General features: G+C 32.0%; 2 protein-coding genes across 3 annotated transcripts in view; both read right to left on the bottom strand.

Annotated features, from left to right (window-relative positions):
* The window catches only part of LOC134708557 (uncharacterized), a 5,131-nt gene extending 4,252 nt beyond the window's left edge, over positions 1 to 879 (bottom strand). The window contains exon 1 of one of the 2 annotated variants that reach the window (XM_063569199.1): positions 775 to 879. The gene's annotated coding sequence lies outside the window, so the exon portion shown is untranslated. Of the gene's footprint in view, positions 1 to 638; positions 684 to 774 lie in introns of those variants that run through there. The other variant, XM_063569200.1, reaches the window with a different exon arrangement.
* Positions 880 to 28,840: 27,961 nt separating this feature from the next.
* LOC134708555 (uncharacterized) lies at positions 28,841 to 50,446 on the bottom strand. The gene is made up of 2 exons (XM_063569195.1): positions 49,766 to 50,446; positions 28,841 to 29,240 (listed from the first exon to the last, which is right to left on the bottom strand). The coding sequence occupies exons 1-2, from the start codon at positions 50,122 to 50,124 to the stop codon at positions 29,177 to 29,179; spliced, it is 423 nt and encodes a 140-aa protein (XP_063425265.1). The 5' UTR covers positions 50,125 to 50,446; the 3' UTR covers positions 28,841 to 29,176.
* Between the last annotated feature and the right edge of the window lie 20,652 nt (positions 50,447 to 71,098).

The raw sequence follows: 71,098 nt of genomic DNA, 5'->3' as shown, positions 1-71,098 counted from the left end.
TATTATAAGGGTATTTCTCGTTGTTGAAGTTTGTACAGCTACATTTGTATCTATACTTAAATAAACTTCATTTGTATATCTGTTCAAAAGTTTGACTTTTTCGAATTGCAGTTTCACAATCTCTTCATGCTTTACTATTGCATTTGTCGATTTATTTATAAGAACTGTAAAGAAATGGAAGTAATTGCTCAACTTAACAATGTATATACTATTAAAGGTGTAAGAAATTTAATTTGTTCCATTACGATACGATTACGATATGAAAAGGGACATATAGTTTGGAACAGCACCTCCTAAATATTGGGTTTGGACATCCCCCCTTTTTTAATGGCTTGATCTGCCTCCACACCTCGGATTAACAGAGACCCTACTGCCCAACCTTGTATACTATAAAGCCAGTGACCAAAACAGCAAATCTCTATCAAATAATGATAACAGTTCTGTTAGACAGTTTATGTTATGAAAATATGTTGACTCTGTTACCAATTTCAGTACACATTTGAATGGAACCCTAGTTTCGTCAGATTTAGCAGATAGTTTCTGCATATCATCAAATGAATACCAAATAATTCTTTTAGAGCACGTTAAACTATAACCTTTTTAATACAAAGACAATGGTATTGAAGGGATAAGCTTACCGTGGTCGATCGTGTTATGACTGTGTTTATTGTTGTGGAAAATCACTAAGGAAGCTAGTTACATTTTTGGTTTCACTTTGTTATTTAAAAATCTTATTCACACTATATTTAATGATATATTATAACTGTTATTTACCTGTGAATATAAACTACAACAGCAACAGGAAAACTTACGATACTATTTCTCCCAACTTTCGTTTCTATCGTCAGTCACCCTCATAAATCACATGACCTGTTTGTGTAGACATTAAAAATATGAAAAACGCGGGTAAATTTGAAAATGAAGGGGAAAAAACGTTTGACATATGTATCAGGTCACACAAAAGTTCTTTAACGTAGAGTTCATGAAATTATATCACACATTAAAAGTGACGAAAAATGAAATACAAATCCAAGAATGATCGTATTTGAGGGTGTAGATGGAAAGGGGAAGGGGTTTACAGAATAGAGAATTATGAACCAAAAAATAAAGAATGCTAAAAGAAAAGAGAACAATGAGCAAAAATTATAAAAAATCAAATAATACAGATATGGAGCATCCCCCTATTCAGATCCTCATATGCTGTTTACCATACTGATATGGAGCATCCCCCTATTCAGATCCTCATATGCTGTTTACCATACAGATATGGAGCATCCCCCTATTCAGATCCTCATATGCTGTTTACCATACAGATATGGAGCATCCCCCTATTCAGATCCTCATATGCTGTTTACCATACAGATATGGAGCATCCCCCTATTCAGATCCTCATATGCTGTTTACCATACAGATATGGAGCATCCCCCTATTCAGATCCTCATATGCTGTTTACCATACAGATATGGAGCATCCCCCTATTCAGATCCTCATATGCTGTTTACCATACAGATATGGAGCATCCCCCTATTCAGATCCTCATATGCTGTTTACCATACAGATATGGAGCATCCCCCTATTCAGATCCTCATATGCTGTTTACCATACAGATATGGAGCATCCCCCTATTCAGATCCTCATATGCTGTTTACCATACAGATAAACAATGTTGAAGTTTCGCCGGCTGATTCGGGGGAAAGATCCATTTACACATGATGCTTGTCAACCTTTTTTTCACTGAAAACCACAACCATTTTCTACCATGGATTATGAACAAACACAAAACGAACGCACACTTAAAAAACCAGTTTGGTCAAATATAAAGTATTAATATAAACACAACTTAAAAAATATAAACTAAACAAAATTTTAAAGAAAATGACATTTGATAAAAAAAAATTAAAAAAAACCGAAAAAAAAACCAATGCTTTCAAAAGAAGTTCGTTATACGGGTGCGACTTGATCCGACCAATAAGTCACGTGGAAACGCAGCCAAGTACAATTCATACTAAACAGCAGATTGGTACGCTTCTTCAAACTTGAACAAAATCACTGATGTGTACAACTGTTGTCCTTCCTTTAACTGAGTTATAATATATTAATACAAAACGACTTTAAAAGGATAATTTTATTTGACCTCCAGATATGTCGCGATGATAACGCTCTGAACAAACCAATAAACATTATATGAATGGTTAATGGATAGGGAACTACTTATGCACATCGAACTGGATTGATTACGGAGACGGGATTATGATTGATGATGAGAAAATAAAAGAACTTTTGATTATTAAAATAAAATAAAATCAGAATATAAGATACGATTCTCAATATTTTGCGAACAAATGTTTTCAAAGTACTGCCGGCGTGCCTTGATATGTTCTATATATAGTAAAGAATTCAAAAATGGTCATTTAAAATAAATGCCAAGTATACAATATAATTCTGACCTAATAATGCGAAACAAAAATAGTGTAATCGAACAATCAAAACGGTTCGGGAAAGATTAAAAACAATACAAAACTAAAAAAAAAAAAAAAAAGGGGGGTGTAAGAAAATTAAACGATCATATTTTCTGCCACATAACGGATTCGTGATCATTGGTGCAATGATATGACATTAGCCGGTTAAGTATGTAACCTAGATCGCGTCTTATATATATATAGATAAAGGAAGATGTGGTGTGAATGCCAATGAGACAACTCCATTAAAACAACAATTTAAAAAGTAAACCATTATAGGTCAATGTACGGCCTTCGACGCGGAGCCTTAGTTCACACCGAACAACACGCTATAAAGGGCCCCAAAATTACTAGTGTAAAACCATTCAAACGGGAAAACCTACGGTCTAATCTATATAAAAAAAAAAAGAGAAACGAGAAACACGTATAAATTACATAAACAAACGACAACGACTGTACATCAGATTCCTGACTTAGGACAGGTGCAAACATTTGCAGCGGCATTTAACGTTTTAATGGATCCAAGCCTTCTCCCTTTTTCTGTAACAATAGCATAACATCACAACATAGAATAACACACGATAAAATATCAATTGGCAGACTTAACTCAATCAAAAAAAGTAAATTATTAGACATGTTATGAAATGGTATATTTACCACGCTGAGGTTGACAACTTGCACTTTAAATGTGGGGACTGTGTCAAAACACGAAAGAGATTACCTATGTTTACATTGAATATTATTTAAACAAGAGGCTCTCAAGAGCCTGAATCGCTCACCTGATTTTTTTTTGTTTAATCTCTCATCAATGATTATTTTGGCTTTTCACTTTATTTAAATGTTCTTTGAATCGTCCTATTTTCTTCAAAAGCAAAAAAAAATCATTTTCTCCTATGTTCTATTTTAGCCATAGGAGCTATGTTTCTTGACATACAAGGAAATGAAATATAAAATTTATACTAGATACTCTGAAATTCTAAAACTCATTTAGCCTAAGTTTGGCTGAAATTAATACAGCAGTTTCAAAGGAGAAGATTTTTTAAAGTAAGTCAACATGATGAACAAATTGTGAAAAAAAGTCTTTAAAGGGCAATAACTCCTTAAGGGGTCAATTGACAATTTTGGTCAAATTGACTTATTTGTAGATCTTACTTTGCTTGACATTTTTGCTATAAACAGTTTATCTGTATCTATAATAATATTCAAGATAATGACCAAAAACTGCAACATTTCCTTAAAATTACCAATTAGGTGGCAGCAACCCAACAATGGTTTGTTTGATTCATCTGAAAATTTCAGGGCTGATACATCTTGACCTAATGAGCATTTTTACCTCCTGTCAGATTTGCTCTAAATGCTTTCGTTTTTGAGATATAAGCCAAAAACTGCATTTGACCCCCATGTTCTATTTTAAGTAACGGCGGCTATGTTTTTTGACGGATCAAAAATCGAAGCACACACTTTGTGCAGGATAATCTTAGGAACAATCATGCTAAGTTTCATCCAAATCCATTCAGCAGTTTCAGAGGAGAAGATTTTTTAAAGTTAGCAAATATGATGAACAAATTGTGAAAAATTGTCATTAAAGGAAAATAACCCCTTAAGGGGTCAATTGACAATTTTGGTCATATTAACTTATTTGTAGATCTTACTTTGCTGATCATTTTTGCTGTTTACAGTTTATCTTTATCTATAATAATATTCAAGATAATGACCAAAAACTGCAAAATTTCCTTAAAATTACCAATTAAGTGGCAGCAAACCAACAACAGAATGTCTGATTCATCTGAAAATTTCAGGGCTGATAGATCTTCACCTAATGAACATTTTTACCCCCTGTCAGATTTGCTCTAAATGCTTTCGTTTTTGAGATATAAGCCAAAAACTGCATTTGACCCCTATGTTCTATTTTAAGTAACGGCGGCCATGTTTTTTGACGGATCAAAAATCGAAGCACGCACTTTGTGCAGGATACTCTAAGGAACAATCATGCTAAGTTTCATTTAAATCCATTCAGTAGTTTCAGAGGAGAAGATGTTTGAAAAATTGTTAACGACGACAGACGACGACGACGACGACGACGACGGACGCCAAGTGATGAGAAAAGCTCACATGGCCTTTTAGGCCAGGTGAGCTAAAAATGCATTGATCCTTTTGAAGCAAATCCGTATGGAACGAATATTCAATAACATTTGTACCATAAGAAATATAAGAAATAGATATTAATAAATTCCATAATATTTTTATAAAACTCTAATGCAAACAAATGGAGGGGGACGGTCATGTACAAGCAGTAGATGAGCGGGCAACGGACCGGAGACACGGGGTACATATGTGTGTGAATTCTTCGACGACCCATTCATAGACCTTGCAAATAATCTTAGGTATTCTGTTTTATGTACTTAATCGTGAATATAAATGTAACGGTCATTTTTATATAGTTATGGAAAGAAAACTAAGCCATGTATGTATATTGGTCCAGTTGTATGCCACCTAAATTTTTTTCTAACTGGGTCTGTTTTAAAATACATAAATCACGATTTTTATAGAATTTCAACTTGAAACATGATGCAATTTACTCCCGGTAATATAGCTTCGAAGGCATGTATTTTCTTCCTTTATTTCCTTCCAACTTTGTCTTAACTTAAACAGTTTCTTTATAAGGGGTTTGTGATTGATGGTTGATTAACGTCCAGTGGCAAATATTTCATGTAGGTTCAGAACGATAAGAGGTTTGTGTAAAATATGACTCACTACTGACCGGTTGAACATCCCTGAAGAGTTTCAAAAGCATTGCATAATGACTTTGCATTTACACCTTAACACCACCTTATGCATACATTTTGTGTTTTATTAATAAGTATTCCTTAAAAGATTTTTGTGGAAATAGGATTAAATTTGAAAAAGGCAGGACAGGAGTTTTCAGTCATTGAGGCAGAATGAGAAACTGGGCAAAAAAAAGCAGGGTGACAGCTTATGTAAAAAAAGAAGGATAAATTAATTTAAAAAAAATGGCCTGACAGAATAATGCGATAAGAAATGCAGGTAATATATTTCACACATGTTTAAGCCTGCAGCACTTTAGTTTGTCCTAAGTCAAGGGCCTGTAGTTCAGTGGTTGTGGTTGGCTACTGTCTGTCATATTAGTTCTTCGTAAATGGTTTTATTATAAATTACTTCTCTTTTTCTGGATCTTTTACAGCCGACTACTAGTATACGGTATAGGTTTTTCTCATTGTCAAAGTAAAGACCAGAGTCTCTCCAAGGACTTTCGGCATAGTTTTCTAATAAACTTGTAATACAGCAGTTGATTTTCTCTAGCAAGATCAAGAGTTTTGCGTTTTCCGTGTTTCCTCTTTTTATAAATAAATGTCTTGATTCCAATTCTTTGGGAAATAGATTCCCCCAATATTTCTGACCAAACGTAGAAAATTGTCGCCAACTACACGGTGGGTGGCATACATTACCTACAGCGTTAGCTGCAATCGACGGAACCTCCCAGACTATATACTGAGACTCAAGAACAATTTCATACCGGACACAGACATTGCATTCATTCACAAGTGATTGTCGACAATAAAATCCTATAAGATTTATTCGAAGTAGTTTCCTAGGACATCAAAATGATGTCCATCAGTATTTGGACCAGGTTTGGAGTTAGATGTCCCCCAGAATTTTGTCATCTTAGCAGATACAATTTATCTATGTCGATCGCCCCTTGTTACCCCCTGCAGTCGCCATCATCTATGACTCCACGAACAGAAAGAAGAAAAATAAAAAAAAAAAATATGCGTATTTCAGAGTGTCAGGTAAATGTCGATCACGCTACAAGGCGCCCAAAATCTTTCAGTCATTGGAAGCTTACGGAGACACCCGAGCGAAAAAATGAACCAGACTGTAGAGTTTTGTGTGGTATTAGTGGAGCGACATCTTGAACTTTAGGAACTGTAATACAACAATAAAACTAAAATCTAGCTGGCTAACTATGTAGAATCATATTCAAAACAGTGTGGTCCTGGCCATTGATTGACGACCTAAATTATCCCATTGACTGGGACAGATTAGGTGAACGTTTGTCGGTAACAATCACTGCTCACTATGTACGTGTTAAAGATACTGAATCTGTGGGGTCACCAAAGGTTCTCAACACCTAAATAAAGCAATTCGAAAAACGAATCCGGAATAATACGATGTGTTAATTTATATTAATAATATAAATCAAAACATAAAGATTATTCCTGAATAATTTTTCTAAGTATTTTATTATTAAAGGCGTTAAGAACCTTTGGTGACCCCACAATTTTCTATAATAAGTAAGAAGTGAGCATTGGTCGTTACAGACAAACGCTCACCTAATCTGTCCCAGTCAATGGGATAATTTAGGTCGTCAATCAATGGCCAGGACCACACTGTTTTGAATATGATTCTATATATTATCAATATAAATTTTAGAATCGAATTAACTTGTATATCTCTCAGCCCACCCACTCCTGCACGCGTACATCTTTTATGTCTTATGATAGGCAGCAATGATATTGCAATAGCAATTGTCATATAGGATGTTAAACTGTAAAATGATGATGTTCTAGATGAATTTGATTTGAATTAACCAAGAGCACAGGATTTAAATTTTACCTGTTTAAATCTATAATCAATGTTTTGACACCGTCCCCAATTTTAAAGTGTAATTTGTCAACCTCAGCGTCGAGAATATACCCTTTCGTAACATGTCTGAATTAGGCCGTTTTCCAGAAAATATTGGCTCATCATTTCCTTTGTTAAAAGCTGCATATAATTGTTCTAAAAAGCTAATTGAAACAAACAAAAAACTCTTGGTATGGATCAATTAATATTTTAAGGGAAAAAATGTCAGGTATAGAAAAACATATTCTTGAAAAATATTCAATATTTAAACTACACTGTGATCAGGTAGTTAAGGGATACTATACTACATTGTGGAAAAACAGCTAGATATACATAAAGATGGTAAACTACGAACTTATGTAACATTCAAGTGCAACTTCGGTTTTGAAAATTATTTGTCAATAATTCGACATTTTGAGCAAAGGAAATGTATTACTAGATTAAGAATATCTGCTCACAAATTGCAAATTGAATCTGGTAGATACCAGGGTACTCTTCGACAAAACCGAATTTGTCTCAGGTGCACCTCAGGTGAGGTTGAGGATGAAGTTCATTTTTTATTTAAATGTGACACTCATTTATTAAAAAGAGAGGAATTGATGCAAAATATATTAAAATCATGTCCAAACTTTCAAAATTTAAATATTGATAACAAATTAATTTGGATAATGAATAATGAGGATCCCAATGTACTATTTGCATTTTACATATATATAGAAGATACTAAGAATTAAAGCACAACTTAATCTGCAATAACTAATTCATTATAACTCTTTAATATGAATTTGGATACTCTGTTAAGCCTGCACAGATCATAAGAAGAATTTCAAATTCTTTGGCACCGTCCCTTGATGATCTTTGCTGGCTGGACACAGAATCTATAATCTCAAAAATATGTTTTCAATATATATTTTCAATAATTAAGAAGCTTGACTCATCTGCATTAAGTACAAGTAGGGACTCCTCTTTAAGCACCGACTCTTTGTGCTTTCTGCAGATAAGTCATATTAAATATCCTTTATTAAATATACTTTGTTATTTGCAGTATACCTCATAGTCAAATGTGGGAGTGATTCAGTGCTTAATTGCTTTGTTTTTTATTGGGTTCTTTTTTTTTTTTTTTTTATATTGACATTTCTCCGCACAAACTACTAATGCCTCATGTTTGTCTTTTCAAAGTGAAGATACACTTACCGGGTGCACTTGAGTCAATTTCAACATAGTATTCATTGAATAATAATACATTGCTACTATTTTGTTGAGTGTATTTTCCGTGGTATATTATTTTATTTTATTATTTTTATAACACGTGTTACATATCTTTTATTGTGTGTGTATTGCATATGTTATTGTTTATAATAATATTGTCTGTATCATATGCCCTCCTGGGGCCCTAATTTGGTAATAAAAAATATTCTATTCTATTCTATTCTATTCATGTCTAATATGCTTGATAAAATTTCTTTTTTGTAAGAAACGACAAACCATTTACATGAACGTGTCAATATTTTCGTAACGCAAACAATATTATAATCTGCAAAATATTAAATAAGATAATCGTAATATATTGTAACACTAAGGCCGTGTTCCATTGACATAAATTCGGTGTTGTGTTAGTGTAACTCACACGTAAACTAAACACAATTGCGTTCCCATTGATAAAACTCAATGTTCACATGTAGTTTAAATCATGTTTTAGAATCATATTCAAAACAGTGTGGTCCTGGCCATTGATTGACGACCTAAATTATCCTATTGACTGGGACAGATTAGGTGAACGTTTGTCTGTAACGACCATTGCTCACTTCTTACTTATTATAGAATTTAAACTGTGGGGTCACCGAAGGTTCTTAACGCCTTTAATAATAAAATAATTCGAAAAATTATTCAGGATTAACCTTTATGTTTTGATTTATATTATTAATATAAATCAGGACAACACATCGTATTATTCCGGATTCGTTTTTCGAATTGCTTTATGTAGGTGTTGAGAACCTTTGGTGACCCCACAGATTCAGTGTCTTTAACAAGTACATAGTGAGCAGTGATTGTTACCGACAAACGTTCACCTAATCTGTCACAGTAATGGGATAATTTAGGTCGTCAATCAATGGCCAGGACCACACTGTTTCGAATATGATTACCGTATAGTCATGAGGCTAAACGTCAGGTTCGGGTTAATCTGTTAACGGTATTTCTGTAATTTCATTGGTTATAAATACAGCTTCGCGGATGTTTCCGGAATGATTTTTTGGGAAATGAAGCTAGGTCTGTTTAACGTCTGATTGGCTATCAGTAATGAGTGGAATGCATAAATAGCCATTAGGCCACTTTTTTTTTATTAGTTGGTTTACGGATCCGCCGACCCTGTTTTTCACGATTTTGAAATAAAAATAAAAACGATTTTGAAGATTTTTTTTAATTCCGCCGACCTTTTTCTGTTTGAAGAAGTACAAATAAAAATAAAAACATCATTAAAAAAGATCGATTTTTCTTCTTCCAGTCGGAATACCCTCGGAGTGGATTCGGAAATCCCGTGCGGTTCCCTGTTCAGTCAACGTTTCATGATGATCTAATGTGGTGAAAAGGAACCAGTTGAACGGCGGTTCCCTGTTCAGTCAATGTTTCATCATGTTTAAATGCGGTGAAAAGGAACCAGTTGAAAATGGAGGCAACTTCCAAGCAAGGACCGAAGCTCATAAACTCGGCAATCAATGTTACACGCAGGACTTCGGGAAAGTTCGGAGAGCCGACAATCTTGCTTCAGAAGTTGAAATGGAGGACCAGATACGACAGATACGGTTTTAATATTGTTGTCTTGGAGAATTTCGGTGTAAATCTAACGGTTGAACAAAATAAACATCGCAGTCAGGAATAATAAAAATGAAAATTATTTTTGAGATGGTTTGGGAAGTTTGGTTTAAAAGGTCGAACAACCCCTAACTTGAAACCCTGTTTTAGACAGTCAGTGAGGTTGACGGCGGGTCAACTTTGGTTCAAGTGTTGATCAGAAAGTCTGAAACCCGTCGGAAGGGGTTGTTTTAGTTTCTTGAGGATTGAGCTTCATTTGTCATTACATATATGAGGTATTAGTCCAAATAATTGTGACGTCTGGCAAGGCTTTTTGGCTTCCAAGATTTGTTACAAATAGCCTTGCCAGACGTCACTCAAGGGAAGAATCTTTTAACTTGCTGCCAGGGATGGGTGTCTGATTAATTGGCCTTATTATATAAATACCTAAATACCATCCCACCGTACCCATTAAGATTTAATGGAATAGAGATGGGATATGGTGAACAAGATCCCAACACAAAATCAGAACATGTATTACTGTAATAGAATGCCTGACAATTAAAATCACTTCGACATTTATAAAAAGGGACAATCACAGAACACTTCCAGATACATTATATAAGCTAATACTTTATTAAAAGCAGTGTAAAATAGCATAAAAAGCCTAAGAAGGACATGTTTTCATGTACCACATATGAAGGCATATGACATGCAGAGCGCATATGGTATTTCCTCAATAAGATTGTATTTTGTTATGAGGAATTTTGTCACTCCCTGATCTAAATTTGATAAATAAATACACAGAACAAAGAGAAATGCAATTGGTAAAGACACATCCCTTTCATCAGGGACATGCTTTCATCAATCTACATTGACATTGGACTCCTTGTAACACATTAAATTTAAATTAAAACAGCAAGAATCAATACCAAATTATGAAACGATCTGCATACATGTTTAGTACAAAATGCATAATACTATCATATCTATCTATCTATCTATCTTCCCGTCAAGGAGTGGACTCATTTTTGAGTGTATATACTCCAGCGATTATATTACTATTATATAGAGTAATGTCATTGTTTGTTTCTCTCCATTTTTGGTTAAAAAAACAGTATTCATTCCAATTTTTATTTTTTATTTATTTTTCGACCTCCTACCCTACATTTTTTCATTGTTTTTATTTTTATTTTTTTTTCGACCTCCTTCCCCTCCTTTTTTAAGAAGTAGAAAATCTATCCCGTAAACCAACTAATAAAAAAAAGTGGCCTTATATGTTCAACGCGTCCGTAAGTGGGGTCGGTTTGAAATCATTATACTAGGTTATAGGTACATATTATGGTAAAGTGTTCATTTGCTATAGTGATTAGTTATGATGATAACTCACGACAAACTGTCAATTTCGTGCAGATTATATAATCATGTGACAATGTGAAGATTTAATCTTGAAATTGTGTTGCTATTTTTGCAAGAAACAGTACATTTATGTATTATTGCTATTCTCTAAAAATAGATAATGCGTATAACTTACACTTTACACTGCGTATCTGTATCTGTATCTGTGTAAGGAATTCCCTCCTTCAAAGGAGCACTTCTTTTCAGAATCGTATTAAAACGGTTAAATGATTGAGATACTTTTGTGTTTGATTTCTTCGTTAGCTAAGATTTTAAATTGTAAATACACAAAAAATGCTCAATGTATAAAAATAAAAACCATCTATTTTTCGTTGCTTGGACATATTGTTTAGAAAATATTAAAATCCCGGAATTTAACGAAGATGTATAAAATTATTTCGTTTCCAGCATTCATCGCTTCATTGATTTCTGGTGTAAATAAACAAACTCGACGATACTGAGAAGGATACAAAAAATACAAGGTGAGCAATATGGTTTCTGGTGTGCAAAGAAGCCTACACCAAGCACCACGGTATTGTTATTGGCAAGGGTTTCAGTGCACTATAGGATACTATAGTGTCAGTTGTTGCAAATTATATAATTTAGCTTTTTACCATGTTTACAGCTCTATATTTGACTGACAATGAGTCGTGAATGACCCTCAAGGCAATCATTTATACGATCTTTCAAACCCAAAAAAACTTGTAAGACAGTGAACTCTACAAAGGTTGTTTGCATGTGTGTAACCAATGTAACCATTAGCACTGTGCTTAAACGGCCGTGGGTAACTTAAGTTACCCACAGCCCAATATGGAGACGCCTGGCTTCGGTTAGGAAGTTTGCTCCTATATAATTACAATACCATGAATGCAAAAGAAATGTTCAGTAATTAAAAAGTTACATAAATCTTTTAGGAAAACTCTGCAATGTAAAACGTGGTTTGTTACTACAAAATAAATGATTACAGCACGATTTGCCAAAATACTTATGATGTCCGTAACTTCAAAACAACTTGTCCGTAACTTTTTTCCTTATGCCAATAGGGATGTCCGTAACTTTAGCATGATGTCAGTAACTTTCAAAGATTCTTTATTCGTGGATGTAATTATTTTAAAAAAGAAACAATAAATAACAAAAATACCGAACTCCTAGGAATATTCAAACGGGAAGTCCTTTATGGAATGGCACACTAAAGCCATAAGCTCAATTTAATACACCAAACGTATGGAAAACAACGGTCATATTCCTGCATTGGTACAGGCATAAAAAAGTACAAAAATACTGAGCTCTGAAGAAAATCCAAAAAAGAAAATCCCTTATCAAATGGAAAAAATCCAAAACTCAACCGAATGGACAACAACTGCCATTTTCCTGACTTGGTACAGGCATTTTCTTACGTTAAAAATTGTACGGCAAAATTAATGTATCTTACATTCTACTGGCTTTATAGATTGTTAACTGCTTTTAAGTTTTAGATGATAAATAATGACATGCAGGTTATAAAGCTCACCATTTCCAACTGTAGAAATTACATTAATAGTTAACATATGAAAATCACCTTAGGAGAACAAGTTCGGAGGTCAATCCTTAGCAGAAATACATAGATGAATCAGTCCAAACCTCTAAAGAAGATATGTATGATTTGATACCCGATCTTATTGAATCCTTGAGGTCAATGAAACTTTCAGAAGATTTTAAATCTACCTTTATTGCTATAATAAACTGACACCTGTTCAACAATACAGCCTCCCATCTACTCCTAGATATTGGCATTTTTTTTTCTCACAATCAACAACACATTACACTAGATATAGTGAAGAGACCATAGTTTTTTGGCTAACAAGTCAGAAGTTATTTAAAAGAAAGAATATCATTTTTTTTCCGCGGCTACACAGTCCAAGGACTCATCGGTGAACAATCTATAAAGCTAGAAGAATGTTAGATGAATTTCGCTGTACCGTCAGATCCCGTTTTATCCCGGGAATAATTTTTAAAAATTTGACGGAAAATCCGTGACATTCTGGTTTGCTTTTTTCTCTTGTTTAGTTTGAAGCATATCGTTATTGCATAAATCTATGTAATAATTAAGGGGTTTGATAGTGTTTATTGTTCTTTAAGTGTTGAAATTGTTAATCTTACAATTTAAAAAAAAAGTTACCCACATCCGAAAATAAAGTTACGGACAGTCTGGTTATTTTTTACTTATAAGTTACGGACATCTTATGCATTTCTTAAAAGATGGCCTTGCGCTAAAGTGAAGTCAAAATTAACAAATTTGTAGTGATGGTAAGTGATTTCTTTATTCAAAAATCCTATCAATATTTACATAGATCATGAAAAATGTTGCAAAAAGTAGATTTCGTTTCAATTATCATCTCAATGAGTTTATAGTCCGCCATCTTGGGCTGTGGGTAACTTAAGCACAGTGATTAGGGAGCTACCATTTGATTTTTATGGGGGGGGGGGCTAGGAAGAAAAATTTTGTCCTGCATTTTTTTTTTAGCTGAAATCTCTGTCCTGCCTTTTTATTTTTCACTCTGTTCGGTCCTGCCTTTTTTTTTTTTAGTTTATCCTGACTTTTTTTTACCTAAATTGTCGTCCTGACTATTTTTTTTTGCAAGTGTTTCATCCTGCCTTTTTTTTAACTCCAAACTCCTGTCCTGCCTATTTTTTTCAAATTTCATCCTAGCCCCCCCATAAAAATCCAATGGTAGCTCCCTTAGGTGCAGGAAAGTTACCAATAGACTGGGAATATTGTGAATGATTTATAATACATGTAGTTTGTATGAGTGTAACCAATGTAACCATTACATGTATGTCAATGGGGGTTACAAAACAAGATACCTATATTCAGGTGCACATTTTGTGCCTTATATGATCAGCTGTGAGTCATTATAAAAAAGAAGATGTGGTTATATAATGATTGCCAATGAGACAACTGTCTACAAGAGATCAAAATGACACAGACATGAATAACTATAGGTCAAAGATGATCAATATAAAAGGCCCTGATATGAAATGTAAAACAATTCAAACCAGAAAACCAACGGCCTTATTTATAAATGAAATAAAATGAACGAAAAACAAATATAACATATAAACAAAAGACAACCACTGAATTATAGGCTCCTGACTTAGGACAGACACATACATAAATAATGTGGCGGGGTAAAACATGTTATTGGGATTCTGATCCTCCCCTAACCTTGGACAGTGGTACATGTATAACAGTATAAGTTACAACATGAGAACGAACTATAAAAATTAGTCAAAAAAGTCCCAACTCATCAGATTGCCCAGTGATATATCAAAAGCACTGAAAACTTCATTTGATATGTCGGATTTCCATCTCCTTTCAATTTATTCACATCATCAGGTCTTACACTTAGTATATTTTTTCTTGATGAACATTACTATTTGCCATAATTTGGTTTATTATGTATGGAATCACTGAAGCATGACTGGAGAAGTCGCCCCCTCCCCCCTCATTGTTCCAGCTGGCTTGAGAATCTGTACTTTCTTAAACCATTAATGTCATACAGCAATTAAATGTACTTTTCCATTGTGGCATCATATGTTTTTTATTAAAACTTCAAAATTTTACTTGGAATATTTGTGATGTACATGTACAGTTTGTAATGGTGGACATATACATATTGTAGCAATAAGGGGTATTTATAGCAAAATGATTGATAATATTAAATCAACTCAATGGATAGAAGCTTAAACATACTGTTAACTTGTTAAGTCATTTTTCTTTCACACAGCATCTGCATAGAGTGATCAGATATAAATCAGGAGATCAATCACTGGTTTTAGAAGTCAAGAATTTTTATATTTTTACTTATTTGGGTAGATACATGTAGCACAACATTTATCTTGTCATAATACCTGTACCCTCAGTGTTCTTCATGAAAACTATCACACTGATTTTAAATCATTATAGGACAGCACAGTGTATAAGCAAACATTTCAGGAGGCAAAGAGTCTTTTATAGGCTGACTGCAATAGTCTGTATATTATCTGAAAAAGCTTAGTTCTTGTCAACTTTTTTTTATTATTTCAAACATTTTAATAGATGTCTCCCAAATTTGGTGTATTTCTATTTGCTTTTTCAAAGTCATTTTCATTTATTTTTCAACCTGGCCCAGAAATATGTGGTTACCTTTAATATAGCTGATTTAAAGAAAGGCGTCCTGGGTCTAACAAAGGCTATATGTATTGTCAATGCAAACATTTTACCTGTTCAACACCAAATGCTGTCAAGTTTGGGGCCTCTGGCCATGGCTCTTTTTTCATAATTTATCTTACATGTAAATGTACATCTCCTTTGAATTTGTTTGCTTATTTGTTCTATGGTCTATCTATGCATATCTATCTATATACCCCAAACACAGGCACTTGTCTCAGAAAAAAAATTCCTATATACCTTATTATACCTTATTATACAGTGTTATAATAAGGTATTAAGGAATATTTTTTTCTGAGACAAGTGCCTGTGACCCCAAAAGCATTTTCATGGTCCTACAAAAATGTTTAAAATGTATACATTTTACTTTTTCTAGCTTCTCTCATGTAATAGCTGAACCTTTTTGGTCACTATTTATGTGTTGCGTTTAAATAAGAATTGTAACACTTTATAGTGACTGAACAGGTAAAACAAATACTTCTCAAGAAACAGAAAAAAAGAAGACTACTTGGAGCAGCACCAGACTACATGTATGTATGAATAGAAACTCAGATGGGAATAGCATGGAGGATATTAGATGTCCTTGTGAATAAGCAAGGAAAGCTTTTAATAATAGTATAAAAAAGAAGAAGTGCCTATTTTTTTAATTTACTAGATTTTTCATTCATTATCTGTGCAAATTACAACATAATTTGTATTAAATTTGATTGATAATCTAACTTTACTCAACCTTTCAGTGGTGGATCCAGAAATTTCATAATCGAAACCCACTGACTGCCTAAAAAGGGGCCAACTCTAGTCATGCATGCTTCAGTGATTCCCTATAAAAACAACAAAACTTTTCCTACAAAAGTGTTGCCCAGGCCCCAGAAAAACCCTCTAACTCAAACTCTGACTTTAATTTAATATGACAAGTGTTATACCAAAATACTGGTGCGTTTCTGTGACAAATATCATGCACAATTTTATAAATGAGAGGGGAAAGGAGATCCACATGTGGTATATCTGCACATGACAACTGCCCAATTTTTTTTATCACAACTAATCATGCTGATACTGACATTACCAGAGATTACCGGTACACATCAAATGAAAAATCACAAACAACTGATTCATATTATCAGATATTACAGAATTAATATGTTTTAAATTTATTACAAAAAAATGTGTTCTCAATCTTGTAGATAGGTATTATTGGATCTCATATACATGTAAGTACCAAAGACAACTGTATATCATGTCTATCCAAGTCACAATTTATAAAAGTAAACTATTAAAGGTTGTAGTTTGGTCTTCAACGCAAAGCTTGGTTCACACCAAACAGCAATTTTATATAGTCCATATCAATCATGACAATGGCGTTTGGGGTTAAACATGTTTTCGTAGGTAAATAATATTGCCATGGAACTTTTTTCATGAGAGTGTTATAGTCTATAGAGTATTACTTCCTGTTTGGTGGAATAGTGAAATAGAAGTCAATATGTTCTTGCTCAAACCTATGTCGCTTTGAATGTGTCATGATTGTCATCCTCAGCATAAGCAATGTGTTACTGTAATTTGAATTTCAAAATGACTGAGCGACATTTTTCGAAAGCACTGGTCAACTCCACCATAGCGAATCACAAGACTTTGACAATCAGTAAATTATGGCAAAAAATATCTTCTTAAGTAAAGAATTGTCGCAAAAAAATTAAATAATAAAGTACACAGGAAATGGTGAAGTTAACATAGTCTAGTATGATTAATCATTTTTTTTTTTAAATAAGCAAAAAGGGGGGGGGGGATAGGGCGTTGTTTACATTATATGCTATTTTTATCAAGTTGATTATACACACAGAATACATTTTATTATAATATCATTCCCCATTTCCATTCTCAATTTTATTAAGTCTCCTTCCATTATAACAAGGGTCCACCAATAATACAACAAAAACGACATATTGGTAGAAAAAAGTGTTATGTTTTCATATTGCTTGAAGTGCAATATTCCAATAAAAATAAACTACTCACAAACCACTGATCTCAATATAATCAGCTAAAATACGGCAAGCTTTTTAGAAAAGCTATTACTTGTTCTATCTATACACATTCGATAGTCACTGTGTAAGCGATAAATTTGTCCTTGTAAAATATGTCCGGGCGGACCCAAATTCCGAGTATAAAATGTCCATGGTTACAAATTTTACTAGTAAATATAGTCTGATGTTAGTAAATTTTGTCCCCAGAATAATTTTCCTAAGAATTTAAGTCCATGTCATTAATAATCCTAGGTAAAAATGTCCATGTCCTTTTTTTTAAAATCTAGGAAATCATGTCCATGTTCTTATTATTCCTAGGTAGAAACGTCCATGTTTGTTATTTTTAAGTGTTGTTTTGATATTGTTAAAGAGTTATGTATTTAGATTTGAAATAAAATAATTCCTAAGACTAATTTTCCTAGGAAATTTGGTCCACTTTCTTTATGTTAATTGGAAATTATTATCAAAACTTTCAATTCTTAACTAAGATGGGGTTGTTTATTCAATAGTTTTCATCATAAAATTGTTTCTAGTAGAGATTTTTGTTTTTAAGATAACCAAATGAATGTTTAAATCACCAGTCATGATTTACTGTTTATGTTAATCTATTGCATTGTATTTATCCATTTATCCGGTAAAAAGTGTTCATTTTCTTTTGCTTCCAGAATGTAATTTGCTAACAGACATTTTTTCTAGGTAAACAAGTCCATGATCGTAATTTTATTAGAAAAACATGTATTAGGACAAATTTTCCTAGGAAAATAAATGCCAGACTTATTTTACTAGCTATGGACTTATTTTCCTAGGAGAATTCGTCCTAGGACTTATTTTCCTAGTAAAATTATGGCCATGGACTTGATTACCTAGGGAAAAATGTCCGGCGGACAAAATTTACTGTTACAAATGTAGGCCTTGTGTAGGTTAAGTGTACACAAAACTAGGCATTTAGGACATTAATTTTACCGTGTATATATTTAAGGAGATAACTATTTTTTGAATAAAATTGATATATTATTAGTATAGTTCTTTACAGAAATTGTTGTCTAAATTTTACAGGTTTTTTTTTTGTTAAAAAAATTTAACGTACTTTATTAACCCCTGATCAAGACTCAAAGCAGCATCATTGCCGAACCCATAATGCAACAACCAATTGAGTTTCGGGAGAGGGTGCTTTTATAGTTGAGTATAAAACATAAAGGCAGGGAGTGGGGGTGGTGGGCTATGGATTTAAATTGTTTTGAAAAAAAAAATGTTTCCAGTTTTTGGCCCTGATTTTTTTTTCACCCTCATGCAGCTGCCATTATATATAATGCTAAAATTGATTTCGACTTCTCACCAAAATTTGTCCTGAAAAAAATCTATAGCCCACGCCCCCCCTTTCCCAACAAAATGAAATAAATAGTTGCTGCCTAATTCATTGAAAAGGTCTTCCCGAATCGGCTTGACGTACACAGAAATATTCGCCACTGGTCTTTACTCAAACAACTATTCACGAATAAATGCATGACTAAAAAGATATGTTTGTCTAGTATCTCGGATCCGTTAAATAACACTTGAAATGAAATAAAAAAAAACTTTAAAAGAGGGACGAAAGATACCACAGGAACAGTCAACCCCATAAATCTAAAACAAACTGACAACGCCATGGCTAAAATGAATAAAGACAAACAGAAAAACAATAGTACACATGACACAACATAGAAAAATAAAGAATAAACAACACGAATCCCACCAAAAACTAGGGGTGATCTCAGGTGCTCCGGAAGAGTAAGCAGATCCTGCTCCACAAGCGGCACCCGTCGTGTTGCTTATGTGTTACAAATCCGGTAAATAGTCTAATTCGGTAGGTCAAATTCATGAAAGCGAAGGGGATTGTAGTTACGACGTAAGGAACATATCCGATATCATTTGTGAAACGGTTATTCCATAACGGTCAACCAACTCGTGATGGCGTCCGTAAAATTTACGATGGGATGATTTCAACTCCACCATTTGGAACTCTTGGTTTAATAGCTTCCGTGTGAGCAGTAACCCTCTATCAAGAAAATCATGATAGGAAATGCAGGCACGGGAATATCGTATCAATTGGGAGATATATACCCCGTATGCAGGTGCTGCTGGAATGTTGCTACTTTGAAATGGAAAGTTCACAAGTGGAAAGCTGAAATCATCTCTTTAGTCGTAAAGTTTTGTCTTCAACCGACCCTCATTGTCAATTTCTAGATGTAAGTCAAGATATGAAGCCGACTTAACTGTATCTGTAGTATCCTGTATCTCCAATTCGATGGGATAGATGCGTTCCACATAGTCACCAAATTTTGAATTTTTTAGTGAAAGAACGTCATCTATATAGCGGAAAGTAGAGTTAAAGGATATAGCTAACTTCTTATCTTTCTTCCTAACCTATTCCTTTACCAAATACTCCTTGGAAAAGAAATACCATTTGAAACAAACAGAAAAAATATAAATGTAGTGATCCCTAATATCTCAATCCTTTTTTTCTGCTGTAAGCACGCTGCTGCAGCGAACGTTTTCTAATGCGTAATCGAGACATCTCAAGTATATTCAAACTACTGCAAATTATAAAAATGGCTTTCATAAAGTAGCAACCACTTAACTTAAAAAAGGGGGAGGGTTATTTTTATTTATATCTGAGTCTGGGTTTTTTTCGCGCGTACGTTTTTATTCATTTTTTTTCGATGCTGGTGATCAAATACATTTTTTTCAATATTTAACACTATAATGTATGGGGAAGCTCTTGATTCAGAATATTTTTTATCATCTGTATGACCATTTTTTTTTTTATCAAATTGGGGATCGGAATATTTCCATTCCCTGCCCCACCCCCCTTTTGAAGTCAAATGGTTATTTCCTTACCGCTAGAAAAATTGTCCAAAAAATTTGAATTCAGTTCTACGTAATGAACATTTAAATGACATATAGTTTACAAGTGGGAACAAATCTTATGTACAGGTAGCTAAACAAGGTGTATAGATGTGAACAAATGTAATGTAAAACCAGTGTACACTTCACTAAACTAATTGTAAACATGTTTACTCTACACGGCGTTTGGTGTGAACACGGCCATAGTTTACAAGTGTGAACAAATGTTATGTACAGGTAATTAAACAAGGTGTATAGATGTGAACAAATTTAATGTGAAACTAGTGTCCATTACATTAAACTAATTGTAAACATGTTTACTGTACACGGCGTTTGGTGTGAACACGGCCTAAACATGCAGAAGGAAAATACAGTTACAATCGGTAATCTGACAACTATATGTGTTTGATTGTAAACTGATATACCGATGGTCTCTGGTTACTATACTTGAATTTGGAAACATCTCTCACAGCTGTATTCGGTTTTTTTTATCAGCAGTAAGTTTTGCTAAACAAAAAAGTCTTTCCTCCTTAGAGGTTGCTATTTGAGTCTTTTTGGTGTTCATTTCAACTATCAGATACCGTACATTTCGGAGATAACTGTATTGTATTTTAAGCTTGGCCTTCGTAAAACGTAGATTTTACTGTCGCAAATTGAGTTTACCTAGCGACGCGGAGCGGAGATAGGTAATCGGATATTTGCGACAGTAAAATCAAGTTTTACGAAGGCCAAGCTTAAAATACAATACAGTTATCTCTATTCTAATGCCACATATTAAAATAAATGTCATTTAATAATATTTTGGTAAATAATGCCATAAATGAAATGTCCGCAAAACTGTTGCATCGTCTTCAGCATCTAAACAATGTGACGTCATATGTATACTCTGGATGTCAAAAATGAATACTAAACGTATTTTTACTTTTGTACGCTTCAGAATGGTTTAAATAAGGACAACAAAAAAGGTTTTGAGGCTTAAAATATGACTATCTTGGTTGTTTTTTTTGAGAAATAACATACCCAAAAAATGAAATTCAAAATGGTGGCTTTCTTAGTTACGGACTGGTAGAACGTGGAATATAACCCCTCAAAATATTTGTCAACGTCCAATAAAAAGTATCACTACAAAATGATTGCATTAGAATTGTACATACCATACGGTATTGGCATCATTGTCATGTAGAAGAGTTACTTTCAGCTTTCTCCATTCTTTTTTATCATTAACCCTTATTATTTTTGTTAAGTGTTGTTATTTTATCTACATAGACTGCAAATATGGTATGATAATGCACATGCGCCTGGTAGATCGTTTGAAATACCAGGGATCAATTCAAAGAAAATCATTAAATCAGATAACAACAACACAGAAAATTGTATAAAAATGTGGAGTTGAATCGAATGGACTGAAGTGGACATGTGTTCGTTAGTCTGAATGGCGAAAAATATACCTAAAGATATAGCAATAAAAGGAACGATGCAAAATCGATAAAGGGAGGCGACAAAAAAGAGTCGCTCTATTTGACACAACAAGTGAGAAAGAAAGAACCTACGATTTCCATGTGAGGAAAATGGAGCACATTTCAATTGATTAAAATACGGAAAATTCTTATTTTTTTATAGTTATAAAGAGAATAATGTTTGAAGAGAATGGACAAAAATAAAGAGGGGACTATGAAGGGGAAATAACTATGTAGGAAAAAAGAACAGGCTAATGCTGCTACGTGGTAAAACTCGCACCCGCAAAGAGGAAAGTTATTAATATAAGTTGCAATTACTCGTTTCCCAATCCACTACAAATAAATATGTTTAAACTAACTATGTCGGATTTAACATATTTTGTAATATTGCTATTCTTGTTTTATTTGAGAGGAATAAAATGGATACAATAATGTAATATAATATTTATTAGAGATTTTATACATAATCTGTGTATAATACTGAAAATAGGATTGAATATCCAAATAATCCTTCTTTGCATGCAACATTTACAGATTTATATTAACGCTTTATTTTTAAATAAGAAAAACAATAATATTGTGACACAATGTAATAGTATATACTTAATCTCTTATCAAAAAGGACAATTCACGAAACTTTCGAATAATCCTTTTTACAATATTGTACACCAGAACGAAGAAAATAGTTAAAAAGAATATTGTTGTTTACAAAAATCGGAGAGTTTCTAACATCCAAAATGCTTTATAGCGAATTCGTCGTCATTCATACGATTGGTGATGGTTATATAAAAATTTGCATAACGTCCATGCAGTGACAAATATTTCATGCGAATTCAGGAGGAGTAAATTGAAATTTAATATACTAGATGGTTTACGAATATCTTATTCGTTTCAAATAACTATAGCTGCCCTTTTTGCGATTTAAGTAAACTCTCAACTTAAAACTTGATACAGTTTCTCTATACTGAACAACAGTAATCCGCAAAAGTAATCCAAATGTGGAAGAATATACGCATTGTAAAATAGAATTTTAATCATCAGAGAATTCTAAATTGTCTTCTCTGAGCGGCCGGACCACACAAATACAGAACTTGACTCGCACCTTTCGAAAAAAGAAATACTAAAACTAGCACCGTTTTCTCTTTCAGAGTCTTCTCTCGCTGCTGGCTCACACTCCCCTCTTTCCCTCTCTCCCTCACTGTATTCTCACACGTTTCACTCTCCTATGTCTCTGCCCCTCTCACCGTTTGCCTCTCTCACCGGTTACTACTTTCAACGGTTGCTACTCTCTGTCAGTCTCACCCGTCTGCCTCTCACTCTCATGCGTCTCTCTTTTTACACTAGCGAATGAAAGAGAGAGAGAGAGAGGTTGAAAAAAAAGGAAGAGAGAGTGAGAAAAAGAATCGTGAGGGAAAAAGAAAGAAAGAGAAGGAAACAGAACAAGAGATAGAAAGAATGAGCATTTTACATTTCTTCTAGGGCTACTTCAACCCCAAACAAAATTCACTGTTTTCATATTTTTACAGTAAACCAACGTTTGAACCTCAAAAATATCGTACAGACAATCTCTATCCAAGTCATTATTTCAAAGTGCACCATTGCTATAGGCCAAAGTACGGCCTTTAACACGGTGCCTTGTCTCACACCGAACATCAAGATTAAAAGGACACAAAAATAACTAGTGTAAAACAATTCAAACAGGAAAACCAACAGCCTACGGTCAATTGAACCACACCGACAAACGACAACCACAGGAGACCTAGTTGATATACATGTCCAGGTACGGGATTTTCTCGCGGCTTTGAAGACCCGTTGGTGGCCTTCGACTGTGTTGTGCTCTTTGGTCGGGTTGTTGTATTTCATGACACATTCCCCGTTTCCATGACACTTTCCTCAGTTCCTGCACCCTTGATTGTTGTCATCAAGTAGGATAATTATGGTTTTGAATGCGATGAAGTTGAATTACAATCAGTTTTTTTTTTGTCACAGGCAATTCAGAAATTTAAGTTATGAAATGGTTATTAACTTTGTACTATATTTGGTCTTTTAACCTTTTTTGAATGTCACTAGTAAGACTTTTGTAGACGAAACATGCGTCTGGTGTACACAATGAGAAGTGAATTTGAGCTATTTTGATAACCTTTTCAAGATTTACAAAGAATCATAATAGATCATTTCAAGTTTGTAAATGAAACGAAAAGCAATTACGCCTTTGGCAATATAATCATTTTAGGACACTGTTTTTAATCTTAATTTATATTATTTTTAGTTGAAAATGTCCTACACTTTTATACTGATACTACGTCATTGAGTTTGATGAGTATGAACACGGTAGTGATAAGAAATTCAAAACAACAATAACTGTTTACTTAACCTTTAGAAAATATTACGCATGTTTTCTTACACATTTCGTCAAAATTTAACCGAATCACCGCGTACTTGTAGTTATTTTTGGTAACACGCCACTCTATGGCTGCGATTTTGTTTCGTGTAAAGAAAAAATTGCGTAAAAAATACAATATCAGTTCTAAACATTTATAGTTCTCCTCTCTTCTATAATTATCATGTTACAAATTGACAGCATAATTTGAAGATCATGTCCAATTGAAAGATAATTGCATCTTTTGTTTATGTAAATCAGAAATAAAAGTTTTCCTTCTGCAATTGTATAATGAAAATGGTTCTGGTGATCAATGTATTGATTTTTAGAAATAGATTTGAAATTTCTAAATTTGACAGATTTATCGGCGAAAATTAAAATGACTGATATTTATTATAATACTTTTTACGTGTTGGTATGTTGTAAAAGCGAAGATGCTGATCCTAACCTATGCTTGAGGGCAATATATAGGACGTTTCTAAAATTGAACAAATTCAGAATCACAATCATATCGTATGAAAATAATGATAAAATGAATAAAAGAATGAAAGATACACTTGACTAAAAAGTCTATGATAAATTCTAAAAACTGTTACATTTTCAGATATTAAACACGCGGTTTGGGGTTTAATCATTGTTGAAGACGGTGCAGTAACCTATAGTAGTTAATTTCTCTGTCATTTCTGGTCACTTGTGATGAGTTTTCGCATTAGCTATCGTATCACATCTTTTATACAACATTATAATTGCTATCTTATTAAGGTTGTATACTACTCCTTTTATCGTTGATTGCCTTCTAACTGTTATATATCATTTGGGAAGTGTTTACAATACGACTCATTTAATTCATTTTGTGGAAATTGTGTGGTTGCCCCATTGGCATCCTTTGAGGTGAGATTGACAAACCCAAACCAACATGAGAAAATCACATGAACGTCAAAATAATCCGATTGGATACATAATTATTATGTTGAGCAGACATTGATAACTCTTCAATTACACTTAAATTCATCTCGAAGGTTTTGAGAGGTTGGTGTGGCTCAGTCTTTGATGTTCTATGAAATATCTTTCAATTGTTGTTTGTCGTTTTATTCTTTTTTTTTTGTAATAGTGTTGTCTGTTTTTACTGGACTTGTATGTTTTCTAGTGACCTCTTGATATCTCCTAAATTAATTGATTGATTGTTTGTGTTTTAACGCTAATTTTTTGTGCCATTTTTTTAGCTATTTCGTGACGGCCAGTCTTTAATGGTGGAGGAAACCGGATTGACCGGAGTAAACCACCAACCTTCGATAGGAAAATTGACAATCCTAATCTTCTCCTTGTTTTGCGCCATGTGGCAATATAGTGTTAGGACAATGTACTAGAATAATGTGTCCGGATGGAACGAAATATCAAGATGGATGCTATCTGTAAACTTGAGAGTCCACCTTAACGTATTCATGAAGCTATTTCTTATTTATCCATAAGACTACAAATGTATGCGTGATTGTTATACAAGTGAAAAAAAAAAAAAATGTTAAAGAAAACCGAAACGGTAAACAAATGCCACAATGGCTATTATTTATATAACACAATAAGCAAACTTGACATACACAATACAGATCATGAAAACTGAAACGACCTGTGTTTTTTCAAAAAAAGGGGGGACATAATTATGTTTTACTGTATTTACTTTTAACAATTAAACACAATAAAAATAAGTAGGAAAACATTATTTCTGTTATTTGATGTGTTTTCGTTTGTTTATATGAACAAGAGTATAACCTTCTATTCAGTTGTTGTCGTTGGTTCTGACGTACATCGTCTCCTTATTTTTATAAACAATGTTAGTATAAACACGATAGGGTGACACGAAATGTACCAAATATTTTAGGTGATATTTTGAGTTCAGGTTCCACGAATTAGTCTCCTATTCCTGCTCGACTAGTGGCTATGCATTTTGTAGAATAAACTGAAATTAAAAACATTTTTTCAGTGTTTAACTTGCATGTATGCGCAGAAGAAAATTGGTAAGGGTGCGACTCAAAATTTTACAGATTCGAGTTGTCTTCCTTTCATCAGCATACAATGCACCCATTAACTTATTAGTTTTTACGTTTGTTACATAATGACATCGTGTCTTAATTCATGTCTCGTTTCTTAATTTATAATACTAAGAATACAATTAATGGTCTAAGTGTTTACATTTGACAGCCAGGAAGTTCAGATAAATAGGAAAATACTCATCTATCGAGGTATACAATTAATGTTATTAGAATTTTTTCTGAAAAGGGTTGATTAAATTAAAATTCATCTGACAAGTATTGGTATACATTGTATTGGTAACTATGTAACAATGGTATATAAAAAAGAAGATGTGGTATGATTGCCAATGAGACAACTTTCCACAAAAGACCAAAATGGCACCGACATTAACAACTATAGGTCACTGTACGGCCTTCATCAATGAGCAAAGCCCATACCGCATAGTAAGCTATAAAAGGCCCCGATAAGACAATGTAAAACAGTTCAGAGGAGAAAACTAACGGCCTTTTTTAAGTAAAAAAATGAACGAACAACAAACATGTAACACATAAACAAACGACAACCACTGAATAACAGGCTCCTGAATTGGGACAGGCACATACATAAATAATGTGGCGGGGTTTAACATGTAAGCGGGATCCCAACCCTACCCCTTACCTGGGACAGTGGTATAACAGTACAACATAAGAACGAACTATAACAATCAGTTGAAAAAGGCTTAACTCATCAGATGAACAAAAATACAAGTGGACGTGGCCGGGTACTTATACATCCCGACACAAAAAGACACAAAGTGAACAGACCTGCGAGTACTCGCAGTTATCTGACAGCTAGTTCAACGCCACTAACAACTAATACACAAAATCATGCATATAAGTCTAATGATACAAATGTTCTGGATAATATGAGGAATGCACCGATAAATAATTGATATAAATGAATATTGACTTCTTGATGATTTTTAATATCGTTGGAACGCTTCTCTTTTTTGCAATACTTTGATAATCACCTTGGGTTCACATTCTAACAATAAGTGTTACGGGTTTCCAAACCTGATACAATTCATTTGCTATTGCTGGTGGACGTTTCGTCCCCGAGGGTATCACCAGCTCAGTAGTCAACACTTCGGTGTTGACATGCATATCAATAATGTGGTCATTTTTATAAATTTTTGACAAACTTAGGATTTTCTTATCCCAGGCATAGATTAACTTAGCCGTATTTGGCACAACTTTTTAGAATTTTGGATCCTCAATGCTCTTCAACTTTGTACTTGTTTGGGTTTATAAATATTTTTGATTTGAGCGTCACTGATGAGTCTTATGTAGACGAAAGGCGCGTCTGGCGTACTAAATTATAATCCTTGTACCTTTGATAACTATTATTACATATTTAGCAGCTGATAAATATCCATGCACCAAATTCGAAAAAAAATCGTATATCGAAGAGGACCTGATTGCACTATCACCTGGCTATAGCTATAAAAAGATGAACTGAAATCATGAGTCCGCAAAACTCACACATAAAAGTTTTGAACATTATTGAAATATACAAGAAAACAACTACAGTTTCCCTTAAGGTCTCAAAATTATGATAAATATCATCTAAGAGAGCCCAGTTAGTGTCATAATTATAAGATGTAAAACTGACCATTCCAGAAAACTTACTCTTAAACATGAAATTATTGTATGTAATACTCTTCCTTTTTAAGCTAGCATGTGGCTGTCATCTGACTTTTGCATTTGATTGTTTATTTCTTATTTTTTACAAACTGTTTTCTATAAACCACCAATTTTAGTTTTATAACTTGTTAATCTGTAATGGTAGCAATATCACAAGTCCACTTACAACTGTGCATTTTTGTTTAATGTGGTTTTTTTTTGTTTTTTTGTTTTGTCTTTTTTTTCTCTTGTGTATTGCTCTCCAGCTATCTGTAGCCTGTACTGGTAATACATTTCAAATTATTGCTGCTTCGTTCAGACAATGATTATTCATAGCAATATTTCTTATTTCTCAGGGAATATATTTTTTTAAATGGAAGAACATTCAAAAATTCTATAAACAGTTTGATGACTAGCTCTTAACGATAAAACTGTGAGTCACGAACGTGCTGTTCCCACGTTTTTTCATGGTGTTTTAAAACACTCAGAAATATACATTTCTCGCGTTTTTCACAATAACTTGAGATTTTTTTTTTATCATAAATGTTATAAGCAAATTGTTACTTTTTTCCCCCGGGTATCGCGCACAATAGTGTTTTGGCAATGGTTTGTATTTAAATGAGCAGAGCACTATCAATAAAACAAATTTTAATGTCAAATAAATTAAATATTGAACAAAATATGGAAGTTATTATCAATTTTATACAGACAAGAGAAATAACGATACAATAATTTACCACAAATAGTTACTTTTTAAGAACTATATTGGAACATTTGTAACGAATTCATAGCCCTTTTGAAGTAAAGAATCGTTATGTTGTAATTTTGCTAAAATAAGAAAAATTGATGAAATATGCCTTTGTGAGATAAATTCGCAAGAGGTATAGCCTCGTCACTTCCGTTTTGACTTCGATCAATGTTTTTGAAATAAGCTTCATTTCAATTTTAATTCAAAATACATTCTAAAACTGTATATAACAAAGGAAAATGTTTACAAAATACATTGTTTTTTATGTGTAGTAATGGTCTATCTTGTTTCTGAGTTTGAACAAACAAATTATCAATGCCTAATGACAGGGAAAATATAACAAAATTCCTGCTTGTGATGAAAACCGGTAAAATATCACAACCAGTTTACTTCCGCTCACTCTAATTACATCTTCGATAGTCTTGCTAAATGTTCAAATCATTTTGTAAAAAATTATACGCCAAGTTAAAGCAGATATGATTTACACCAATGGTTCTCCAACAAAACATCACAACGTTCGGTTAAGATTCTCCGATTGGATTGTCGCCTTGGTAACCAAAGAAAGCCTCATGTGGGTCTTCTTGTCTGCAAAAGAAAGATAGAAACAAAATTTAGTATACATTAGTCTTAAACTGCAGCGTTAATATAAATATAATACATGCCAAGAAATCCTAGCTAAAAATTCCGGTGGACCTTTTAAGGCACCCATTAGTAGAAACAGATTTAATTTCATTCAACAAATTAATTTATGACCTTCATGTACGTGTCGCTAAGAACACAGCCACATACCAAATGGTCAATATTAATCATCCATGTAATTTGCTCTATGGGATATTTGCAGAATTTCAACGGAGGCAATTTCTTGGCATGGTATATACATACGATTACCGTCAGTCGTAATCATCCCAATAAAATTAATAAAGGGTCCCTTAATGGCGTTTCAATCCACTGCTATGGACAAAACTACTAGTCAGCTGAATAAAAGAAAATTATTTCGTCGATTATTCCTTTTGTGTTAGTTTCAATATTAAAAAAATCAAATCTCTGTCTTATACCCAATTCATTTTGTTCAACATAAAAATGAAGATGTGGTATGATTGCCAATGAGACAACTATCCACAAAAGACCAAAATAACACAAACATTAACAACTATAGGTTATCGTACGGCCTTCAACAATGCGCAAAGCCCATACCGCATAGTCAGCTATAAAAGGCCCCAATAACAATGTAAAACAATTCAATGTTCTGTGCATTTTTTCAACCTTATTATTATCACTTCGGGATTCTTTTTTTTTTTTTGTATTGGGAACTGACAGGGATATTTATTTAATAACGTCTATACTTAAATATGTACATATCAAATATATTATAACTATCTAAGTTTTCCTGTTTACTTAAGTGGACTATTATCCTTGTGTATTGCCTATCAAAAAAGTAACAATAAGCATTGCTAACCAATAAAATCAGGAGATGGGCAACAAATGGGCGATTTAATATTTTTTCCATCATAAGCATCATGTTCAGGCCCAAATATTACATTCAAGCTCACAAGTAAAATCTGTGGGAGCGATTGGTTCAAAACCCTGACAGTTTGTTGCTAATAACAAATAATTAAGAACTTTCATGTATAACATTTAGTTTGTTCTGACTTTTTAACATACAAACTTGCAATTGTATGTAAGATTACATTTGTAGACAAAATCAGTTAAGTGTCATGAAAACCGAGTATTTCATGCTTGATATTTTTTTGATAGAACTCATTTAGACGAATGATTAATGATACACTATCTTAAACCAGTACAACTAATGTCACAATTTTCTTTCATCTTTTATCGAAAGTACTTTATGAAACACACGTTACGAACATATTTCATTTATTGGGAGGAAATCTTCAATAATTAGATAATTAAATAATATCGAAAACTACTATACATCAGTGTGTTTTATCGCTCGATCTGTTTAAAAACTCGCCGGGGAAATTAAAACAAATAGAAATGTACACAATTGTCATTATGTGTGATAATATTGGTACTCATCTCAACAATGCTATATCAACTCAAATTAATTCATTATTTAATTAGTTTGTAATTTGATACAGTATCAAGCACTATTGAGACAAAAATACAAAACAAGATGAATAAAAAGGTGTTTTATTACTTTATATGATAACCTCAGCCTTATTTATATTTCAAATCCAGTTTTATTACATAATGAATTAATTATCTGTAAGATAGAAGGCTGAACAGATGTCTTTTCTAAATCCGGAACTGGTTGACAAAAATAAAATCTACATTGAATTCAAATAATCACCGTTGCAGTCCTCGTGTACGATAAGAAATTAGTATTATGATTATATTAAGACTCTAATAATAAAAACATGTGAAGCAAATCCTTGAAAAACAATCCTTCAATTGGAGTGCTTGATCCCGAACGGTTGTAAAGCCAAAAACATATTTTTCAAGTTTATAAAAACAACATTTTCGTATCATATGAGATAAAATTGTCCAAAAAAAAGTTACAAAAAGAGGGACGAAAGACACCAAAGGGACAGTCAAACTCGTAAATCTAAAACAAACTGACAACGCCATGGCTAAAAATGAAAAAGACAAACAGAAAAACAATAGTACACATGACACAACATAGAAAACTAAAGAATAAACAACACGAACCCCACCAAAAACTAGGGGTGATCTCAGGTGCTCCGGAAGGGTAAGCAGATCCTGCTCCACATGCGGCACCCGTCGTGTTGCTTATGTGATTACAAATCCGGTAAAAAGTCTAATTCGGTAGGTCAAATTCATGAAAGGGAAGGGGATTGTAGTTACGACGTAAGGAACATATCCGATATCATTTGTGAAACGGTTATTCCATAACGGTCAACCAACTCGTGATGGCGTCCGTAAAATTTACGAAGGGATGATTTCAACTTCACCATTTGGAACTCTTGGTTTAATAGCTTCCTTGTGAGCAGTAAACCTCTATCAAGAAAATCATGATAGGAAATGCAAGCACGGGAATATCGTATCAATTGGGAGATATATACCCCGTATGCAGGTGCTGCTGGAATGTTGCTACTTAGAAATGGAAAGTTCACAATTGGAAAGCTGAAATCATCTCTTTTGTCGTAAAGTTTTGTCTTCAACCGACCCTCATTGTCAATTTCTAGATGTAAGTCAAGATATGAACATAAAATAGCAAGTTCGTTTTAGCCAAATTTAATTGTCTTGTTATCTCACTGAAGATTATGAACTAAGTGCAATCCTGTACGTATACAAACATGTACAAGGAACAACCGAAGACTATCAGCAAAACGTTGAATAAATTTACCAAATAATATTCTGATTTTTTGACGTACAGCTTGTACATGCATAAGTTTATACTCTTAAAAACGTCCTGGAATAAACAGAAAATCTTCAAATTTATTGATGCTACTAGTTAGAACGTGACAAGACCTTCACTGTATAGATAACCAATCTAATTATTGTCTCAGATGTTTGTAAGAGAATATATCATAGTTTATGCCCAGTCGATATCCTACTCATTAGAGAGATCTGTATATACTTTTCCCATATACACACAATCATAGTATCTACCTTCTTCGGTATCTTAATGTAAAACATCGTTTGAAATGTATAGAGAAAGTGTGAAGTTGCACGACTCCTGCATTTACAATTGAATAAATTAAAATCAAATCTAAATGCTTTAATTTTTAATTCTTATTAAATTCCGATAGAGGTTCATATTTATTCTTAGTCTTGTGGTTTCAAAAGCTTGGCAATAAGGCGCATTACATTTGCGTGCTTTGTGTGTATTGTTTTTATTCGTATTAATTGCGCGTAATTTGTTATTTACAATAATTGTATGTTATATATATATTTATATTTTCGATTTAGCTGCTAAATAAGACAGTGTTAACGTTCAAAGCATTTATCATTTTTTTTTCTAAATGTATCAGATCAGCATAGCACATGGTAAAATTTTCGTACTCCCTTGATAAACATTTGTAACATAATTTTCTATATTTATCCGTAACAGTTGCTCCGTTTTAGAAAATATTAAGGTAAGGTTGACTTCGGGTTGATTTCTACAACAAAGAAGGTAAGATTCCAACTTCATCAGGCAAAGTCTCGGGTTGATTTTAACGACAACGACAAGAACAGAAGACAAACAGAAGCAAAATGCGCCTTACTTGGAGAAATTTAGATAATAAAATTGAGAATAGAAATGGGGAATGTGTCAAAGAGACAACAACCTGACCAGATGAAAAAACAACAGCAGAAGGTCATCAACATGTCTTCAATGTAGCATGAAATTCCCGCACCCGGAGGCGTCCTTCAGCTGGCCCCTAAACAATATATACTAGTTATATAGTTAAAAAAAACTATTTAACAATTCCCCCTTTAAACAATGGCATTTTATACAAAAGAATAATTATCAGAAGTGTAAAAACTGGTGTAAAAGAAGAACGATTGAATATAAAACAGCCAGCTTAATGTATTGAAAACATTAGGACCCTCACCAAATTAAAATCGTGACATCAATTTGAAATTAACATGATGGAATTTGTACCTGACAAATCAAAACATGGAAATTAGTTATTTTCTAGAAATTATCGTATAATATTATTGATGTTGTTACTGATTCAATAATGTTGCGGTTTAACTTATAATTCTGTAATCAAATGATTACAATAATAACTATATGGTAACTACATAACGATGAAGTGTGTAGAAGTGGGTGAAAATGGAATGGTTGGTTGTAAGCCTTTCTGGTGCCAGGTAAAATACAGCCGATTTGAAGCAATATAGAAATGGTACGAGATCCTCATAAAGTTGTAATTTTATATGTAACATATTATTCGTTTAGTTATAAGAATAGAAATGTTATGCATACAATGTGTATCAATATTAAGTTCATGGGCAAATGAAAAAACCCCAACAAATATGTACTTTAATATACTGGGTAGCCGATGAAGAATAACAGTTGTACATTTTGGACTATTTTTAGTAATTATGTAATTACTTAAGACACAGTTATTGATACATGTATGTTTTTGTGGATACAGCTATTAAACAATGAAAATTACACTTTAAAAATTTAAGGAGAACTCAAAGCCAAATATTTGAAAGTCAACGATGTATTCGAAAAGAAACATGTGACTGAAAGTGATCTTAGATGAAATTATAGCCCAAATAGATATAGGAAGATGTGGTGTGAGTACCAATGAGACAACTTTCCATCCAAATAACACTTTAAAAAAGTAAACCATTATAGGTCAATGCACGGCCTTCAACACCCTTGATGTACATAATCTATTATGTGATTGAATTCCTATATTGATAGTTTAGATCCCCTGCTCAACATATAAAATTAAGTAGGTTTATGAAACAGTTCTAGAAATAATATATATATATAATAGTAATGTCGATCGAAAGTGTTATCAGATTAAAAAGAGCTTTATACCTACGAGGAATGATAAACGCTTATAGACTGTAAATTCAATATACACAATTTTTTATACAACATGTAATATTCAATAGCAATTATGGTGATTCAAACAATTAATACAGGGGAAATAATGATATAATTTAGGGCCTTTACACCATGTCTTGTCTAGGTCTTTCCTTATTAATTTTTGGTGATATTGGTCTTTCTTATATCATATTTTTTTGTATAGTGAATCGGAATAGACGATAATAGTTAATATTATTCAAACTTGAAGCGTTTAAAAATACAAATAGAAAATTATGAAAATAATAAAACACTTTACAGACAATCCCATGTTTTATAACAGGAGTCCAAGTCTATTCAAGATTAAAAAAAATCTAATGTTTTATTATTCATCCCTGTTGTAATAAAACGAATATAACATTGACCAGTACACGAATAAATTTGCATTTTTATCCTTTCGTCATTGTTCACACTTTAATACACTTTTATGATTGCAATACATGTCTATGATTGTATTTGAATCCATGTGATCAAGACAATTGCAAATGGTGTAGTGGTTAGTGCATCGGACTACTAACACAAAGGTTCCTGGTTCGATTCCCGTTTGGGATGAAAATTTCAGGAACTCAATTTTCGGCTCTCCCTTGACACCATTTGCGAGTATGGTCTTGAGGAAACGATGATAGTCCGTCGGACGGGGACGATAAATGGCTGGCCCGTGTTACGAGAGAGCCACATCTCTTGCACATTAAAGACACCCTTGTAGATTTCGAAAAAGAGTAGGCTAATGCCGCTACAAGGCAGCACTCGCACCCGCAAAGTGGAAAGGGATTAATATAAGTTAAAGAACTTGTTTCCCAATCCACTATAAATAAATATGTATAAACTAATTGCAATTGACTAGCAGCCTAGCGTAAACCTCACTATTTTAAAGGACTTCTAACGACACATCAAACGAAAGAATAACAATTGTCATCATATTCCTAACTTGGTACAGACTATTACTTTGTAGAAAATTATGGATAGAACCTCGTTTATATCGCTAGCTTAACCTCTCACTTGTATGACAGTCGCATCCAATTCCATTATTTCGACAACGATGTTTTAACCAAATAAACAGACGCAAATATAAAAAAATGTCAAAAATAGGGGTACAGAAACAACACTGTGTAATAATCTCAATCACCATAAATACAAACAAACATGTAACAAAGAAGCACATAAAATGGATATAGACATATATATTTTGTTTTGTTCACGGACTGGTTCCCAAATATTATCTGTTATCTCCAAGAGACATAAATTTGGAATTCAATGTAATCAACATTGAGGTCAAAAAGTGATTTTTACTAACAATTCAATCATCTAATAAAACATTAATCTTCTGTACAAATTTTTTTCAGTAGTATTCTAATATCAAGGAACGTATAGAAATTGGAGAGAAAAAAAACCAATTTGATACTTAAAATCTTATGCAACTCAACACACTGGTTTAAATAACATCACTGAATCATATATTTTCATAATCGGTCATAAAATATCATTCTCAAAATATGAACTATAAAATGACAAAAATGTACACATCCAGCATTATTATGACGAACTGACGAAATATTTGATAAAACAAAGTAACTAAAAGATACCAATTGAAAACAAAACCACTGTAATGCAAAAAGTATAGTTAATAATATGTTAAAAAACACAACTTGCCAACCACTAAAAACAACAATTCGAAAGAAAAGTAATAAGGGATCACCACGAATTCCATAGAACAATTCGATGTGAACTCAGGTGCTCGGAAGGAGTTAGCAGTTTCCTCAGTTTTAGTTTTTAACCAGATTTTTATTTTTTTTTTCTTAATCGGTTTATGAATTTCAAACAGCGGTAAACTGCTGTTGTCTTTATTTGTTCCAATAGTGACATCCGTTGTGTTACTTGTCAAACAACCGTGGTTGACCAACAGAAATCATTTTGATGAACAATGAAAAATTATTTGAACCAACACTCTGATATTAAAATTATTAAATCACGTTGATTTTTTTTCACGCAGCACAGCATACGTCATTGTATAAAATGACGTTGTAATTACAAAGATTCACACTGATAAGAAACGCTTCAAGATAAATAAATAATTCAAGTTTTTCCGGAAGTATAAATAGCCAAAATGGCTGCGGTTACAACACTTTAAACAAGTCGGCAAGGTATATTCATTACCCTTAATTAATTATAATTTACCTTCACGCGATGTTTGCTATTTTCAATGAAATCATTAAAGGAGTTATTGTGATTTTTATTATGCTGTGAACATATTTGAAAGGTTCAAGCAGTTGTCTATCTACGTGCTGCACGCAAATACCACAGTGCAATGTTTTCGTTAAACACGATTTTTTTGATTTTTTTAATCTGGATAAGAATTGTTATCCTGCCGTAAGGTCGCGGGGGCTGAAACAAATTACTTTACGGTGAAAATGTCATTAAAACGAAACAATTATTTGGTTTTGTTCCGAACAATCAAAGATTTCGTTCTATTAAAAATATTAATTGACACCGAACAGAAATGTAACTTTAAAGCAGCTTAAGTTGTAAAAAAAATATAAAGGAAAATATAAAAAAAATTAACATAAATACTCAGATGCGCCAAACATATTTGTTAGATAGTGGTTTTTTTTTCAACAGAGAGAGGTGATAAGCATAGCACTTATCATTTAGGCTTTCCTTATCGATGTTGTGAATCTTAAATTAAAGAGAATTGTTTTTAAAACTTTAACTTTTAAAATAATTTCACTAAAAAACAGTTGATACAGCCTTGTTTTTATAGAAAAGGAAAAACTCAAAACAAATAAATGTATAACAATTGGATTTCCTTACAATATAAAAAAGAAGATGTGGTATAATTGCCAATGAGACAACTATCCACTAACGACAAAAATGACACAAACATTAACAATTATAGGTCACCGTACGGCCTTCAACAATGAGCAAAGCCTTTCATAATGTTAGTACTTAAACACAAACTAAATATCTGTGCGATAGAGAGGTGTGAAAAACTTGCATGGATACAAAGATTGTTATCACTTCGTACCCAATCAGTTATTATAGAGGGAGATACCCCAGGATATGTACCCGTGAAATTTCATATGCCCAATGTTCTAGTTTTGAGCCATTCAAGGTTTTATTATCGATAAATGTTACACCAGATGGCTTACATTTCTTTATACGACTTTTGCTAGATGGTACAATTGAACGTTTGATTATTAAATCTAATAATCTAATAATGGTTGAAAAACCTATAAAAACAATCAAGAAACAATAGTTACCATTGAAAACATTAGCAAATTCGTCTTTCAAGTGAAAGGTTTCGCGCTATAATAAACTGGTTCAATCCACCATTTTCTACATTTGAGAATGCCTTACAAAGTCAGTAGTATGACAGTTGTTGTTCATTCGATTAATGTGTTTTAATTTTAGATTTTTCCATTTGATTATGAACTATCCTCGGACTTCAGTGTTTTTGTTATTTTACTTTTTCATCTAGACAGGTGCTATGTCTATTTAAAAACATACTTGCACACAACTTCCAGAAACATGGTCATACCCCTAACAAATAAATGACGTAAAATTCTTTGGGGTTACATTAAATTTTGATGTAAAATGGCAGCGCCACATTAACAAAATATTTAATAAAGCAAATAGATCATTTTGTTTACTACGCAAGAACTTTAAAAGTTCCAGCCAAGTCAAGGTACAGGCACGTCTATTTTTTCTAAGTTTATCGCTAGAGTATGTTTGTTAATTTAGGGACCATGAACCTTACAGGGTACCAAAAGGGCTGTAACTAACAAACAAAGAAACAAAACCAGTGTAAGTGACATTGTTTTAGTGAAGAGACCTAGCAGTTAGATGAACAGAAGCACATCATATCATGTTCGGCAAAATTTCGTAACAGCTATACCAAAAACGAACAGATTGGTTTTACTAATCAGACAGTCACGAAATATGTATTCGCTATCTTTCCAAGTCAACATTGCAGAATGCAAATATGTCAGCAATCATTCTATCCATGAAGGTTAAAAACCTGGAACTGTCTAGATGGTACCACTGAACAATAGTATGATTGAGTTATCAGGTCATTCTAAGCAGTTGTTAACACTTAAATCTACATTCATTCACTGTAATGATGTGTAATATGCAGAAAAAAGTAGCATACACTTCAACGAATTGAAGGCGGTCACTTCATAGTGAAAGTAGAATCATAAAAGTAGAAGAAGCAATACATGTCCCAAATAAACATATACAAGTCATAGAGAGTCCATGTCAAGCACCGATAAATTATAATATGTGCTTAATCGAAGAAAACTTAGAGGTAAAGAAGAAGAATAGCAGATTTCAGTCTTTGAACAAATCGGGAATCCTTTAAGTTATCGATTTGTCAATTTGATGATTATAACAAAATCGTTTCATTTTAATCACCTTTGATATCAAAACTGGACCACTGATTTCATCCTTAAAACTCAAGAAAAAAAACGTTTTTATGTTTGTACAACTCGGCAAAGCAAACATCTATATCGTCAATGTTTGACGTACATTCGTAAAATACTATACTGGAATATGCCAAACCTAGATTATCAATCAAAATACTATCTTTTCTAGTACTTTTTTTGAAGTAAAGTTTTCAATGATCACATTTCAAAAAACGATTAAATAAACCGCCACGTACTTTACATTCTAATCAGAATGTACTGTGTCTCTGTTGTAACATATTTTTCATTTAAAGTTATAAATTATAGTTTATTACTACAACTATATATAAAAAAAACCTGAAGCACTAATTGATATTATGTGAAGGGAGTTTTAACTAGCTATAAATGCAGTTGTTTTTTCATCTGTTCCGTTGGTTGTTATAGTCTTACGCATGATTTCTGCATGTTTATGGATCTCCGCCTTTAAATATATTGACGACCGCTAGTGTTGTAAATACTGAAAAAGTTTACAAGAGACATTCCTCTTGAAAGACTAAGTGTTTCCAAACTTATCAATGGTGTTTGAACACTCGAACTTATGCATGCTTAATCCAACAATTGTGGTGGCTACTGTTATTTGTCATATATAAACAAAAACAATATCATAGGTTTGTATGAGTCGATACCATTGTTCGTGGACGGTTAGTGATCGATGATATCATCAGCATAGCAGGTTTTGCTTCGGTATTAACATGATAGGATTATACAATTCGCTTAAAGAATTAGAGTAATATCTTTAAATAACCAGTTTGTTTCACATACATTATCTGTATGACGTATTCTGTTCTTAACCCATATATGTAAAATACAGGGGTTTATGTATTAGGATATATTCGATAAAAAGTGCCTAGATGATTAATCATAAAAAATAATTTGAGATTATTGCAGTCTTTAAATGTCTCGTTAACGTTGAAATCGTACTGAATAAATATATGCTGCATTTGCAATAAAGAGAAAGAGACTCCATATCGAAGTCTACTATACTGTCATTGTGTGGAGGTGGTACAATGTATGTTCTTTAAAATCTATTGTCATAAAAGACGCTCATTTGAAGAGGTCCTTTGTTGTTTATATATAATGTTTAATGTTAAAGTATTGTTCTTATATTTTTGAATAGCTATATAGATATTTATATATATACAACCCTCAAATAAACTAAAACACATTACAATAAGAATCGCAATCGGCGTTACGTTGTCTTCTATTTAACCCATTTCTGTAATATGGTTGAGATTAAATAAACTAGTTGTCTGAAGATGCGTTGTCTATTACATGTACTAATAAATCGTTAATTTCTGGTTTTGTGTTATCAGTAACCTGAATATATTTAACAGTTATAAAATGTAAATTGTTCTATGATTTCTGAACAATATTCTAAAAAATAAAAATTCTTAAAACGTTACTCAAAACATCGTAAAAAATGAGTAAGATCTAATTTGTTTTATAAACAATATACAGCTTTTGGAACAAAATTTAAAAAAAAAAAAAAAAAAATATTTTTATTTTTATATATTATCAAAAAATTAACAAATGTCGCAAAATTGAAAACAGACTATATTGATCGTAGTTATTTGTTTATACGTATTATTGTTATTTTCAAACTTCTGCATGTATTTTATATATGTTGCATTCCACGGAACCTACGTTAACAACAATTGTTTTTCATGTAATATGATAGTATTTTTAATTTTCACCTAAACGCCTTATCAAATCTATTTTTGTGCAATTTTAATAGTTATTTCAAATAAATTTTACTACAAATCAATAGAATTTTGATTCGCAACTATCTGAGAAAGCTAAATATAAAGCTCATGTGAACGAATAATCTTAAAACTACAAAAAAATGAAACCTATAGGAAAATACAATTATTTACATTGAATTAATATCACCTAATTGTTAATTTATCACCTATTTAAAGCCATATTGTACGGTATCTTCAATAAACACATGTAACATCATGACATTGGTAAGGTTTTCTAGAAGTAATTACATTGGGATTAAGTAAGGTACCATATCCTTTCTCTGTGAAAGGCGAAAACACATCGTAATACGGATTAATGGTGCAGTTCTTAATGTTTTATATCACGCTGAGGATTTAACATTAAATAAAAGCATGGCAAAGGTTATGCAAACATTGACATTCATTATATTTACTCCTACCTAGATTTTGAACTTTTGACGTACCGAAACAGTTTAATATATTAAATAATTAATAAAAAATTGGACAAAAGTAAATTTAAACAAATAAGAAGTTCTAAAAATGACAAATTCGAAGGTTGGACTTCAACTATCAGATACCTAACAAAGCGATATGTCTCACTTCTGCTAATATTAGAAGATGTTTACATCAACATTGTTTCTATGTATTATGATAAATATTGCAACTCCTTATATTCGAAAATGTATAATAATTGACAATTTGAAATATATATAGCAAATTTAAAAAACAAAACATACAAAAGTAAAATGTAATCAACACTTTAAAGATTGGATGTGTCCGATAACAACATAATCATGCGTGTTTTAGTTCATTCATTAGATATCATCTTCGCTAGCTAAGGGTTACGAGAACGGGAGTGGCTAGCGAAGATGAATAGATATAGACATTCACGTGTATTAAGTACATATTTTTTATAACGCTCCACTGGCGCCCAAATTGAGATTAGTTACTAAATATTCGAATATGCGTTCACTTTTAAATAATGCATCGAATTTTTAAACTGGAATACCTTCAGTTTTCTCACTTATTTGTTTTAAGGTTTACAAAACAACCCCTATCTTAAGTACTGATTAAATATTCATCCAATCTTAAATAACCAAACTATCCCATATTGCATATCTTTACTAAAGTGATATCAACATCTAAATATTGATACAATGTAATACTCTTGCGAAATGCAAGGGTAAAGTGAATTATTGCAAATACAAAAATATTTCCCTCACGGTTTTTATAATTAGGGAAGTAGACAGTTATACCAGTTGACATCTAACTTTTTGATCAAGTCAATATATTTTGTCTCATGTGTCATCAGTCGACAAATACTCTATGCTAATTTTAAAGATGTCTATATTTCACAGTTCTAGTGAATGCCTTGTTATCGCATAAGGTACAGATGGTAAAAAAAGTCTGTAAATAAACTCATCATAGATACCAGGACTATTTTTAGTCTTTACGCCAGACGACGTGCGTTTTGTCTACAACAGACTCATCAGTGACGCTCGAATCCCAAAAAGTTACATTCTGACTGATTTTGAATATAAAACAGGAGATGTGGTATGATTGTGAATGGAACAACTATTCACAAAAGTTAAAATAAGCAACCATAACAGTGACAAAACACAAACCGTGAAGTCGACTCTAGACAGAACCGACATGAAACATTTGAAACAATTCAACGGAGAAACTAACAGCCTAATAACCCAAAGCAACCTACTAAATCTAGATATATCAAACACGAAATATTTTCATTTTGTGGCCGGTAAGCCGCAAGCCTTTAGAAAATCTAATTTTATTTTTTTAATTGCAAACAGATTACCAACAATATATTGGAAATTATTAGTGTTCGTGTCTAGTGTCCAAAGCTTGACATTCAGTGGAAGTCTATATCTCGGGAGCCATCACCAAAAATTAAATGCCGATTTAAATTTTAATAGAAATATGAATATTATTAAAATTTTAGACTTCATATGATACCATACTTACGATTTTTTTTTTATCGAAATAGTATATATTGCAGTAATGTTTGTCAAGGGCAATTTATAATGTATGTTAAATAAAATTGAGAATGGAAATGGGGAATGTGTCAAAGAGACAATAACCCGACCAAGTAAAAAACAACAGCAGAAGGTCACCATTAGGTCTTCAGTGTAGCGAGAAATTCCCGCACCCGGAGGCGTCCTTCAGCTGGCCCCTAACAAATATATACAAGTTCAGTGATAATGAACGCCATACTAATTTCCAAATTGTACACAAGAAACTAAAATTAAAATAATACAAGACTAAAAAAGCTCCTGACATGGGACAGGCGCAAAAATGAGGCGGGGTTAAACATGTTTGTGAGATCTCAACCCTCCCCCTATACCTCTAACCAATGTAGAAAAATAAACGCAAAACAATACGCACATTAAAATTCTGAAAGCATTGTCTCTGTGTATTTAAAAGCATTACATTTCAAGATTATTATTTTTTTATCCTAAACATTTACTAAATATTCTCTACTACACTTTCAGTATTCAATTGTCTAAAAACGGGTGTACCTCAAATCGATATTGTATACTTCTTTATAAAAACAACATGCCAATCCCAATACAAGAAAAAAAGATAAAAATAAAAGATAAAGCTTCTAACTATAGTTGCCATAAAAATGATAACATCGTGCATTTTCGCATCATAAAACTTTTCCCAAACCATTGCCGAGAGTACAAGAACAATGTAATGTTTTATATCTACAAATGTTGCAACAGGGACCTTGATAGTTGCAGATGAGTAGCTCTAGTCAGCGTCCACATTTTAATTAAATGGAATCTACAGCAATCAGGAATTCACTATCTTTAAACAAGCTGCAACACACAAGGTTGCACCATAGAATCAACAATAGATCACGATATAACACAGATAAACAATAACCCAATCTTCGATTGTAATATAATAAAACGTCCTTTGTGGCTGGATTAATAAAATAAAGAAGAAGAGATCCTAGTGATAACACTGGTGTGAAAGTTATCAGTTGAAATGAAAAACAGTTGATGACCTTTTATTGCTATATAGGAATAAATTGGGTTTAGACAAGACAACTTTGAGAAAACAAACAACTACGTTGGGGCACCTATTAAATCTGCAGCTCTATGAATTCGTATTTACCTTAGTAAATCCATATAAAAAAGAAGATGTGGTATGATTGCCAATGAGACAACTATCCACAAAATACCAAAATGACACACACATTTCCTATCATGATTTTCTTGATAGAGGGTTACTGCTCACAAGGAAGCTATTAAACCAAGAGTTCCAAATGGTGAAGTTGAAATCATCCCTTCGTAAATTTTACGGACGCCATCACGAGTTGGTTGACCGTTATGGAATAACCGTTTCACAAATGATATCGGATATGTTCCTTACGTCGTAACTACAATCCCCTTCCCTTTCATGAATTTGATCTACCGAATTAGACTATTTACCGGATTTGTAATCACATAAGCAACACGACGGGTGCCGCATGTGGAGCAGGATCTGCTTACCCTTCCGGAGCACCTGAGATCACCCCTAGTTTTTGGTGGGGTTCGTGTTGTTTATTCTTTAGTTTTCTATGTTGTGTCATGTGTACTATTGTTTTTCTGTTTGTCTTTTTAATTTTTAGCCATGGCGTTGTCAGTTTGTTTTAGATTTACGAGTTTGACTGTCCCTTTGGTATCTTTCGTCCCTCTTTTTTTAACAACTATAGGTCACCGTACGGCCTTCAACAATGAGCAAAGTCCATACCGCATAGTCAGCTATAAAAGACCCCGATAAGACAATGTAAAACAATTCAAAAGAGAAAATTAAGTATATCACAATTACCTATATACAGAAAAAAAAACATTTTCCTTTCGGTTTGTACTTGTAAAAGATTTACATAATGAATTATTGGTATAAACATTTTGGTTTTCCCTCGGATTTAGTTTGTAACTCAGATTTTTTTTCTCTCAGACGATTTAATTACTTTTGAATACTACTGTTGACTTTTTTGGTAATGTTATACAATATGTATTAGGGGTCCGAAGTACCTTCCATTTACGCATAATTCGATTTATAAGAAAACACCTGTTATTAATAAGAAGACGTACTCTGGATTTATGAATAACATTAATCTAGTGAGTAGATTTATAACATGAGGGACTTCAAAGAATTGAAAAGATAAGCAGTTAAAGTTCCACTTGTGACGAAGGCATACATTTTACTATTACTAGATACTCAGTATAGCCATGATGAAAGCATAAGGATGTATTATGCATTTTCTTATCCACGTGATTGATCTCAAATGGGGAAAAAAATGAAATTTAGTTTCCACTCAAAGTGTAACCATACACTACATGACGATGACTGTGGTATCAATAAGAATTAATTGGTATGTCCGACGTATGATGTTATTCCAGTTGAGTGTAACTTATGATACACATTAGTCGTGCAGCCACATAACTGTTTAATTACTTTATTCGGCATTGAATCAATTTATCTTCCTGCATTACATGTATCAATTTTACTTTTTTACTCCTTAATTCTGTGATGTAACTTCTGTTTTGAAGTCTACATGAACTAACTTTTGAGGTGAACATGTAAATAATGTAGACGGAAATTTATTACATAACAGATACCATGAAAATGAACAGCAAATAGTTATCAAACTGATTGAAATTCAGATGATGTGCCTATGCTTTGCTTACAATAATCTTCCAACGTTCTATTTTCTGTTTTATTTACTGCTGGTGATCCTCCGGTTGTGTTTTGATAATACTCACCTCTTATAAAATTAACGGTACCAATTTTCTTGCACCAGATGCGCATTTCGACAATACATGTCTCTTCAGTGATGCTTGTGGCCAAAATATTTGAAATCCAAAGCTTATAAATGAGATGAAGAGCTATAATCCAAAAGGTCCAAAAAGTATAGCAAAATGCATGGAAGGAATCAGAGCTTTGCATGAGGGAGATACATTACTTAATTCAAAATTGGAGGCGAACATTTTGATAGTAACCAAAAACAGTAGTAGGTAGAAGTGTTTTCAGATCCTATTAAATTTAGTTTACACATATGAACTGTATTTTAATTGAAGTTCACATATTTTGGTCTGATAATATATTAAAATCATTTCAGAGAGAGGCTAATTTTACATATTTCTTTATTTATATTTATACTAGTAAGTAAATCAGGTTTAACTGAAACTTTTTTTTGATCAGACAATCTCTTTAAAGATTAAGATATGTTCAGTCTTTCGGACAATTTGCTTATGAACTTTGTCGAATTTAGTTTGTGTGTAGCTCATTCGCTTGCAGTCAACTTAGATCTGTTCAGTGGTTATTTACTTTAACATTACATAATTGACTGCAGGCGAACTATGTTGAATTAACAATGAACAAAATAGGATTTTTTAAAACAAAGACAGACACAAACTGTTTACGTATAGTCACAACAAGACTCGTATTGTTATATCGACTTACGTGACATTAAATTGCATACGCGTGTATAGATATTTGGGAACGGAAATGACATCACCAAAATACCATTAAGAGTGGGTTTAATTTGATAAATGGATTGTGAGGTGGTGACTTATCTTGTAAATAATTCAGCTAACTGTAACCGCTTTTACTTGAGATATATAGGAATTTTAATTGCATACCTATGCACGTGTAACTTTAAAGTTAAACAAGCTCATGGTCTCATATTATTATTAAGATCTCTTTTAAATGATGGTGTCATGAGTTAAATATTTATCTAACGGAAAAAAACTTAACATAAATCTTATACACCAATGACGGTTTCTTATTTGAAACAAAGTGTGTCTGATTAGGGGCAAACAGTCATCTGGACTACTAAGGTGGATACGACAGAAGTCGTTCGGAGTTTATTGAAACTACAAGACCAATCCTGATCAATAGAACTATCAGGGCAAGGCCAAAGCTGAGCAATGGAATTAACTTAGAGAAAGTGCACAAAGTAAAAAAAGGGTTGAAATGTGTATGATTTAACGTTATCTTTTCAGTAATACATGCACATGAAATACATGAATCATACGTGCATATGGATGTTACTGGGCCTAATCCATATCAATCAAAGTACATGAATGAAAACTATCAAAAATAAATTAAAGATATCAAATTGTAATTTTGATTTAGTTACTTTTTGGGAATGCTCAACAAATTACCTATGTTTCTAATTCAAACAGATAATTTAAAAAAAAAATTACTTTCCATTGAAAATTTCTTTCTGGAATTAATATGAGCATTATTAAAATAAAACCGTATTAGAATATACTTCATGTGATTTTGGCTCTAGGAGAATGGAAAAGAATACTAGAAATCACATAACTAGGGCGTATACTTTATAGGGGATTTATATTCTTGTATCTGGCTTATTACTTCTAATGTTCATCTAAATAAAACTTACTTTCAATTAGAAATAAGATAAGCAATGTAAAACAATGTTTTTCTTAATTGTTTTTGATGCATCTAGTATTTCGTTTCATTTTAGTAATCGATTGTTTTTCCAGGTAAAAACGAATTAGACGATGAAGAACGTGCGGATCTGCCTTTATTGAAGTTTTCATTTATTTTAATACAATACTTAATTTCTTCAAATATGAAATAATTCGTGACGATATTTGTAATATATGCTACCTATTTGATATTTATTGAATGTTTTGTTGTAATGTTTTAATAAAGAATATTAAGTAACCTTGAGATCGTTATCAAGGAATACTCCCATGCAATTATATGAGGACCTGAATGGGCTGAAGTTCTCCATTTTCTTTGCAATTTGATTCTATTCCTTGAAAAACAAATACGCCCTATCTTCTCTAGCTTATATCAAATCAACCTATAGGGTTACATCCGTACTTTTTAGACATTTTTCATTGTATTGATATATATGAAGGGTAGAACAGCAGTTGTTGGGTCAGTGAATATCTTAAAATATATATGAAATAAAATATCAATTAAGGTACTTATCATATTAGTTGAATGTGCTTGTTTGTTGATATATTCTTCCTACATATCAGGGACTTTCTATTCTAATATATAAAGTCCCTGTACATAATGCAAAGAGATACTTTAAGTTATCTGGGAAATAAGTAAATATATTACAACAAAGAACATGTAGTTTCAAGTAATGCACACCATACAACAGTTTAGATTACCCTTTGTTTTTATAGTTATCACAATAGTTTTAAGAGTCACAAAATCTAGCATGTACAATATTGTTAAAATAAACACGAAAACCGTCTATTCTTGTAATCATTAAACGAATATTTAGGTTTCTAGGTTGAACGCTTGTGTTTGGATTAAAATCCTACTCGTATGCCTAGATGAATAATGTAAAATTACATAGAATTGTTTAACCACTGTCTTTAAAACTGATAAAGACATGTTTAATTTGTTTAATTTGTTTTAATTATACACGCGACCATGGGGAAAAACATAAAGTGTTTCGAATGAACTCAATACTGGTACGTTGACTTAAATGAAACTCATTGAAATGTACGTAACTATGTTCTGCTGAAAATAAGAAAATCTGCAGTAGGTTTAAAATTGAGTACGTCAGAAGCGTGTTACGTCTGGATTGATTGGAATCAAACAAGTTTACAAGGCCTTATAAATTACGACAGTAAAGACTATTCAGAGCCAAACAATGATAAAACATAGATGTGACAAATGTAAATAAACAGATAAACTGACAGTTACTGTAATTGCAAATAATCTGCGAGATTTCAACTGCGTTCTCTATTTTTTTGGTAAAATGAATATCAGAAAACTTTACAATTAAAATCAGGTTCCACTTAATTAAGACTGTTTTTAATAGATATTTGGGATTTCCTTATTACTTTTAACTTTTTATATTACACTTTTTATATGATTGTAATGATATCATTCCTATTCAAAGATATTGAATCAATTTATTATCTGCTAATGGAGGTTTAGTAGATTATACTCTTACGAAAAATAGAGAATTAATTACCATGGAATTTCTATTATAGAACAAGGATTATTTTGCAGTTGGTTATATATATTTACACATAGGAAATAGATAAGAAATTTATTCAATTCTAAACAGGTTTTGTTATATATCTACATTGAACATGTAATTAAATCAGTATTAGAAATTTCCTTTAGAGGTAACACGTTATTTGACCTTGTAAAAACGACGATACGGTGAACATTCAAGGGGGACTTTTGAAGTGCCTGTTAAAACAGTTGATAAAAGGTGTATTAAAGTCTTTATCACAATATAAACATTGTTAATCATATGTGTGTATTCGTAAAATAAAAACTAAGGTAAAGGACACCTTTCTGAAAATCTGTAATTACTATTCAAAGTCACGGGTTTATTTTCAATCGCAAATTTTTGAAAAAAATGTATATTTATTCACATATAGTCTGAGAATCATAACTAATTTTTTTCGTTCACATTATTGTAAATAATATTAATAGCATTCCGACTCTTTTGCCAACTTATTCTTTTTCCTTTTGAAATGATTTGAACTTAAAGATAGGTATGGACTCACTATTTTATCAACTGCACGGCTCCCTTATCTTTTTCGGTTCACTTACAAAAATGGAGAAGGGTAATATTTTAGTTCGTTTAAAAGTCATCAATGTTGTGTGTTTGGTTGTATAAATGGGTATATTACATGACTTGTCTCAACTTTCTTATTTTCGGTCTATTTAGAGATCACACAACCGGTGTGCGTTCTTTTCCACTCTTTCCCTTTTGAGAATGGTTTTAAAAACTTGAGTAATTTAATCAATAAAAATATTGAAGTTATAAATCTATTTTTTGTTTAAATCTTTTTTATGGGTTTCAAATAAGCACTTGAGTATAAGCGTTTAATTTACAACCAATAAGGTGAAGGTTTTGAAACGATTTTATTAATATTCGGTGTGTGAATAGTGAATATGAGCAGTTATATATGTTCTTTGGCAATTTTGAAATTTTGAATGTTCTTTGTATGTATATATTAATTCAAATAAAAACACTGATTTATTGGAAAATTTAGATGCATATACAAATAAACGTTACATTTTATTGGAAATTGTTGCATCAAGGTTAATCACTCCAAGTTTATAAACTTAAATTAAGCACGACATCAAATATTTAGTGTTTTGTTAGAATCGAGCTAAATGTCCTTTAATAAGCTAAAGTTCAGAGAAAAGTAACATGATATGTTTCAAGTTTGAAATGAGATATTACAAATAAGAGTGGAATGTCAGAATACAAGAGAAAACCGAATGCATTGTATATGTCTACTTATTTTTCCTTATAAGCATAATACCATATTAAATTTAACTGAAAGCAGATACAAGTTGATTTAAAATTTTCTTTCACTAATAATAATCTAAAACTAATTTATCATTTATATATAAATATAATTTGGTATTGAGACTTACCTTCTTTCGCCTGATGTCATTAGCCATCGTAAAAAGGTCTGTGCTAACTTCATTTCTCTTAATCTGTTTACTGAATGATCTTTATTATTTTGGTAATATGGGACATCTATCTCTGCAGGAGCAGTGTTCCTATCCATTGTATAAGGTTTATATGAATCTGGATTGTTTTCTATATATTTGTCAGTTATCGTCCGTTTCCCGGCAAAATGAAATCCATTACATCTACATAGATTTCCGCCGAGACCCAAGTTGCATTTTTGTGCACAAAAGTTTTCCAGAAATCCAGCATGAACGAAACTTGATATCACTAAAACTAAACAAACTGTTTTCATAACTGTTGAAATAATATTTGTCATCATTACTAAAAGTCCACACGCTAAATAAGTAAAACTTCCCTACTGATATTTGTATAAAGTTATTTATTTATGTCCTAAAGTTTTAACTCGGATTTTATATCAGTCACCCCGATTGAACTGCTAATACCCAAGAACTGATAAGTTTCAACAATAAATCTTTCTTTTATCACGACAACTGAGATATGAAGTCTTTCTTTTTTATCACCTATCTTTTACCTAAGCTTCTGCTTTTTATTGGATAAATTTATCGATACACACCTTTCCGACGTCAGGGTCTTACTCAAATGTCATTTCATAAATGAATTCTACGGATTAAATACTATACAGAGAATCTCCTCATGGATTTGACTGGTTGGAGGTTTTAAATCAGTGAATATTGAAAATCCGTCCCACGTTCTGTTCAATCGGATATGATATATTTTTCCAAATATGGCTTGCTATAAGGAAAAGATTGCATCTTAATTAGACACACAATTAATTAATTTCAATATTACTCTCTGCTCTTGCATGCGTCAGTGGTTTATTCACTTGTTCAATAGACGGCGTCGTATTTGTTAATATTTTGGCAGTTAATACAACTGATGAACCAGAGAGAGCTTAGTTAGTAGTATCTAACTCTTTTAACCAGTAATTTCCGGGATTCAGTCAAACAAATTAATTTAATTTGGCTTTAGGGATGTGTCGATGTAGCCGTAACGAATCTATGTGGATTACACTTGGAGTCTGACGAAACTGTTTTGCTATGTTATGATATAAATCTAATAAATAAAAAGTGTTTAGAGGTTAGCTACAAACCACTAAGGTGGAGAATACAGATTAAGTTTAAACGTAATCACAACCTATTTCGCAATGAAATTACCATTGCAGGACATATTAAATTATTTTTTTTAAGATTAAATCATGAAAGATCGCATGCTGACGTATTCTCAATTTGGAAAGTATTTGATTAAAACGGTATAAGACACCTATCCTTCAAATTATTGTATTATTCGCTCAATTCAGCACTTCAACCTTAAAACTTTAAAATCATTGGACGGCTTTTTGATACCAAAACGTCCCTGATTAGTCTTCACAAATGATATTTTGAGTTCAACGTGCTGATCAAACTACCGTGATCAAATGCAATTCCGTAAAAACCGGTCTTAAATATGCATGTTATATTTGCCACTGGACATTAAGCTGCTATCCGTCCATCTATTTATATTTCGCTCAAAAACATCATGTATGTGTTTATTTTCATATATATTTGGTTGAGGATTGGAACCTTGAACTGAAAGCAATTTAATTAACGCTGATCATTTTTCTCCCTTTTCTTCTAAATATTGACGTAACTGTATCAAAATTTTACCTGTTCAGCGAAATTAGCAGCGGAAATCTTACAAGTATTCTTTGGGAATAACCAACTTGTAATTGTATGATGTTACAAATACATGTATACACGACTTTCGACATAGGTAAATATATTCAAAATATACAAAACGTTCACTGTATATATCAACAGATGAAGTATTCACTATAAAAAGCACACTCTACGGAAGCGTCAGCATGCGACGTCCACAAAAAGTCATCTTTATAAATGATCAAATACAATATGTTACAAGCATCAATATCCTTAACAAACATGAATACGAAGCATGCAGTTAAAAGAAATAAAAAAAATCTGTAACTCGATTTTTAAGAGTGTGAATGTAAGCATGGATGCAACTTGAGTGCTCTTCATTACCGAATCATTGAACGTTTGGAGGTTAGTTCAATATAAAAAAGAAGATGTGGTATGATTGCCAATGAGACAACTCTCAACAAGAGACCAAATGGCACAGAAAGTAACAACTACAGGTCACCGTACGGTCTTCAACAATGAGCAAAACCCATATCGTATATTCAGCTAAAAAGGGACATGAAATGATAATGCAAAACAATTCAAACGAAAAAACTTACGGCCTAAACTATCATGTACAGACAATGAACGAAAAAACAATAATGTAGCACATTAACAAACCAAACCCACTGCAAAGCAGGCTCCAGACTTGGGACAGGCACACACATACATAATGTGGCGGGGTTAGTCATGTAAGCGGGCCCCCCTAACCTGGGACAGTGGTATAACAGTAAACAGTTTGAAAAGGCTAAACCCATGAGATGGACAAAAATACGAATACTGCAAATATAAGTGGACGTGGGTGGCCGGGTCCTTGTACATCCCAACAACAAAAAGACACTAAAAGTACTTGCAGTTACTGACAGCTAGTTCAAAGCCACTGACAACTAATAAAGAAAATCATCTAAGACTAATCAAACACATTTTTCTATATTTCAATATACTAGGTTCAAAGTCAAATTGGTGTTACTTTACAGAACAAAAATAATAAAAGAATGGAAAGTTTTGTCTGGATCATTAAAAGACGTACTACTAGATGAAAAAAAACCCTGCCAAAACAGGTGAATTATTTGTACCGTGACGGTTGAATATGATGCATATCTTATATTCAATTGAATTTGAAAGTGTATCAAAGATCAATCTCAAGTAGGAGTATCATTACGGTTACAAATTAACATTCAATTTTATCCTTTAAGTTTTTCTCAGCTATTTGCTTTAAAATTCAGTTTTCGACAGGTCACGTGTCATTTTGTCATGATGATAATTTGACTCTGGGTCAGTCTTTTTTTAGTAACTATACATTTTCTTATATCTATCAATATCTTTTTAAAAAAAAACGTTGTTTAAATAATGAATAAACTTTAAGACTGATGATACATTTGTTCCAATCAAAATATTCTTCTTATATTAGTATGACTAATACTGTTATGTTGCTGCTGGAACATTACTCTTATTTGATGTCACGTGTCCATGTTTGGTGCTTAAATAAAACATAATTTAGGCAATTTTAGTTATTATAATGTTTAATAAAAAAAAGAAGTTATTTTTGTTCTTTTTATGCTTTTTGTCACGGGCACATGTGATGATGTTTTTTTCCAGAAACACGTGTTTCGAGTAATAGCTGAACTAGTGCTATTTGTGTGTTACATGAACTGAGTCACGTTAATATAATTGAATACATTACGGGTTATAATATTTCATGCTTGGGAGCTCTAGAGTAGTACAATTAGCACTTTCTCAAAATACAATTTACGCATGCGAACCTCTGCCGGTGTTACGAAAGCACAGATGGATAAAAGCATCGAAGCCAAAGTTTACACGTAATATTTGCAGTTGCATTAGATTGCTTACTCTTTCGTTTTTACTACAGCAAAATGCATTGAGTGTGTAGGCAAATATCTTTGACTTTCTTGCTTGCTAGCTGAACCGTGAAGTCATTATTAGGTAAGGTATACTTCCCTCCTTTCGAAGAAGTCTAGTCCTACAGACAGATAGATCGGTTTTCCTTCGGACTTGTCTACTCTTAATGCCCGCGTCACACTGTCCCGATTTTTACGCCGATGGCAACACGATTATAGAAATTTTCAAAATCGGAACTGATCGTATCCAGATCGGGCTATTCGTAGTGCCCTCTTTAACCATCGTAGAACTATCGGCCACTTTTTCTAGCCTTCGGGGAGAACTTCGGGAAGGGTTCTAAATTTTTTAACATGTTAAAAAATCCCCGAAGGTGCGTCCGATGTTGAGGGTTCGTATTGAGTACATATCACCATCCTCACCATCGTAATGTCACCGGGAATGCATCTTTGAACATCGTATTGCATTCGTGTTTCCATCGTTTCCATCGGGCAGTTTTGACATAACGATGTCCACACGAATGAATCACGAAGCTACCCGAAGGTCTTACGATGGCAACACGACGTCGTGAAGACCTCGTAATCCCGTCGTGTTGCCATCGAATAAAAGTACGAAAGCGACAAGATGGAACTACGACGCCAATTAAACCAGCTACATGTAAGTTAAAATACATTTAAAGTGCCATGCGCGATATGCACTGGTCAGTATAATACGAAAGTTAAGGAAGACGTTCACAAAACATGGAGCTCATATCATATGATTCTATGAGAACAAGAACGGCCACAGCGTTGTTTCTATTTATTCAAATTGAACAAGAAGAGCCGTTATTACAGGCTCAGGATTTACTTTTATAAGTACAATATTATTTTTTTGTCAATTTTTCATATCAAGTAACATAATGAAAATCATAAACGCGTCTCGTGCACCAACACTTCAGGTACACGTATATAGGGAAACCAACTTTTTCTTCATTATTCTGATTTTTTATGTATCGTCTGAGTTGTTGTCACACGAATGTTTACTCCATAACCATTTTGTTTTCTATATTTCATATTTTGCCGCATTTATTGCTTTCCCCACATCCTTCCTTTTGTTTATGTTATTATGATATTCTCCTGGAAAGAGCTCTTTTTGAATAAAAAGGGATCAACGAACCCATTAACTTACCCGTTTAAGATAGATCAGTAAACATGGGCATAATTATGGTTGATTATTCAGACTAGTGCACACATTTTACAGTTCAATCAAAGCAATGCCGAGCGTGGCATCCCCTCGTATGTAACATATAGGGAACAAAGATTGACACTATATTTGTATATGACACATGCAGAAAATGGTAAATTGAATATGCATATTTGATACATAAACTATTTATTTAGAAATCAACCAACACATTCAGTAACTGGAAATACCTTTAATATTGTCTTTAAAACGCGTGATGCCTTCGACATATAATTTAAATGCATCGTAAGCTTACACAACGTCTTTAAGACATCGTATGGCCATCGCGCCATCATCGTGATCCATCGTGTAGCCTTCGTGATCCATCGTGTAGGCTTTGGCTGGTAATGAAGCTTAAATACCCGTCTTCGGTTAACCTTCGTATGTCCATCTTTTGCTATCGTATATAATTTCGGCAGCATCATATAGACTTCGTTATTCATCGTACTTGCTTCGGTCACATTTTGGTATTTTAACGAGATCGGGACCAACTTCGTACGAACTTACAATTTTCGCATTAGGCTGTTCATCGTATATAAAAATCGGGACAGTGTGACGCGGGCATAAAGGAGTGTAGTATACCTAACTTAATAATGACTTTACAGTTCAAATGTCAAGCAAGCTAGCCAAAAAAGCTGACATACTCAATGCATGTAATATCTGGGCATGTATATTCTAAGTTTTTAAAAAACAAAATAAAATTTTAAGACCGTTGTAAGGTTTAAAAGATAGTTGGAGGATATTGCGTAAACAAAGCAACATATATATACATTGTATAATATTACCAGAAAACATTTCAATACCAAATAACCCAGTCTCTATAATTCTTGCCCGTTTTATACTTTCACGAACCGTGAACGGTTTATTTTTTTATATGAAAGTAATCGGGGGTCAAAATTAAATTACGATGTTATATCAAGAAACTAAGATTTCAACTCCCTCAGACAAAGTTGGCTTTAAATGAGTTTGGTTATTTATTTTAGATAATTTTGACATATAGCTCTTCAACGGTTTCGGTACTTAAACATCTTCGGATTTCAAATATTTGGCTTTGCGCGTTACTGATGAAGGTAAATCTAGAATAGCGCTTCGGACGCAAGAACACGTTATTAAACGTGTGTTTTTCAAAAAAAAAAATTATAATATTTCTTGCTTTCCTCTCAATTTTATGTGGATCCTCGTCCGTTGCTTCTGAGATAACCCTGGTTTTTTTTGTGGGGTTCAGGTTGCTTAGTTTTCCTTAAGAATTTTTTGCCTGTTAATCTTATTCTGTTTTATTTTGCAATGACTTTGTAATTTTATGTTCGTCTTATGAGTTTGAATGTCCATTTGCTATCTTCCGCTTTTCTTTTTCCTATTGTGACGTAATTTTAAAAAGGACAATCAGAGGAATAACTGAAAAAAATACAATTTGTGTTTCTATATATTTTATCATTGAAGGTTTAGATTTCTTCAAATGAACAGGTGCAATATGATAAAAGTCGACTCTTGACAATTAAATTTCGAATATCGCGTTAATACGAAAATCTTATTGTCTCTTGTATAGCAAAACATAAAAATATTAAAAAAAATGATTATAACAATTTTAAGAATGTCTGTGCTAATATCGGACTATTGGAAATGTCCTTAAATGCCTTATATTATGGGCATTCTTACATTTTGACGAAAGATACGAACAAAACATAAAATGAGCATTCATTAAATTCCCATGATAACAGACATAAATTATGTTTAATCCGGTAAAACGGAATTGGCTGTGTTCGGCTTTGGTCGGTTTGACGAGTGTTGTATGAACCTGCGTGACCTCAAAATGTGTTTTGCAGTCGCATTCCAATGACGTATTGTTTGACCTTATGAACTAACGATTACTTTTATACGTTCTGTTTGTTTTCAAACACTTCTTTAGAGCGTTAAGAATTAAACCAATTTTCGGATATTAGACAAACATGAACAGCATTTTTTTCTACAACGACAATCATCGATTTTAAAACTTGAATGTCTACATGTCAAATTCTACCATGTCAATTTAGGCATGCATGTTAGTGAATATCAAGTTCAGTTAAAATTCTGAAGCGTATTACAACTCGTACACTTCTGTTTCAAATTTGACAATGTTTTGTTATTTGTTTTACTATTGTAATGTGAAAATAGATAATTTTTCCCTTGAGCGATGTATTATATTGTTGACCATTCGAGATTCTTTTTTTTGGCGAACCCGTCTTCAGCTGAATGTGTTATTTTATTATTACTACGCGGGCCTCAAGGGATTTTAAATTAAAAAAAATCCAAAATATGTGATTGTTTGTGTCTTTCAAAGCACAAACAATATACAGAATTAAATGCAGGATAAAGACACTAAACAGTTATTGACAATATATATGTGATTCCTTTTCTATATCTATCAATTCGGATCATTTTTATTTCAACACATACACTAGGTTTACCTTTAAACTATAATAATATTACTTTATAGTTAACGTTTTTGCTCTAATATTAAAAAAAAAAGATGTGGTACGATTGCCAATGAGACAACTCTCCACAAGAAACCAAGATGACACAGAAATTAACAGCTAAGAATATTAGAACCAAGCCAAAAACATATTGTAAGATAAGAAGGATGAAAGATACCAGATGGACAAATGTTACCCTAAATGTCCGAACAGAGATTGGTTTTTGTCACATATGCATGGTATGCATACATGCAAACACGTACATTCATTCCAAATGTATTTTGACAAAGTCTCCTGTTAAAAAAATTTAAATAACTGCTGTAACTTTTTGGGTTTTCTTTCTTAGTTAGATATCACCGAGACAAGTTTCTGTGTGTGAGACATATGAATGGTTTGCACGAAAACATAATTGTCAAAAAATGTAAGATTTTAGTATTCGATCGTACATGAAAGTACACAAAGGGTTAGTGTTTAGTAATTTTATTTTCTTTAATTAAGAATAATTGTTCACCGACAAGAATTTGTATGAATACGAAAATATTCTTCATGATTTGTTTGTTTTAAATCATATGAAATTGGAGATTACAAATTAATGAGTGTAAACATGTCATTTCTTGCATTTTTTTCCTTGTCTTATTTCAACAAAGTTGCATACAGATAAAAACCATAAATTGAATTTATTAATGTAGGAGAGTTTGCGTCAAATATACAAGTTTAACCCACCAATTTACGTTCAAGTTTCTATAACTAGACATGACAAGGATATTCGATATTTATTTGTTCTATCTTACGAATACAATAAATTAGATTGGCTTTTGTTTTAATATATCTGAAATTGATATTTCCTATAATTGATATGTGCACGATATTGTTTGGCATATTCAACCGAATTTATTGTATGGCTGATACATAAATTAAAAAAATACGTGGTCGAAACCATATGCTTAATTGGTATTTTTAACAAGACACCAAATATGTTTATTGAATCCGCAATAAGTATACTTTTGAATAACTGCAAGTTTATACAAATACTGTTTGCTTTATATTTAGTCTCAGATGCATGCTTTTTGTACACTTGTTATTGGATTTGATTTAGCTGTCAGTAACATCGAGTACTTTCAGATATGTACTTGTTGTCTTTTTGTTGTTGGATTGTACAAGTACTCGACCACTTCCACTCTGTGTGTTTGTTATATGTATAATTTTTTTGTAGCCGTCTGATGAGGTCAGCCATCTTCAACTGACTTTTATAGTTCAATATAATGCGTATTGTAACATTATTCCAGGTAAGGGTGAGGTTTTGGATCCAGCTTACATGTTTAAACCCGCCACATTCTGTGCTTGTCCCAAATCAGAAGCCAGTAATTCAGTAGTTGTTGATTGTTGCTGTGTTGCATGTTTGTTTTTGCTCATTGACGAAGGCCGTACGGTGGCTTATAAATAGTTGTTAATTTCTGTGCCATTTTGACTCTTGTAGAGAGTTGTCTCATTGGAAATCATACTTCCTCTTCTTTGTTTATATACACTCTGCAAAAATAACGCATTAGGGTTTAGTGCGTTTTGTAAAATTATTTTGAATCCATATATTTTAGTTACACTTATTGATATTGATTTAAATATGTTTTCTATTAAAAAATTAACAGTCATAGTCCCCTTGTCAGATATAAGTAATTAAAGTACGTTTAAAACAGCTAAGCAGATTGCGGTCGATATAAAGTAAGTTCAGTGTATGACCACCATGCGCAATCAAAATGGCTTTGCAAATTAAAAGAATCAACAAACTTTATTTTTTCATGGTATTGTTCATCATCAAAATTATAATTTCACATCGGCAATAGTGGTATACCGGGTAGAAAAATCAAAAGTTTTGTTAGAACTAATTTCAGGATAACAAACGAGATTTAAAATTATCCAGAAGATTTTTTAAGAATCCACATATAGTTATTTCCACTATGCGAGTAAAATAATTTTGTCGTTCAAAGTATTCTTAAAATTAAATTAGAACAATAACATTATGGCATCATATTAGAGACAACATAATAGCGGGATCTATAAAAGTATTGAGCCACGTCATATGTACCAAAGAAACACAAAAAGTCACAGGTACAAAACACACCAGCAAAAAAGAAAGATAATACAAACAACACGTTGACGGGATTTAAAAGTACCGAGCTACGTCAAACGGATATCACTAAAACTGACCAAATAGTAACAGTTATATTAATAATAGAACAAAGACAAATAATTTCATTACATGTATGTTTCATTGTAATATGTTATTCTGATTGATTAACTGCACATCACGTGTTATTCCTTAAACAGTTGCATTACACAATAAAACACGAGGTCCCATGATAAAGTGCACAGGTAAATTAAATAAAAACTTGATATAAATCGCGTTTTCATAATCCTAGCTTAAACATGTAATAATAAGTATTGACTGCTTCTTTTTGTAACTTCATATGGGTGTAAAAGCGTTGACCGTGCGCACATTTTTATAATGAAGCGCGGAAAATGTACTTCGGTTAACGCTTTTACACCCCAATAAAGTTACAAAAAGAAGCATTCAATTCTTAAATAAAAGAACAGTATAACACTTTATCTAGATGATTAACAACGTCAGTACGCAGAATCTATAAATCAAGACCAACCTGTATTATTTGTGAAGATGATACGGAATATTTATCAACAAGGTTTTGGTACCTTCCAATGATTTTTTTTAGAAAAATTACGAGATGTTCTTTGACATACCCTTGGTTTATCAACTTTCTGCTCAGACACATATGACGTTTAACAAAGTCTGAGTAGGAGCTGCAAGCTCTTGAATATAGAATAAATTAGGTCATTTGTATCCCTTATGCAATGAAATATCTGTTTTGTTCTGTTGTGATTTTGTCGCTCTCTCTCTCTTTTTATGACAATTTCAATAATAATGTTTTTTTAATGTGATTTAGTTTTGATCTTTCGCATTTAAGCTGATTACCGTAATTGGATTCACGGTCATCCCAAGATGGTGGACGCAGAATGAGGTTAGAATTTATACTATCTGTTAAAGTGTTTATTTAATATATTCTATATATTTTCATATATCAGTATGGTATCAATGTATGAAAGCTTCACACGGAAATCACAAATTGCTACAGAAAAATGACTTTTACATAAAAGTAAAATGTATGAAAAACTTACTTTGAAATCAAGAGGCCAAATAAGTACTTATTGATCAAATTGTCAAAAAGTCAAATTTGTCTTACAAAATCAATTAATGGTCAACTCAGCAAAAAATCGAGGGGTACAATTTGTAAAAGTACATTGAAATAAATTTATAAAAGCAATCAGTCAAGCCTAACAACGTTTCAAACACTCACATCAAATGACGCAAAGAAGTTAAGCACCCATTTCCCTATGTAGCCATCAACAAGACATCACTTAAACCATGACATACTTCTATATACATTCCAGCACCCAACACTCTATTAAAACTTTCGGTATCTACGTGTTGACAAAATGACGACAAGTAAACGTTCTAAAAGTATCCAAATATAAATAAACTTAGCTTTTATACGCGTCATAAAATAAACGAAACTTTATGTATGACGTAGTAAAATTCAATATACATTTATTTTAACACTATACAAATAAGTAATGGTATTTCCATTCACAAATATCCTCTATTCTTTATCACAATCAGGTAGTAACGGTTATAGACCTAGGAACATGTTATCATGCACCCGCTGTGTAAATTTCCGCTATTGACAGTTTAGTCAATTAAACGTAGATTTCCTATGAACACCGGAATTATTGTGGGTCTTGTAAGGATATATGTTTATCTTCGTTTTATCGTCGATATCAACCATGTACAATGCTTGACCTTAAAAATTTCAAATATAAATAAATAAACTCATCATAGATACCAGGATTAAATTTTGTATATACGCCAGACGCGCGTTACGTCTTCAAAAGACTCACCAGTGACGCTCGAATCCATTAAAAGTTAAATAGACCAAATAAAGTACGCAGATGAAGAGAATTGAGGACCAAAATTCCTAAAAATTTTGCCAAATACAGCTACGGTAATCTATTCCTGAGGTAAAATTAAGTTTAAGTTTGAAAATACACTACAAACTTCTCAGAGTCTGAATTGACCAGTTTTTGTGCTCGACCAGTAAAATCGAGTACACATTTTACTCGACTAGTCTCGACATTGTCTCAACTGGACTTATCTGTACTTAAGTGTACTCGACTAGGTCTCGACTTTACTTAATTAGTCTGAAATGGTCTTGACCAAGGCTCGACCTGTCTCGACCTGTCTTGACTAGTCTCGACTCAGTCTGAACCAGTCTCGACCTGTCTCGACTAGTCTCGACTCAGTCTAAACCAGTCTCGACTAGCCTTTACCTTCAAATTTAGTTTTGACTGGTATAAAGAAGCCCATCTAACTAAATTAAATATTGATCTTACAAAATTCAAGCTTATTAGGTAGTTTGATTACTGGCTGTGAAATAAAAAAAAAATTTTTTTACAATAGGTAAAAATAAAAATTATTATATAAATTCAGATAGGCATCTTTAAATTTTCTAATAACTTTTTCAAATCAACTTGGATTTTCATCAAACTATGCACCTATCCAAGATATATATCAAGCTTACTGAATCCCATTTCATTTACTTTTTTGTTGTATAGCTATGAAATTTAAGAATTAAAGTCATCTCGGTAAAAAAAGCTAGGATTTGCAATTTGGACAAAATAGAGATAGGTATCTTTAATTTTTTTAAGAACTTTTTCAAAATCACTTGGATTTTCATCAAACTATGCAGCTATCTTAGATATATATCAAGCTTACTGAATCCCATTTCATTTACTTTTTTGTTGTATTGCTGTAAAAATTAAAAAATTAAAGTCATCTCGGTAAAAAAAGCTAGGATTTGCAATTCAGACAAACTAGAGATAGGCATCTTTAATTTTTCTAAGAACTTTTTCAAAATCACTTGGATTTTCATCAAACTATGCAGCTATCTTAGATATATATCAAGCTTACTGAATCCAATTTCATTTACTTTTTTGTTGTTTTGCTGTAAAATTTAAGAATTAAAGTCATCTCGGTAAATTAAGCTAGGATTTGCAATTTGGACAAAATGGAGATAGGCATCTTTAATTTTTTCAATAACTTTTTCAAATCAACTTGGATTATCATCAAACTATGCAGCTATCATAGATGTATATCAAGCTTACTGAATCCCATTTCATTTACTTTTTTGTTGTACTGTTGTAAAATTTAAGAATTAAAGTAATGTTGGGGGAAAAAAAGCTAGAATTTGCAATTCGGACAAAATAGAGATAGTACACTTTAATTTTTTTAATAACTTTTTCAAATCAACTTGGATTTTGATCAAACAAGGCAGCTATCTTAGATACATATCAAGCTTCTTGAATCCCAGGTTATTTAGATTTTAGTTGTATTGCTGTAAAATTTAAGAATCAACGTATTCTAGGTATAAAAGCTAGGATTTGCAGTTTTGACAAAATAGAGATAGTACACTTTAATTTTTTCATAACTTTTTGAAATCAACTTAGTTTTTCATCAAACTCTATAACTATCTTTGCAATATTCTTGCTAAATATCTAACTAAACCATAAGTTGTTATTTAGTTTGGTGTATTTCTGTCAAATTTAAGAATTTAATTAATCTACATGTAGGTCAAAAAGCTTTGATATTAGAAATATATCTTTCTTTAAATAAAAATATTAAATTTTTGTTTTAACAAAAAAAAGGTGTCTTTTTTAAGATTTCATATCTCTTTCAAATCAGCATAAACAAAAACAAACCCCTTTTTTTGTAGTAAAACAAAAAATTAATATCATGAACTTTCATAACAATCCTTGAAAACCTTTTAAAAAAAGAAATGTGTTCCAAAGTTACAGTAAAAATTTATTTTAATCAAATCTTAAAATATTTTTTTGTCAAATTTGATGACATGGCACTATACATGGTTTAATTACATCAGTACACCTGAGTTTTACAGGTAAAAAGAAAGCCCTACTTTTCTTAAACTTGTGTATTACTTAGCAAGAGAATTAAAAAAGCCTTGCGATTTAGATTAAACAGGATGTTGCAACTTTGAATAAATGTTACTTAGAATTTAAAACTCTCTGGTAGATGTGATCTTTTTAATAAGTTTGCCCCAAGCAGAAGGTATTGCCTTATAAATCACCACAAATCAGAAGTAATTTTTTTTTGCTTTTTGATATATTTATAGGATATATATATCAAAAGGAATAAAACATTAAAGGAATTATATAACTAATTTATATATACTTTTTCCAAAATTATGAGGAAAGATATGTATCTAATATTGTAGCTTTTTGACCTACATGTAGACTAATTAAATTCTTAAATTTGACAGAAATACACCAAACTATAACAAATAACAAAAAATAACAACCTATGTTTCAGTAAGACTGATACATCACCAAGGTAGCTATATAGTTTGAATAAAATCCAAGTTGATTTGAAAAAGTTATTAACAAGTTTAAAGTGTACTATCTCTATTTTGTCAAAACTGCAAATCCTAGCTTTTTTTACCCAGATTAAATTAATTCTTAAATTTGACAGCAATACACCAAACTAAATAACAACCTGGGATTCAGTAAGATTAATACATCAACAGGGTAGCTATATAGTTTGAATAAATCCAAGTTGACTTGAAAAAAATATTAAAAAAATTAAAGTGTACTATATATCTTTATTTTGTTTGAACTGCAAATTCTAGCTTTCTTGACATAGATTAATTAAATTCTTAAATTTGACAGCAATTCAACAAAAAACAAAATAACCTGGGATTCAGTAAGCTTGATATATATCTAAGAGAGCTGCATAGTTTGTTGAAAATCCAAGTTGATTTGAAAAAGTTATTAGAAAAATTAAAGTGTACTATCTCTATTTTGTCTGAATTGCAAATCCTAGCTTTTTTTACCAACATTTCTTTAATTTTTAAATTTTACAGCAATACAATAAAAAAGTAAATGAAATGGGATTCAACAAGCTTGATATATATCTAAGATAGCTGCATAGTTTGATGAAAATCCAAGTGATTTTGAAAAAGTTCTTAGAAAATTTAAAGTGTACTATCTCTATTTTGTCCGAAATTGCAAATCCTAGCTTTTTTTACCAACATTTCTTTAATTCTTAAATTTTACAGCAATACAATAAAAAAGTAAATGAAATGGGATTCAGTAAGCTTTATATATATCTAAGATAGCTGCATAGTTTGATGACAATCCAAGTTGATCGGAAAAAGTAATTAAAAAAATTAAAGATGCCTATCTCTATTTTGTCCAAATTGCAAATCCTAGCTTTTTTTACCGAGATGACTTTAATTCTTAAATTTTACAGCAATACAACAAAAAAGTAAATGAAATGGGATTCAGTAAGCTTGATATATATCTAAGAAAGCTGCATAGTTTGATGAAAATCCAAGTGATTTTGAAAAAGTTATTAAAAAAATTAAAGATGCCTATCTTTATTTTGTCCAAATTGCAAATCCTAGCTTTTTTTACCGAGATGAATTTAATTCTTAAATTTCATAGCTTTACAACAAAAAAGTCAATGAAATGGGATTCAGTAAGCTTGATATATATCTTAGATAGGTGCATAGTTTGATGAAAATCCAAGTTGATTTGAAAAAGTTATTAAAAAATTTAAAGATGCCTATCTGAATTTATATAATAATTTTTATTTTTACCTATTGTAAAAAAAAATGTTTTTTAATTCACAGCCAGTAATCAAACTACCAAATGAGCGTGAATTTTGTTAGATCAATATTTAATTTAGTTAGATGGGCTTCTTTATACCAGTCAAAACTAAATTTGAAGGTTAAGACTAGTCGAGACTGGTTCAGACTGAGTCGAGACTAGTCGAGACAGGTCGAGACTGGTTCAGACTGAGTCGAGACTAGTCAAGACAGGTCGAGACAGGTCGAGCCTTGGTCAAGACCATTTCAGACTAATTAAGTAAAGTCGAGACCTAGTCGAGTACACTTAAGTACAGTTAAGTCCAGTCGAGACAATGTCGAGACTAGTCGAGTAAAACGTGTGCTCGATTTTACTAGTCGAGCACAAAAACTGGTCAATTCAGACTCTGAGCAGTTTGTAGTGATAGTATTCATGTTATTGTGATAAACATTGATTTATGTTCCTTTTGATAAATCAACTCCTAAAGCATGTAAGTTCACATAGTATTTACTGTGTTTTCAAAGTTTTTGGTTTGATCTTTCTTGATGCAGGTAAAACGATAATATCCATTGGGACACATTAAACTTATAAAGTGTTATTGTTTATTTAAACTGCCTTATCTTCTTATAGATAGTTAAAATACTGGTATATATATTTGTTTTAAGGTGAATCAATAAGAAAGCAACTGTTTAACAAACTAAGATTTCTTGATCACCTCTTTGCATGCAATGCACTTTCACTAAATAAAGGCAACATTAGTATACCGCTGTTCAAAACTCATAAATCCATGGACAAAAACAAAATCGGGGTAACAAACAAAAACCGAGGTAAACGCATTAAATATAAGAGGAGAACAACGACACAACACCGAAACGGACCAAGCAACAGACAAAACACCACGAGAATAACACATATAACATCAAAACCAAATACATAAATTTGGGATAGACAAGTACCGTGCCACGTCTTATCTCAATATCTAAAAAATAAGACACAAACGACTCAACGTTAAAATGCAACACACACAGAAACGAACAATATTATAACAATGGCCATCTTCCTGACTTGGTACAGGACACTTTTAAAGGGGAATAAAAGTGGTGGGTTGAACCTGGTTTTATGGCATGCCAAACCTCGCACTTTAATAGCAAAGTTAAATATAACATTGAAATGAAAACATAATATTACAGGACTACAATACAAATAAAAAGGAGAACATATTAGCCAAAAAAAAAAAAGAAGCATGATTAATAGATAACAAAAAGCATCAGGTTTAAAATCCAATACGCCAAAAACGCGTCTTGTCCACACAAGACTCACCAGTGACGCCCAGATATAAAAGATCGAAAGTGAAAAAAATACAAAGTTGTACAGCACTGAAGATCAAAAGTTGAAAAGGTTTTTGCCAAATACGGCATTGTTTGTATGCCCGGGATAAGAACATTCTTATTATATAGAACAATTCATGCTATTGCAAACAGTAAATTTTATCAAATGAATGTGAAAGAGATATACATAATGAAATTGAAGTATTAACTAATTACAGAAAACTAAACCCGAATACATAACGCCCAGATATACAAGATCGAAAGTGAAAAAAGTACAAAGTTGTACAGCACTGAGGATCAAAAGTTGAAAAGGTTTTGCCAAATACGGCATTGTGTTTATGCCCGGGATAAGAACATTATTATATAGAACGATGCATGCTATTGCAAACAGTAAATTTTAACAAATGAATGTGAAAGATATATTCATAATGAAACTGAAGTATTAACTTATTACAGAAAACTAAACCCGAATACATGATGCCAAGTTCAATACAGCATAGACACACCAGAATCAGTCCAGGCGTCAACGCAATTAAAAAAAAACTAAAATATTTGATTTTTTGAAAGCATAACTTTTTTTAAGTTAAATGGTACTAAACAAACGTACATATATATCATTTGAACTTAGCGGCTTGACTACTTTTAATCATACATATTCGTCAGGTAAATGAAGTGTGATTCAATAAACTAAAATTGATAAAAATTCAATATGCTATTAACTTCATACTTTATTTGGCCTTTTTCACTTCTTTTTATTCGCTTCTTTTGTATCCTTTATTAAGATTTGAATTTTTTAAATATTTTGGCCTTAAGCATCACCGAAGAGACATTGATTGTCGAAAAAAGCATCAGATGCAGAAAACTGGTACTGTTTTTGTTATTTAAGGTGGTACCCAACACTTTGACTAAAATTTATTTTGGCTCGTTTAATTTTCTTAAATTTTTTTACAAAGTATTTACTTTGATCCATTGACAAAAATATAAAATTTTTAGAAAATTTGAACCAACCGTTTTATCAGAAAAATTACAGTGGTTATATAGCAGTTTGACAAACACTAATTTTGATCATTGAGATGCTTAATATTCCCTTAGAACTACACAACGTAATTAAAACTTTTAGCTGATTTTACAGAGTTATCTCCCTGTAGTGTTAGGTACCACCTTAACTCTATGATGGTAAGTACATTTTTTAGGATCTAAAGTCTTTTATTTTATTTTTATTTTATTTATTTTGATTTGAAATTAACAAAAAAAAAAACTCTTCATGATTTTCAATCTTCGTTTTAAATAACAAGCGTTCTAAAAGACTGTAAATATATAATAGTCTTTATACTGCACTCGTTCTATTTGAGCAGTCAAAATGCGTTGACTATATTTCCATGTGAAATAAACAGTCACTGACCCGATATCACTTTTCCTCATGAATAATTAAATAGAAATTGCCGAAATTGTAATTGATTATTCATACGACCTATTCAACCTGTTCTTGTTCCGAATGTATACAACGACTCAAGCTTTTTTCTTTTACAATTTTTAGAGAAAAAAAATTTCCACTTAAATCATTATGTTTTATGCTTATTGTAGTAATTTAGTTCATTCTCAAACAATTCCTTCACCATCGATTAAGGGTTTCATCAGGAAATGTACATTTCATTGTGATGTATATTTTTCCGCCTGCATGATATGAGGCCATTTAATAAAAGGATGAGTTTCCCAATATTTAAATCAAATAATAAAATTAACACATTAAACAACGATTGAAAATGTTTTTTTTTAGATTGCAGTATAAAGACAATAATAGTGCATTGACTTGACATATCAACGATATAAGGATTCGGCACGAAACGGGGAAAATCCTCGGCATAGCCTCGCTTTCCGCGTTCCTAAGCCTCATCCTTATATTGTTGATATGTCAAGTCAATGCACTATTATTGTCTGTATACAGAAAGGAACTTAAAAAATCCGGAAAAAAAATCATCTTAGCTAATTTTAGTTTGCAAATTGCCACTGCTTATTATCGTATCTCCTTATAACTTATAATTTGAAATGTATGAAACTGATATACAAAGAGATTCCGTTAAAACTTTTCGTTAGAAATATTTTGGTAGACATGAATCATACATCACTTTGCAGGCCTGTCTATTGGTATAGAATTATAGAATTATGCAGAAATAGAATTTACAGAAGCTGAAAGCAAATACAAAGCATGAATAACACCTTTTAAGCCATGGATTACGAAAAAATCAGTATTTAGGATAATTCAATATTACGTGACTTTAAAAAATAGCAAAATGTTTCGTTTCGTGAACTGGTGTTTAATTCAGGGATAATCCCTTTAAGGGGTAAATTCAGTGAAACATCTCCCATTGACTTTAATGCTAATCTATGTGTGGAAATAAATTTATACTGATTTACCTTCAGAAATTAAAATCTTTCATATATCATTCAAGAAAGTACAAATGTAGCCCTATCTTTTGCAACAATAAAACACAGGGTCATGCGGCATTTTTGGGCATTCACATGGCCTTGTTTACAAACAAGGTAGATTCGCACTGAATTCCTATACTGACGCCCATAACTTTTGAACCCCGAAGGGGAAAAATTAGTACATTTAGCATATATATTTTTTCAACTCTAGTTTTGATCCATCTATGTTATCGGATGTTAGTTGGAAGAAAATAATGTGTATATTGTGTATAATTAATCAGTTTGTGCAAATTATAATGTGTCCAAAATAATTGTAAAAATTATAATCTTTACCAAAAAAATGTACTTTGTATTTTAAATTTGTACGCATTTTAATTCTTTTACATTTTTTTTTTACACAATATAATTTGCACAAACTGATTAATTGTACACAATATACACATTATTTTCTTCCAACTAACATCCGAATGCGGACCCTAGTGTGTGTTTTTTAACTCCTTTTTCGTTGTCTTCTTTCGATTATGGTTTCTTAAACTTTGTTTATGTTTTGACGTTTATTTTCATTTATGTTCGCTTCTGTTTTTGTGTACTGCATGTCCTCTTGCACTGAGGTCTGAAATAGATCTCGTGTTTAATAAATTTTGGCATTTTTGAATACCCTATACATATTTTCAATTTACTATTCAAATGACAGTTTATTCCCTAAAGTTGTCTGTATAAATAATGTACACGAGTCTAAACGTTTGTGTTTTCATCGCAGACTTTGCGATGTTGACAAATTTTTGTAAACCAAGTGTTTGTTTTTATGCATCGTGTTTACTGTTTTGTTTATATTGTTCACATTGTCAGCATCGAGATATTGACAATATCGTGTAAACATTGTTTATATCGTATATCAAGACTTTGGGTCGTCAACATTGTGTTTATTGTGTTAAATGAGTATTTAATGTTTTTAAAATCGTTTTCACCGTCAACTTCACAATTATAAATCTTGTGTCAACATCGTGTTAATTTTGTGTACCGATTTGTTTTCTTCTTTGAGTTTACATCATTTTGGAATCGATTTGTAAGACATAGAAAAAAGGTAAAATAAACTCATCATATATACCAGGAGTACTAAATTTTATATATACGTCAAAGAGTAAGTCCTCTAGAAAAGCTAATGTTAATGACAATGCCTTAAAAAATAATGAATCATTTAACAATTTATATTGATAATAAAAAGAAATGCCTCTACTCAAGTTCACGTAATCATGGTAATAACTATGTTCTTTATGCATTTTTATCTCCATATTTTTGCAAAAAGTAATTGACTTTTGTTTACATTTGATATTATTGTTTGATAAGCAATAATTGAAAATTGAACGGACTGTCGACCTTAATTGGTAATATTACTTCATATTTAAAGTCATATATTTTCATACAATATAAATCAGTTAACACAATATCATGAACAATGTAAAGCAAAGCATGTAAACACGATATTGATAATAAGTTGTATAAATTGTGATGGTAACTATTTCAACGATGTAAACAGTGTATAGGAGTTTTTACAATGTAAACCATATTAATACGATATCGTGTAAACACTGTTACCATCGCAATGTAATCAGTTTATCGTTACTATATCTATACATTGCGATATATTTGCGATGTCCACGATGTAAACAGTATATAAGAGTTCTTATAATGTTGACGATGTTTACAAGATAACGTGTTGATATTGTCAATATCGCGATGTCGACAATGTTTGTTTTGTCATTGTGTGCTGGAGATAAATGTAAATTGTGCAACGAACGCTAGTTTTATTCTGAAGTAAAAAGAGTAAATGGGACCGTGTAACACTTATCAATTCAAAATTTTTATTTTTTTGGAATTTTAATCAAAGTTTAAAAAATTTAAAACTTCCCAAATTTTTCAAAGTTTTGAAATTTAGAATTTTGACCAAATGATAAGAATCTTAAAATTCTAAATATCGTTTTGAAATTTGAAAGTTAAGATATTTTTTTTTAAGATTTGATGAAGATATCAAAATAAGAAAAGGGGCAAAAAAGAAAAATTTTGAATTTTAAAACTGTGATCAAATTCTAAAATAAAATTGTAAAATTTTGAAATGATAAGTGTTACACGGACCTAAATGTCTTATTGCAAATAACACAAAATAGTATAGACGTATTGCATTTTGACAATTCGTGGTTGTAACAGTTCATAGTACTCACGTGTATTTTGCTTGTGTGAAAAGGTACAGTGAACATTTTTTGCAATATAAAAAAAGCCCTGTAAAAATTGACTTAAGGTATCTGACCCATAAAAGAGATTTACGGAAAATTTTCCGGAGTTTTCCGAGATGTCAATTTTGTCAACATCTCTAGTAAGCGAAAGTATAGTTATTATTTTTAAATGACGATTAAAATATCAGAAAGGCTTAATTGAAGAATATTTCTATTAACTATAGAGTAAACGCTATTTTTTTCTATAACTTGTCCAATTTTGACAATACGGAAACAGAAGTTATGGTAAAAAAATATGGACGACTCGGTCGGCTGCCAAGACAAATAAAGGCGTATTACCAAAAAAAGTACGCCGAT

This window comes from Mytilus trossulus, chromosome 2 (genome assembly GCF_036588685.1).
Source record: "Mytilus trossulus isolate FHL-02 chromosome 2, PNRI_Mtr1.1.1.hap1, whole genome shotgun sequence".
Classification (NCBI taxonomy): Eukaryota; Metazoa; Mollusca; class Bivalvia; order Mytilida; family Mytilidae; genus Mytilus; species Mytilus trossulus.
Note: the sequence above shows the minus strand (reverse complement) of the source record. Positions and strands in the feature narration are given on the sequence as shown.

Excerpts from the sequence above, each read along its gene's own strand:
- LOC134708555 (XM_063569195.1), bottom strand. The coding sequence starts at position 50,124 with ATGATGACAAATATTATTTCAACAGTTATGAAAACAGTTTGTTTAGTT. Across the intron at positions 29,241-49,765 it reads ATGACATCAGGCGAAAGAAG|ACAAGAAGACCCACATGAGG; the intron begins GTAAGTCTCAAT and ends TTTCTTTTGCAG.